The sequence below is a fragment of the Chamaea fasciata genome, unplaced genomic scaffold (assembly GCF_029207755.1).
Source record: "Chamaea fasciata isolate MVZ Bird 193981 ecotype frontalis unplaced genomic scaffold, bChaFas1.0.hap1 SCAF_2, whole genome shotgun sequence".
NCBI lineage: Eukaryota > Metazoa > Chordata > Aves > Passeriformes > Sylviidae > Chamaea > Chamaea fasciata.
Genome location: NW_027094087.1, coordinates 71,750,308 through 71,822,396, shown reverse-complemented (window position 1 = coordinate 71,822,396; position 72,089 = coordinate 71,750,308). Strand labels below are relative to the sequence as shown.

At 35.1% G+C, this 72,089-nt stretch overlaps 1 long non-coding RNA gene across 1 annotated transcript; it reads right to left on the bottom strand.

Moving 5' to 3' along the window:
- Positions 1-50,702: 50,702 nt before the first annotated feature.
- Positions 50,703-57,330, bottom strand: LOC136286007 (uncharacterized). The gene is made up of 3 exons (XR_010719673.1): positions 57,273-57,330; positions 56,394-56,498; positions 50,703-52,611 (listed from the first exon to the last, which is right to left on the bottom strand). It is a non-coding gene; the product is annotated as an uncharacterized lncRNA (long non-coding RNA).
- Between the last annotated feature and the right edge of the window lie 14,759 nt (positions 57,331-72,089).

Sequence of the window (72,089 nt, the reverse complement as noted above, 5' to 3'; positions counted from 1 at the left end):
TTTTAGCAAGTATTTCTTAGGCATCTATATGAAAATTGTTCATGATTTTTTTGAACAGTAAATTCTGACTACATATTCACCTGTAGTATTCAGAATGTGAAACCCAGATTCTATTGCATTTCACAATAAAACTCCAGAGGATAAAGAAAACAAATATCTGTCTAACAAAAGTCTGTTTCCCAGAAGTAAGTCTGTGTGGGCAAATTCTGCACAGAATTTTCATTAAAGTCAGTCAATAGTCCACCTCTGCAGAGAAGAAAAAAAAAAAATTCCAAAGAAAAGTGTAGTACAATTTGAGCCAGTATTTTAATCAGATTGTCTATGGACTTTAGTGGAACTTATGAAGAATTTTTAAATAATGTGTGTAATTTTGACTGTCGCAGTGTGCTTGTGAATATGTCAACATAATATAACAGTGTTGAAGTTTATCCTATTTAACTCTTCTTAAAAGAAATTTCCACATAACTTAGAACAAAAAAAAATCACAACTTATTTATGTTTTCATATATTGGTGTTTTGGTTTGACTCAGATAACCTAAGGTTGATAGAATTATTTTCCAATAATGTAATAGATGTACTGTACAAAATTCGTGTATTAAAATTATATGTGGAAAATTATACATTGGAATTAAAAAACCTGGATTCTTGGAGACAGTCCGAGGGTGTCTCCAAGAATTCCAAAGTCTTTTTTTAGCTTGGAGGTGCTACCATGACATTTGCAACATAACAGAAGAGATAACGTGAAAATGGCTCATTAATCACGGATGGGCCACATCTTCACAGCCGCTCAAGGATCTGATATCGATCTCGATGGAAAACTAGCAGATGATTTCATCAAGTGCCCCAACAGAAAATTCAGTGACTCTTTTTGGACTTCTTTACAATTCTTCAGGAAACCCTCTCAAAAACATTCCTCGAGGAATGAAAGGCATTTCAGCAGTCGTGCTTTTTGCACAAAGTCGAGCTTTTTGCATGAGGTCGTGCTTTGGGTGAAATCGCATTCTTTGCAGCAGTCGTACTTTTGCCTCAGGGCAGAAAAACCATATAAAGTTCCTACCCTGAGACTCTGAATTTGTGGACAGTACCCTGGAGAAGCACCCTTGCTGCTTCCGGATTGCTCCCCCAGCATTCGATCGATGTTGTCCTGATTCATCGTGGCATTTCGAAATTGATTTTTGAAATTGCTAAATAAATCTTTGGCTTTTGAATTGGCTCGTAATTATTTATAACAAATAACTTATCATTTTGTAATGCAGATTCAAGGTCAGCTTGCTTGTGCTTACTCAGCAGGACAATTACTGTTCAGTTCATAGAAGTAACATATTTAGACATTACTCTATAAACAGTGAGGAATTATTTCTCATTATAACATTTTTTTCCACAAATGTATGCCCAGTACTTTACGACTTCAAGAATAAAGGAGTCTTCAAAACATTAAAGAAAACCACACCACAACATAAATGATCAAACACAAATACCCCTTTACAGACTCTAGAAGATTCTGAGCATCCATTCCTTTTGGAAGGAGTGAACTTTTCGTGCCTGATGTGAGCAGCTCTGGTTACAGCATGATGTGCAGCACTCTTTTGTTGAACAGGAGGTTACTCTTGCCACAGTATCCTAAACCCTATCTTTGCTAACTCAGTCCACCACTTCCTTGGTTGATTTTTCATCCATCTCCTTCTCCCCTTGTTTTGTTCCTAGTTAAAAGTCCTCCTTATCTGCCTGCTGAAAATTCTTTTCCTATACTTTAACAGGTGAATCCTAGGTCTCTTCCTAGCAGTCTTCAGTCCTCAAAGGCAAGGTAGTTAAAACCCAAATCTCTTTTGTTGACACAAACTCATGTACTTTGAATTCAGATGTTGACACACAGGATAAGTCTACTCCTCCTCAAGCCTCAAGGTAAGGAACTGCAACGTTAGGCTCAAGTGGGAAGCCACCCTTGTTCCTTGTCCCTAGAGTCAATTATCCCAATATGCTCCAATGTTCCCTGCATTACTGTTGGTGCCCATATGGAAGAATATCTCAGGGCATTACAGTACAAAGGTCAGACAAATTTTAACAGCCTCCCTACTATGTCCTGGGTTCAAGCTTCTGGCAAGCAGCAAAATTTCTAGACAGCTGATCAAATCAGCAAATATCTACTGCATCTCCTTGAACAGAGACTCTCCCACTACTGTCACTCACCCCTTCCTTCTAGTGCTGCTGTGTGTCTGAAGATCAGCTGGTTCAAAAGCTCTGTTGGACATATCCTCCAGCCTCTCCTGTGAAATCAGGGCTGGAGCTCCTGTGTAGATGCAAATTTGCATCTGGTGCTTACTGTGTTTTACTGTGGGAATATTGATAGAGGTTTTGGTTGGGGTTTTTTTTTGTTGTGGGTTTTGTTTTGTTTTGTTTTGTTTTTTCATAAATAGTGATTGATCTTACTTAAAAAAAGTCTCACCTGCTCAGACTTAGGAAACAATGTGTCACATGTAGCTGCAGTTTATGTTTCACAGTTCTCGATTACCTAATTCATCTCTGGCTGCTTTTGACATTCCCCATTCTGCCCTTGAGCATCTAATAATAGAAGAACATTTTTTCTCAAAATATAGGTAAGTAATATAGAAAGAGAAACCTAACATCATGGTTAATAACCACTAAATAAATAGAATCATAGAATTATCTGAGCTGGAAGGGACCCATCAGGCTCATCAGTTCCTATTCCTGATCCTGAGAATTAAACCATGTGCCTGGGAGAATTGTCCAAACAATTCTTGAACTCTGTCAGGCTTGTTGCTGTGAGCACTTCCATGGGGATCGGGATCCTATTCCAGTGCCCAACAACCTTCTGTGTGAAGAACCTTTTCCCAATATCAAACATAAACAGGATATTAAGACTTTGTGATGTTTAACTTGAGAATTTGCTTCTTGGACTTTTGTGGCTTAATACATTAGGCGTTAATTAGGCATGTCATTCCATTAATTTTCAATCATCAGCAATATAATTTCTAATCAACTATATCTTTGTAGTTAGCATAAATTGCAGAGTTTAAGAAGCAGCAGACTACAGGGGTGACTTGTGCGGGAAGAGACAGTGAACTGTCAGGTGACAGTCACATCCCATTCTATATAGCTCAAACTGTTGTTAGTAGCCTGTCATGCACCAACATTTCAGAGCATCATACAAGCACACAGTATCCATACTCAGGTGTATTTCAGAAATAAATTTGAAATTTCTGGAGGCTGGAGACACACTACATATTTTCTGAGGTCCTGTTGGGGATACGCTCAGGGAGGAGAAATCTGAAGCCAAAAAGGTCAGGTCTTCTTCTTTTTCTTATTTTATTTCCTAATCAAAGATTCGAAATATATGATTCATTGGTCTACTCAAAAATAGATGTCATGGTACTTATTAGCATACACAAATTTCTGAATTCAGTCCCAAGTACCCTCTTAATCTACTTGTTTCTCAGATAATGCATTTTTCTCACAGGTCATGAAGTACAAAGGGTACTCAGAAAATTGTATCCTCCATGTGGTTTTCTAGTTCTTATTTGTTGCCTTAATTCCATTCATATTTCAAGCATTTACCGTGATATTAAAAATATTTGCAAAATCTACTCATATGTATCATTTACATAAGTTGTAGCAGCAAAAATTAAGACAAAGTTACCTTCTAAGTGTCTGAGAATACAAAATGTGGAAGGAATTTTATTCATTGATTAATGAACATCAGATTTAGTAGTTTAACTTTTTTTCTCCATTGTCAATTCTCAGCCTGTCTTTTAAAGAATAGTATTGCCAGACTGCAGAAGTTTTACTGTTAACAGGTACAACAGTTTAAAGAGTTTCTGACAGAGATTTATGAAAAAATAGTTCCTCCATATTTCTGTCCCTTTCATTTTTTTTTCCAAACACTTTATACACTTTAGTAATTTTTTCTTTCTTAGACCTTTATGCAAAGGCAGGTGAAAGCTTTCTCAGAAACATGTTTTCACAGGGAAAGGTAAAGTGATTTGGAATTAAACATATTTTCAAAAGAAATTGTTTCAAAGGTAAAAGTTATTCTATATTTGATTAAGCTACTTTAATCTATAAAGCAATACTGTTATCACAAACAGTCTGAGATTCTTTAGTGGGAGATTGAAAAAAGTTCCTTTCAAATTAGAATGGATAAACAATTTTCATGCTGAACATTTGATAAATTTGTGGATGTTAATTACATACTTGTTAGAGAATAAACTTGGAAAGTTTTCTACTTCTTGAATTTATCTGTCTATATTTGGCTTTCTGCTTCCAACTTTAAAAAATGTTAGATTTGTGCACAGCCACCAGTTTCTAAACTACTTTTAACCTCACACATACTCTATTTTATTTGTGGATTTTTCTTCTCTTTTGACAGGATTCTCTGATAAAAGTACACAAGACTGTCAAAAGAAACTATAGTATCCTAAATGTCCCATGTGAATATTTTGTTTATTCTGTAATAGTATTTTACATTTGGGAAAAATATTTTTTTGCCTCTCTATTAGTTTATCTTTTTCAGCTTCTCTATTTCCATGCTTTTGTAGTTCCTCAAAAAATTAGGACTAGATGAAGAGAAAAAAAATCATATATGAGTTTTTCATAACAAAGTGTTCTAGAAACTCAAGAACTGGACCTACTGCAGCAATTCAAATACCAAAGTTAAATGATTTCTAGATTGAATACAGTTCAAGAACATACAAATGCATTCATCCACCTACAGAATACAAGCACAAGATGTTATTGACAAAATTTTTCTAAGGGGAACTCTGAATGTCCTCAATTTGTAGGCTTTTCTTGAATTTTTACTCCAGAAAAACAAAAAAAACTGAAACAAACAAAGGAAACAAACAAAAAATAAACAATAACAAAACAAACAAACCTCCAAAAAAACCCCAAAAAACACAAGAGGACAAGGACCTGGCAACCCATCACACCTACTGTCCTCCTAATTGTGTTTTTCATAATTGCTTATTTATTGATGATTTCCTTCTGGTGCATTAGAACAGATACTGGACAGTATTTATGATTAAATTCTTCCATCTCTGCTCCTTTTTGGATGTCTCAAGTCTCGCTTTCATCAAACACTATCAAAGTGTCAGTGCTCCTCTATCTTTGGCAAACTGAATTTGTTGTTAGTTGTGGATATGTCTCCAGATAATTTGAAGTCTAAATTTTCATAAACCCACTTCTTGTCTTTGCCCTATAATAATAAATTATAACAGATCACATAGATAATCAAAGGCTTTGGAGAAAAAGTACTTTTTGGAGTTACAAATTCGGTGGCTTTGGATCTAGAGAGAGTTTTGAAATTCCAGCTTTGTGCTATAGCAAGTACTGAACATATATTCCTGTTCTATTATATTCCATAAGAGGTTGCTACTACTGCTGCTATCATGAGCAGATGAACTGAAGGATGAGAGGAAGAATGAAAACAGAAAGAATCAGAGTGGTGGCAGCAGGTGCTGCTTCCCATTTTTCCACCAGTTTTCATTGGCAGCAACAGCTTCCTTCCGGATGTTATAGGAACTCGCACTTGCTGCTTAGGCAGCTGCCCTTTATTTTTTAGAGAAGAAAGAAATTAAGCTGCATGGAAAGGTCTGCTGAAAAATGGAATAAGTCACTAATTCCATTTATATCTCTATTTGCCAGAATAGTATGCAATTCTAAGTCCAAAAAATAGCACGAGGAAGAAACATCTTGTGTCATCTAAAGTAATTCAGAAATAAAAATCTACTGTAGAAGTAAATCACTTTCAAATCAAATAAGTCTGTGATAGAAATGGTGACAGACTTCAATTCTCATGTGGTCTCATTCTTATTTTTTGACGACAGGCCTTTTTCATGGTTTGTGAAGTGTTTACTAGGACTCCATTATGAAGTTGAATATATAAACAAAAGACATAAAGTAGTGACAGAATATTTTCTGAGGGAAATTAAAAATAATTACTCACAAAGCTTGTTCTCTGTCTTTAGAATCATTCTCAGTATGATCCTATTTCTCAACTTTCTAAATAGTCAAAAAATATTTAGAGGCAATAAAAGTTTATATGAAAAAATGAATGAGAATGGGATGGCAACTATTACCTTTTCTAGTAAGAAATGACTAAGGATCATATGTCAGAAATATCTAGTAAATATGGTCTAGGGATCCAATAGAGTTTTCAAGGAAACACTATATTCTTACAACAAACTATGTTGCAGAGCACTGCAAGCTATACTGCCAAATGATATACAGCATGAAATCTCAGGCAATAGTCTAAAGTTCAACAAATGTAAAGACAGAAGTATTCAAAAATGTGAAAGTGTTCTAACATATATTTAAAATACTGACGCAATTTAGACTTTCTGTATTATAATGGTGTTAAATTGTATCAGTAACATAAAAAAGAGTTTTTCCTAAATTCTGTACTTTTTTTAAAACTATGTTCAGCTGCATAGAATTTAACACTTATAAATATAAGAAATATGCATTAGCAGAATTAAAAATAATTAATGTGTTAAATATTTACAAATATTTATTTGCATTTTGTTGATAAAACCTGAGAAAAATAGAGGTACAAGTTGAAAGATCACCAATAATTTTTCCAGTTGAAATATTTTAGTGTAAGTACAGTAATTGCTTGAAAACAACATTTGGAAACATTATGAACTGTCAAAATATTGTTTTGAAGCAGTAAAATTAACATATTACTGTTATATAGCAAGAAGTCTCTACCCTGAAAGAACCTTTGCATCCAGCACACAACATCAAATGCTGATATTGACAATAACAGCAGGAAAGGCAAACTGAAGTGTTTTTTGTTTTTTGTTTTTTTTTTTTTTTTTTTTTTTTTTTTTCTCAGACATGAACACCAGCTCCAAAATGCAGAAATAAAAGTGACTGCACAGTCTACAAGGGGATGTGTCATTTGGAAAGATCTGCAAACGCCAATTTGACTGGAAAGCCAAGTGTGGAAATTTTTTGCAATTTTCTGAGCCAATCAGACACTGGCTTTACTCCTACAAATGCATACTGTGGTACATATATATACAGTATAATTCAAAAATTCTCTTGAAATCTATTTTTATCAGAAGCAGACTAACATTTGTAATACTTTTGAACATCATCCCTGAAATTGCTTCCAATTTAAAGAGAAGTGTAAACAAAGAAAGATTCAGAATAATAAGAAAAATGTCTGGTACATGCCCTACTAAGTAAAAAAATTAAAAGTAAGAAAATCAAAAGAAAATTCCATTAGACACAGGGATTTTCTGAACTCTGTAAAACTTTACTGCCTTTGTTTCTTAGTAGCAATATTTTCCCAATGAGTCTGAGTAGTGTGGGTATGAGTGTGCCCAGCTGGATAAGCTTTTTTGAACAGGTTGGCATTTTGAATGAAGAGCTCACCAGTCATGTTCTATCTAGGGGTCTCAATAGGAGATGATGCATAACACTGAGTCAGAATTAATCACTGACACCAGCAGAGTGGCAGTCCTTGCAGTGCCCAAAGTCCTTGCAACCAGCAGATAACTTAGCTTCCAAAACTAGGTGACAGACTTGGCTGGTTCACATGACGAGAGACTGGACTCTCATCTCTGCTTAAAGCAGAAGGAAGAATCTCTTTCTTGTTGCGAATGTGCCCTTATGTAATAGATAGTGTTAGCATAGGAAAAACACATAATCACGGCAGATGACCATGTGGTGCTTTACTTGAGAGCTCTGGGAACTGGGGGTACACAGACAACGCAAATCCAGTCCCACCAGTTGCTCAAAGTGGACTAGGTTTTATACCTTGTTGTTATATAAGCATACATGTTGATTATTAAATCCCATTGTTCCATTGATTTTATCCAGGCATGAATTCGTAACAATCAATTCTTATGATTCTGGTATAAGATAATAATCATATTTGATTATCAAAAAAATGACAATCATGTCATCTATCATATCACAATTAAGTACAGTTTCACCTGACCTAAGTAGAGAACATCTAATCTTATTTCCAAGGCCTCTGTGTTCCACTAAGAATCATACTTATCCCCTGCCCCCCCTTGATTCGTTACCTAGGCAAAGTTATACTTGATTTGGTTAAAACAATAGCATGAGCATAACGTCCTAGCTGCAGTAACACAGGTGTTTGCCCCTCCTCCAGCCTCACTACCTTAGAAATCACTTTAACCCTGTACTATCAAGTAACCCTATCCTCCAGAACTAGGATGTTCTGGAGCTGGAAGGAGAAGATGCCACATTAGACAGTCAAGACCAAGAAAACAACAGCATTAGAAAGTTGGCACGATCAACCATCCGTGTTAGAATGAGTACCACCTAAAAAGGCACAAAGGGTGCTAGTAATTGGAGACTTCTCACTGAGAGGCCCTGAAGCACCCATTTGCTGTCTGGACAACCTCTCTAAATGAGTTTGCTGCCTGCTACAGCCTGCAATAGCAATGCCACAAAGCCTACCAAACCTAGTAAAGTCACAGGACTATCATCCACTCCTACTCTTTTGCATAGGATCAAATGAAGCTGCAATGAGAAGACTGCAAAATGTTGAAAGGGTTTTCATGACCCTCAGAGAGAATTGAAGGGATCAGGAGCACAGGCAGTTTTCTCTCTCCTCCCGTTTGAGACTGGGACCCAGGAGGAAGGAGATGCATGGATCAGATGAATTACTAGAGTGGCTGGTGCTATGGTCATGCTTTGGGGTAGTATGGCCCTGGATGAATCTTGGAGAGAGTGGAGATACTGACAGTGCAGGGGGCACACCTGACCAAGGGGTGTAAGAGTGTTCTGGGAAGGAAGCTGGCTGGACGTACACCAGAATTTTGAATTAGTTTTCACAGGGAAGGGGGTGTACTTCTGAGTGTCAGAGAGGAATCAGATAACACCAACAATTTGGGAGCAGGGACATACCTATAAATTGTCCCAAAGGAATTAAGGAAGGCTCCTCCCAAAAGGTGAAGAGGATGGCAGCCCAGCTGCAGTGCCTCTACACCAATGCACAAAACATGGAAAAAAAGCAAAAGGAATTGGATACCAAGATGAGTTACAAAACTATGACCCAGTTCTTATCGTGGAAATGTGATGGGATGAATCACACAACTGGAACTGAAATAAGAAGAGTACTACCAATAAAATTTTTTTAAAAAAGCATTGTTTGCTTATATAGCAATTTGAGGGAATAGCAATTAACTCATACTGATGATGAATTTTGACTTTTCATCTGAAATAAAAATCAGGTTTTCTTTATATTAAATCTTGCAGCTTAGTACATTTGCTATGTGTAGGATAAGTCAGAAGGGAATAAAAACAAAAGAAATAATGTTTCTATATATCTCTTTCATCTCATTACACAGGAATTACTCAATGCATGAGTCGTAATATCAGTCAGACTGTCACAAAGATTAAAGAATCAAACTGAAAACGAGTAGATGGTGTTGTCTTGACATAGACTTGCTTGAAATTCAAAACATTCAGTGATATCTCAGTGTGAACTATAGCTGACTTGACTGTTTCTTTCCTGAATATTGTTCACTAGCTCACGTTCAGCGTCTGAATTCTTAGCTGAAGTCAAATAAAAGAAATGTCACAGTGTTCTGCAATTTAAGAGAGATGCTTCAAGTTCTGCACATCTATATTTAAACAATAGGGGAGCTTCTTTAAAAGATTTGCTTGCAAGGAAGGATAAAAAATTACTAATAATTTTAGAAGTCAAGCAAAATACGGGAAAAGGTAAGATTCAATAAAAAATTTGTTAAGAGGATTGAGTTCTGAAGAGCTACCCCAAAGCTGAATTTAATGCAATGTTTTACCAAGGAAATATCAGGCTAAATTCCTTGAGAATGACTGAGTAATTTAGAACTATTGTTACAAAAGATTCTTGCCAGTATGTCTTACAGACCCAGGTAATAATGGTTGATTCTTAATGTAGAAATATTTTGAGAGAACTTAATTTAAAAATGAAAAAAGGGTTGTTCAATTCATAAAGAGAGAGAAAAGGTGATGCAGCAGGTAGATTGAGTGCAGGAACAGAAAGGCCAGAGAGTCAGAAGAGCAGAAAGTTCAAATATAAGTGTGTGTGATGGCTATAAATGTTGTACTATTATCTTGCTAGTATCCTAAGTGTCAGAAGTAGTAATGTGGCTGTGCATTCCTGTTGCTCTTGCTAATTGTGTTAACCATCTGTCAGCGCTTTGACATGAGAGTGACGCAGCAATGACCAGAGTTTGTTTTCTCATCAGTCTGAGTGGGTTTTGGTGTTTCCAGTTGCCTTTTGCAGTCCTTCACATGATGCAGAAAAGTTCTTTATTCTCCTTTTAATTTTTCACCTGAATTTTATGTTCTGGCTTTCAGCAAGGTTGGAGTTGATTTCTTCTCAGTAGCTCTTTCAGTGCTGTGTTTTGGATTCTTGATGAGAATAGCGTTGAAAACACACTGGTGTTTTGTTTCTTGATAAGTTTTGTTTAAGATTTTTTTTTTTTTTTGCCTTCTTGTCTCATGTTCTGCCAGTGAGCAGCTATGCGAAAGAAACTGGAGGGAGCATAACTGGGACAGGTGACCTGAAATAAGGATAGGGACATTCCATACCAGAGAATGTCATGCCCTGTATATAAACTGGGAGGAATTACCCAGGAAGGTAGTTGATCTGCTTTTGGGAAGAAGGGTCTGGCACTCGTCAGCAGGTGGTGAGCAATTGCATCCCTTGTTTCCTTCCATTTTATTCTCATTATAATTATCATTGACCATTATTACTCTACTTTATTTTAAGTTATAAGACTGTTCTTATTTCAACATAAAAGTTTTACTTTGATTCTCCTCCCCATTTCACTGGGGTGGGTTGGGGAAAATGAAGGTTGGGCAAGAAACCATGTGGCATTTCTTCTCCAGCTGAGCTTAAAACCACAAGATCTTATTACAAGGTTTCTCTTTAAAAATTATTTTTCCTTGACTATATGGCTCATACTTCAGAATTATTAAGTAAACCAGCAGTAAGTTATGGGTGCCACCTTATCTGTTTTATGATTTGGGTGAATTTCATCCTATTTAGATAAAAGGTATCACAGCAGATAAACAAGAAGATTAAATTAAATAAAATATACTGGGACATGATGAATAAAAAAGGTCAAGGTCTTGGAAGTTAACACTCCAGGAGTATGCTTATAACTCCTAGAGCAGTTACTTCCTTTATCTACTGTCTGGACATGAATTGTGTCACTGAATATGCAGTATAATTTGTGATGCACTAACACGTCTTTAAGAATGGTATTTCAAGCCAGGCTAACCCCTGCTACAAAAAAATTCCAATGTACTGCCCATGAATGTAGTACAAATTTCCCACATAGCTAAGAGGTTTTCACTGAAATATGTGATCTTTCTGTTTCTGGAAATCCAATTCAGCTGACCACATATAGGTATACACATGGAATTTTTTGAACTACTTTTCTAGACTTTTTTTTAAACCAGTGGAAAAAGTACAGTCATGTTTAGTGCACAAATTCTCTCATCTCAAGGCAAATTGAAAGCATAGGTCAAAAATGCCTGATTTAGCGGCTGACTATTGAAGATGACTAGTTCCATGTGCAAATGGCCAGAGTTAAGTAAGGTGAACCCTGTTTAGTTGCCTGCAGAGGACTGAGTCATGCTTCCATATTTTTACGATGCCCTTACAAAAGTCTGCCTGTTATTTCTTCTATCCAGTACTCACAGTAGCTGTATCACAGCTAACACCTAGAGGACTAGCTCTTGTATATTGGTTATGTGACTTGCACAGCGTTCCTTGATAAAGATCACTTCCTTGTAAAATCTAGGAATCAATTTGAACATGTCTCCTTTAAACCAGGGAAATGCTCAAAGCATTGGAATATGTCTCAGAGAATTTTGTTGGTGGTTGGATAAGCGATAATTTTTTCATTTAACTAACCTAATGGAAAACAATCTGTCAGGCAAAATAACATAAAACAAAACAAAGCAAAAGAGTGTTGTGGGTTATCCAGAGATAAGGAAATTCCTTTTAGGATTTTAAGAAGGTGTCTCAAATTGCATTTCAGCAATTTGTAGTTTATCACAGAGATATGTCACTGGGAACAGTTCCAAAAGGACAGAACTGTACTTCAAAATCCAACACTCAGCATGACACAAAAGGTGGAATATTTAATATGGTTAAATACTTTTTAAAAATCAAACAGAGAAAATCTGAGCAAAGACTTTCTACTTTAAAAAAAAAATTGAGTGTTCCATCTTCAGTGTAATTGGCTGTCCTGAGCATATGTTAAAATTTTTATTTTTACAAGAAATATCCACTTTAGAAGTTGATGTACAGTTTTTTGCAAGGCTAGGATTTCTAACAATACCTAATTTCCAAAATAAAATCTATTAACTGGAAAATTCACAGTTACTTCTAGTAATAGGAAAAATTTTCTTCAATGGGTAAAAATGACATAGTAATTATTTTCTATGTATAATGCATGGAACAAGGAATGTGAATACTTCTCATTTCATCCTTTGTGAGCTTCACCTTTCTCAATTATAAGTTTATTATCTTCAGTCATTAAAATGAGCCCTTTAAAACAGATTTTTTTAAAACATAAGTGGTTCACATGCAGACTAGACCTGGTCATCATATTTTCTAAGTTTTCATTTAATCCAGTGTTCCTATATTCATATATATCACCTAGCTATTGAAAAAACAAACAAACAAACAAACACAACCAAAATGAAACAAAGCTAACTGAAGAATTAGCACTATTTAAAATGCCTTATTGCATTCAGCACTGTTCTGAATACTAAATTACACCTAACTGTTCTATCACAGCCAGCTCAGACAAATGATCTGGCAGCACATGATGGTGTTAAGTGCAATCAGGCACTTAGCAACACTGACATCAGATGCTGGCATCTTTTGTTTTGAAACAGGATTTGATCCAGAGAGAACTAGCAGTACTTGCAAATTTAGTGCAGTAATGCAAAAAATTATGAGTCTTAGATTACACCTGGAAATTGGATGTCCTCCAAGAAAAACTCAAAACTGAACACCTCATACATTTTGCGGAAGGATTTTGAAGCCTTTTGAGAAAAGGGATTTCTCTTGCCTTTTTTGACTTCTAGTTAGTCGAAAACTGTTAATGGACTTTTCTTCCATTTGGTTGGTTGGCTGGTTGAGTTGCTGGGGTTTTTGTTTATTTTTTTCAACTGCTAACAATCCACAAGTAAGATATCCTCTTTGTCCACTAAGCCAGACATCAGGAGAATGGTAGAAATCAGTGCTATGTTCATAAAAATAATTTTCTGTGTAAAAGAATAAGGAAAAAGAGACAACATCCACTTGAAGAATACCAAACAAGAGCTGTAGTTAGGTCAAGAAAATATTAAAAATGTAGCCAAATTAACTTTGAAATTCTGACACCTTAGAAATCTGTCATATGCCTCTTGTCCTTGTTTACCTCCCACTCCCATTTTTATTTCTTCATGGCTGCATTTGACAATGCACTACGTGTTCACATTTCTCCTTATACAAGTCCTTCCTCTTCTTTGTGTGCTTGATTGAAAAAAACACTTCTGTGTGAATACAAAGTACAGTAATTAAATTTTTAAATGACAATTACATGGTATAATTAAAAACTTAGTTCACAGTATCAAAGAAATACAAGTATTGTTCAAACATTAAGAGCCTTCCTCTGCCATACCTAGGTAATCATCCCACAATAACTTATTAGTAAAAACCAGGTAGTAAACAAAAGTAATTTTCAATAGGTACTTCTTTTAAAAGATCTGTAGAAGCAGAACATGCCATGGCGTAAAGCTTCAGCCTCACAACTTCAGGGATACCAAGACTGTAAAATAAATATTGCACTAGCTCTGAAACCTCATCAAATTAACATGATAATAGAAACCTATATTAGACATCTTTTAACTCAGTGATGACTTATTTATGTTTTACTTTCTTAATTTTATTCTGCAACAATAGAGTAATACAGTGAATTTTCTAGGGTAAAATATTTTCTCTTTCCCTTTATTTTACACAAACATATTTTTTATATTTTTCTTTAGCATTATCAGCTGAAAAAGAGGGTAAACTGTCACCAGTTTGCCTCAATTAGTTTTCTGTACTTTTTTTTCTTGAAGCATTTCTTATGGACAGTACAATAGTATTTCATACATTTGTAGCTATCTATAGCTATCAGAGATACGTAGGTATATCCACAGCTTAAGACTTCAGTTACTATACTGGAAACATAGGCCACTTTCAGTCAAGTCATATCTGTTTCTCAAATGGAAGAGAACTGACACCCTGAAAACATTAGAAAATAGCAGCATCTAGTTTTGAGAGAACAGTCCTGGTACAGAACCTTTTCCTCCATGCAGGCTGTAAAACTAGGAAGGCCATTTTCATGACTGCTGCACTAAGATATATTGCCTCTTCACACAGACTTGCGAAGTAAGGAGAGAAGACAAAAAAGCCCTATTTAAAGCCATTTCAAGTTATCTTATGGCTTTTAACATGTGCTGGGGTTATTTTATGTCACAAATACTTTAGATCTGTAATATAACAATTATTTTAGCTTTACTATAATCAAATACATTAATACATCAAATAGCATTTGATGTATGTGCCACACATAACTAGCATTTGAAGTTAGTATCTTTTTCTTTATTGCTTTGGGATAGCACTTGATGAAGAAAAAAAAAAACAGCACTAGTAATCCAGTTATTATTGAAGGAATTTATATTGTTCTGTGACTAAGCTTCACTTAATTCACAGAGTGAGCTGAATTGTTCGCCGAATTCTGTTGGCAGATCAAGGCTGAATCTGTCCATTGCCCTTGACATCAAACAAATCATGGATCTTAGACTGTGCTTTATTTTGAAATACATTGCGTGACTTCTGTTCTTTGCTATGTGGTATTCCTTTAACTGCAAAGATTATAAATAGCTCAAAAATTATAAATCAGATATTAGCTACTGTAAAATTGCATAGCAGACTCAAGAAAAAAAGGATCTGCTTATTCGTCACCCAAGGCTATTTGTTTACTTAAACTGTTGTGAAGAGTGGATCTCTAAAGATTAGTTTATTTAAAGGGGTACTAATATTTTAATTTGGAAATATAGAGCTTAGAGTTTGATTACAAGTACATAATTACTTGGGGAGAATCCCTGAGTAATAATTAACACATACTATATAAGTATTTTAGTACATTTCCATGGCTATTTGATTCACTCTGCTTATCTTACAATGTGTGATGGATTTTTTATATCTTTTTCTTAGGTAATCAAAATGTTGTTGGTAACATCTGACATAGATACAGAGAATCATATAAATAGCTGAATTTTGTAGTGTACATAAGTGGTCAGGCGAAGTCTACCATTTTTCTCATAGTGTAAGCAAGGGGTCTGAAGAATTAAATCACATGATGCATTGTCATTTTATTTGTAGAATTAGGATGTTAACCTGACAGGTACTACAAATCTACAACCTGTATCTGAAAAAGATCCTGGGGTCAGCTCAACAGACTTCAGATACCAAGCCAAAGGACCTGAAATTGTCTTCCATGAGGGCAATCATGACCTAAAAAGGAGATCATGAAAGTGCATGCCAAGATTAACTTATGAGAATAATTAATAGAGAATTCACCTTAATTCACATAGTTAATGCAGAGAAATGCACTGCTTCAAACTAATACTCAGAAGATGTAAACTTAGATTCCTTCCATGAATCATCTTTGTGATAAACCTTTTTATTTACTAAAAGGATTATTTTGATTGATGCCTAAATTCTTAAAAACACAGTAGTAGGTTTTTTGTGAATATTCCAAAAGTTGCCTTACACTTCTGCTGAAATCAAGCAAAAACACTTCTAGGAATGGTGCATTCACAATCTCAGCTGTCCCAGTGCTTCACCACCCTCTGAGTAAAGAATTTCTTTCTAACATCTGATCTATACCTGCCTTCTTTCAGTTTACACCATTGTCCCTTGTCCTGTCACATCTGCACATACATAGAGTCCCTCTCCCTCCTTTTCTACAAGTTCCCTTCAGATCTTGGAAGGCTGCAGCTTCCAGGTCTCCCCGAGACCTTCTTTTCTCCATGTTGACCAACCCAAGCTCTCTCATCCTGTCAGCTTCTACAGTCAACCTGTGCAAGTGTTTGGCCATTCTCACTGTAACAAAAAAGAACTTTTCGTATACTGGAGTTGAATTTTCTATATTTAAGTATGTGGCCTTTGCCTGTTATCCTGTCACTAGGTACTGACCAGTGAGAAGAGTCTGTCTCCAACATCTTCATACCGTTCCATGCATTTTTTTATAAACAAGGGTGAGGTTTCCTGCTATTTACTTGAAGGGAGGTAACAAATGATGACTAATTAGCAGAAACATTTTACTCTTCAATCAGGGGACATGACTGTAGCAATGAGTGTGCAATTTCCTGTGTGAGAAAAGCATTAGCAAAAGCAGGTATGGATAGAAGTTCTTATAACACTTTGAAATTGTCTTATCACACCATTCTTTAAAGATATGCTTTGGAGTTTTCATGCTGAAAACTGTCTTTGTTCTTTTAGGACGGTAGTGGAGAATATGTTTCATCTTGCATTCAAACTAAGGTCTCAAATGTTTCAGGGAAAACAAAACCAAACCTAAAGCAAAACAACACAAAAAGAAAACCAAAAACCCACTACAGGTCAAAGATCAAAATCAATTATATATGGCACTAATTAAAAAGAAGTAAAAGTAAACATATGTATTGTGGACATCATGAACTCATATTTAGTCTTTTCCCTTCCTCCTTCTTATATGAATTGCACGCTTGCAAAGCCTAAGCTGGATCTTTCTATGAAAGTTTCATCAGAAAGCAAAGCCATATTTTGATTCTACACTTTCTTTTAATAAAAGAAGTATGAAATAAAACTTTAACATCACATAATTCCCCCCAAACCCCCAAACCCCTAAAACAAAGACAAAAACAACAACAACAACAACAGCAACAATGAAAACAATAAAAACAAAAAACCCCCCACAAAAACCCAGAAAAGAACCATAATTAAAAAGAAACTGCAAAAAGGTTCAATGTTCTGTAGTAAAATGGGATTCTTACAAGTGCAAGAATGAATTTTGTTATTCTCTCTTTATGGTGATTTTTCTACATTTCATCTTTGGTTGCTTTAATAACATTTGGAAAATAAATTTTTGAGCTTTTGGGGGTTTTTTCTACCTTTTTTAGGTGTCTTAATTAAGTTCTTAGTTGTTCTTTCTGGCATGGGTCACTCACTTAAAGATATTCAATGCATGATATATAGTCATAGACATAAATTTTTATCCCTGATTTAAACTGCTGAATTCCCTCACTGTTGCAGACTGTTACAGGTAAAATGTGTTTTGGCTTATTTTTTCCCGAGAAGTAATCAAATGCTTATTGTGAATGTTCTCAAGCTGAGGGCTTTTGATCTCCTGAAGGTCTTTGATGATTATGAAAGAACTTGTCACCATGGAGTTTGCGGTAACTCTCCAACCCTGTATCTGCAATTTCAGATAAAGTTATTAGACCACCTTTGTTACACTCCTGTTCTTATTCCATGCTGTTACGGTTTCAATTTTATTTAATTTGTTTTGGTCAATGTCCTAATAATAGCTGCCGGTAGTTTTAAATATCAAAAGCTGGGGTAACATGCAACTCAAATGACTAATTACAAAAGGACTTGCTTGTAACTGAAATAAATTCAGTTTAGAGAGAGTCCTATTCACAGGATAACTTTTGCTTGTGTTTGTAATGATGGTTATTCAAGAGGGCACTTCACTGCCAGCAGCACAAACTGCATGAACTGTCTGCTTGCACTGTGGCGCTGTTGGTTCCATTTTATAGCCATTGCAAGGTACCTTGATGAAGAAGTCATGCTGTCCTGGTTTTTCAAGTATAACATTTGAATTTCTAAGCTGACCACCAACAGCTGTACTTTCTGCATGGATGGTTAGCACAGGAGGCTATAAAACTGTTGGCAAATCCAATCCACTCTTGGAAAGCACAAGGCGTCATGGGGCATGTTTAATGTGAACCTTGTCACTTTTTCATCTATATCAACATAATCCAGCTAAACCCGTTGTTACTAAAGTTTAAATGACTAAAATTAATTATGCTGGCTCGAAGGGCTTCTGCTCCTACCACCTGAAACTTAATTGAGTGTGCTATTATTTAAACTTTAGTTAGTAAGCCAGTAGCTTAGATTTCTGTCACTAGCCAATAGCCATAAACTGGATCACCTACTGTGTCAATGTTGTATGGCATTCATTAATCACATGCTTATACAACACTCACAAAATTTCTGATATGCTCAAAACTTTAACGGGCTAACACTATGACAATGACATCCTAGACCTTTGCTTTGTGGATTGTTAATCTTGGTTTTGTTTTTTTTTGTTTGTGGGGGAGGGATTGGATGGGCTGCAGTTTGCTTTCAGTATTTTTTCCCTGTCTACCATTTACCTGCTTCTCATTACCTTTGGATAAATAGACATTAAAAAATCATATTTAGCATCTGGCATAAAGATTAAATTTAAGGAAAGCATGCATTCCCTAGATCAAAGGTTAAATTCTTGTGAGAGTCGTCCTGAGACACCAAGTCTTCCCCTGCAATTGCGCAATCATAACATAATATTTTTTCTCTAATTTCTGAGATTTAAAAGATGACTTAAAAGAAATTCTCACTTACCTGCAGCCACCTTTCTTCCTCAGAAGCCTGGTTAAGATTTTATTCTAACATCATTACAGTGAGAATTGCAACTAAAAATTAACTGGATTTATTCATTTATGCCACGTAAGTACCATCTATTTTACAAATAGATATAACCCTTACAAATATATATTTTTGTTGACTGTAAATAATCCTAGAATTTAACAGGGAAGACAAAGAATATCGTACTGCCCAATATTTTCTGGTTTTTTTTCTCCTCCTCTTTTTCATTTATTTTTGCCTTGGGACAGAAGAGCTTCATCTGTTCGTCAGTCTGAGGTTCTACTTATGTGCCTAAATAATAGTTTAAAAATTATATATATGCTTCATATCTTTTCTTTTTTCCCCAGTATTTCTAAACCTGAATACTACACTTTTGTAAAATCCTGTTTCAATAAATACTAAAACACGGTTAGTATTTACAAGATGAGAAAGGTTTTGCCAGGAGACACTGAGGAGGTAAAGGTCACAAAATTCCAACAGTTTTCAAGTATGAAGAGTCTTATAACAAGCAATAGCAAAATCAAAGCATTGTGTGGAATTCTAGAAGCTTGAAGAATCTAAATTTTCTCATTTCTTATTTCAATTATATCTGTGTATCTGAGTAAACTAATTAAAATAATAATAATAACAACTAATTTTAAACTCTGTTTGAATTCTTCCAATTCTTGATTTCAACTAGTGTATGCCAGATATAGACGTATGTAGCATCTATATAAATATCTCCTATCAACAAATTCTCATGAAAAAAGAAGGAGTTGCCCTTAATGAACATAGTTTTGTTAATAATTAGGGAATGATTCAACAAGCTTTGGATGAGCTTTTAAAAATGCAGGAGGGAATTCAACACATCTTGTTAATTTGAGGTATATTGTATGTACCATTGAGCCTACTATTCATCATCATCATACAGATGATATTCCCAGACATGAGTCATTGCAATTAAATACAGCAACAACAAAAATATGCACATTATATCTTATCTATATATTCACACTTGGCTTATTTGTACAGTTTGTCAAAGAATCATTTTGACTATTTTTTAATTCAAGCGGACATGTAGCTATGCAACATTTTTTATATGGCAATAGAATGTTGTTTTAAAGTCATGCTATTATCCCTATCTTTATTCTTCAGCAAAATAATCAGATATAAAAGAATAAAATAAAATAAAGTGTTTAATAACAGTGTAAAATTACATAGGAGGTGAAATAAAATGAAGGTAACAGTATACATCTACTAGGACTAGAGACTCTTTCTCTCTCCCTCTCACTCCTTCTCTGCTTATTCTGAGTGTAAGATTCTTGTCTTTAGGTCCCCACTGAATGTCTCTCCATCATCAGTGAGTGCTTTCAAATTCATGCTTAGAAGATGTGCACCATATTAATAACACATAATCTGGATAACCCACCATCTCTCATCAAGTTGCTTCAAAGGATCTTGTTCTATGAAGTTCCCTTCTGAAGCCTCTTAATGTAATCTAGACCATGTTCAAATACGTCTAATAGGGAATAAATGAAGTTTTGGGTCCCTGATTCTTCACAGTGAGGATGTAGAGTTTTGTTTTTGTTGGTTTTTTTTTTGTTTTTTTTTTTTTTTTCAAAGTCTCTGGGAAGGAAATAAATAACATTTCCATGTGCTTACTTTACATGAAGGCAATAAATTACTGTTGTGCACCTTTAGTAGTTCACAATACAGTACAGAAGTTGTCTCAAGAGACTCTCTTGATAGGGAGACTCATCTCAGAATTTAAATTTCTTAAGCAATGTAATTATCTGTTACATTTTGTTCAGGCTGTGTCTAGAAACTCCATTGAGGTCTAAAATACTGTTTCTACAATAGCAGAAACATGGCAATCATGTAAAAAGAAGTCTGACAGAATTTAGAAAACATTATTCAAGAGGAGATAGAGTTTTATTAGACAGCTATCTAAACATACATCTGTACTGAATGCACAATATAGTTTCTGTTTTATTTGATTTCTAAGTTTGTGATGGAAAGAAAGCTTATGTTTGAATGCCAGTTAAGTTCCTAATGTCAGTGTGAAGCAAAGATCCTCTTCAAGAATGTTTTAATAAGCTTATCATCCAAGCACGCCCTCCTGTTATATTTTGAAAATCCAGAACGATTAACACTTTTGTAAAAAAAAATTAAAAAATTTTAAAAAGTGAGAAAATTATTAAGTATGGACTAAGTTACCGTAAATAAATTTAACTAGCTGCCAGATTTAAGAGGGATATAAAAATGATATTCAGAGTTTGAGGGTGGCTGTTAAAATTATGTAATTATAAAATTACATATTTTTAACAAAGAGAATCCTTTGGTAATTTTTCTTCCTAATTATAAATTTCTAAATGTCCTTCTAACTAGCAGCTGTGGAAGAATGAGGGAGCTTAGGCCATATTGATCCACTTGTCACTGCTAATTATATTTAATTCAAAGGAAGATGGAAGGACAGATCATCTTTCTGAAGAGCATGCAGATAGACCACAGAAGATGTAACTTCTGAATTTTTCTTAAGGCATGAGAAAGCTTGGATTTGAGCCTTTTTTACTTCAGTACTTATCATATTCTTGTGATCAGAACATACCAGAAAAGGATGATGATAAAATCCTTAGTAATACATTCATTAATCCAGAGGTTATCCCTTCCTCTTACAATCCCCTCAAGCACTGCTTCTGTCTGAATTTTAAACATGATGATCTTGGAGCCTGACCTAAGTCACACATTAAAATTCAGTATATCCTGAATAATTCATAGTATTGATGTGCATTGGTGTTTAAAATAAAATAGATAATGCTTAGGATCATGAACCTCCTCTTCATAAATATTTTGGGATTGCATAAATGTTAGTTGAGGACTCTGATACCCAGACAGAAGAGCCGTCAATTCTAATTCTGGGATGCTCAGACTTTTAGCCCAAGTCAAACTCCAATGACACATTGCCTTGGGGTTTTGGATGTGCTTGATCATTTACCTTGTAAGCTTGCATGGTGGATTCAGTGGTGTTTATTAATTATTCTGATCACCTGAAATAACTGTAAGAAAAATAATGAGGAACCCTTTGAAGTATTAGGGAAAGTGCTCTTTCATCTGCACATGAAATATAATGGGAATAATAATATTAAAAAAAAAAAAAACAACCAAAAAACCCCAGAATTTTGCTAATTCATGAAATCCAGTGGAAGCTGCACCACTGACATCATGTAGATGTCTCCCAACTGGAGTTTTTCTTGTGGTTGTGTAGTACACATATCTTTTTGGCAGTTAGTGAAATGATGTCTTTACCAGACAAATCAATCACTCTCAGTAAAGCCATATTAAATAAAAAGTGAGACAGAGTAAAGTAATATTTTTTAAAGGTGGGGGTTTTTTTAGACCACATGTAATGATAGAGCATGTGTTCCTTTAAGCTTTTCTGATTAAAGACCTTGTCAAAATGGGATGCCTAAGACAAAGGGGGAAGCAAGAACCTGATAACAGAGACAATACCAAGAAATAAACCTCATCAGTTGGGTCAGTTTGTAAGCATATGTGGAGTTGGAGCACAATGTCCGTAAGATCGTCTGATTGAGGACCATGTGAAACTGGCATGACATGGAAAAGCAGAAGGCAATTATCAAAGCATATGGAGACACAGACCCGACAAACAACAATGGAACTAATGAAACCCTGTCAGATACACAAATAGATGGGTTATCAAGAAAATGCAGGAGTCATTTCTATTCATTAGGGTGTAGAAGAACAGATAGGAGATGAAGTGGGGGGCACTGTGGAGCTTGTGAATCAATATATCTTAGCCTTGGTTGCCTTGGATGGTGTAGAGAGACCACAGATATGAAAAAGAACTAGGAAGAGAGTTGCATATGCAAGTGTCAAGGTCTTTAAAACTATGTAATTTTGTAAAAACTGACAAATAATGCAAACAACGGGCTGTCTGTAGTTTGTTGGAAAAATCTTGTGAATGTTTAGGGCTGTGACCTATTTTGATCTGCAACAAGTATATACACTGTACTGTGAGAATATCTGACTTCAATGTCTTCAATAGCTTCAACTTAGACTTCAGCTCCTTTTACCCTGTCTTCAGCTTAGACTTCAATAAACTTTAATTTGAACCTATTTTTGCTCAAGCTTTGACTTAAGGTTCTGTGCTTGGATTACTTTTGCACCTCCTCTTTGAAGTCCCATCTCTCAGCCACGTGTCATTACGGTGCCAACCTGGGGTTACAAGATGTGGATTTGATCAGAGTGTGCAAAGTGATGAAGTTTTGTGCAACAGAAAGGAGAAGCTGGGGGGACCAAAGAGTGAGGATAGAGAGACTGTAGCATGAAAGGGGACATTGTGTGTTAAATAGGGTCAGTTAGTATGCTTCTCTGGTCACTGTGAGCCTGGCCTGGCCTTTTTGTATCTTTTTGTTAGTTTTTTAACTATCTTCCTGCATAATCACACTGTAGCCAGTGTGTGCCTGTGTGCATGTGTGTGTGCTGTGAGGACAGCGTCAGCTGCTGGTGAGATGTGAGTGTGGGAGTGAAACTTATTGCCAGCTGCTGGAGTCAGACTGGGGTTACAGCCTGTGAGTCTCAGAGTCAGCTCCTGGAGGTAATGGGGACCTTTAACTTACAGCCCCTGGGGCAGGAACAGAGAAAGAGACTGAGAGAGAGAGAGTCAAAATCAGCTACTGGGGGAATTGGGGTGAATGAGGCAGAATCTGGCAATCAGCACCAGAAGCTGGAGAAGGACTGTATGTTCCGTATACCTGGTTCCAGGTGAGGAGGGGGTGTGAGTGTCTGTATCTTCCCAAACCAGGCATGCATGCGGTTTGCCTCTGAATTCCCTGTCAAGTCTCAAACTGGAGTAGCCATCAAATTGAGAGAACATCAGGGTAGGTAAGACATGCTGTCATCCTGGAAAGGCTGCTGGGGCAGGTAGAAGACCTGTGTCAGTACTGCCAGTACTGAGAAAATTCATAAGTGAACATCTGATTGTAAACCTGGAGAGTGCTGTATGCGCTGCACTAGTGACCTCCTGCCTCTAACAACACTAGAGAAGAGAGGACAGGGCTGTCTGAGCTCGTGTTTGTGTGCTGCTGTTGTCGAAAGCAGTACCTTGTCTTTGTCTCTGTGACCAGCAATGTCAGTGTTGTCTGTGTATGTCTGCATGTTTTTTGTTGTTGTTGTTGTTTTGTTCTTTTTCTGGGAGGAGAAATTGTTTTGGTTTTTTTACAGTATGGCTTTATTTTGTGTATATATAAACTAAAACCTGAGATCAAATACTGTACTACAAATTATGTTCTAAGACAATTATTTTTGTTTACTTCTCATATGTACTATATATTGTCCAATGTCTGCTGAAGAAGTAAAACAATACTTATGTTGCAAATTTTATCACCTTCTCTTTTCTGAAATGAATTATGGAGTAGTAGGAAGAGAATTAATCCAAACTTGAACCTGCAACGTAGGTGACTAACATCAAAAAGTGGTCTGGATACACACACTAAGGTAGCTTATAGCTCTGGTCCACAAAGGATAGATCATGTTGCTTCCCTGCATAAGCCAATCTGCCTAGACTTAAAAATGCACAGGGCTACTAATGCAGCTGAATCTCAGCAGAAGCTGGAAATACATTTTCACTTTTTAATGTTTTGCTCTGACAAGTACTAGAAGGAAATACTGATGATGTAAAAGCCTCTTGCCTGTTTTTTCCTAGTTATTGGGTGATGGTGGTTTTTTTTTTTTTTTTTTTTTTTTTTTTTTTTTTTTTTTTTTAATGTAGGTTATCTTCACCACCTACTCCTTTAAACAAGACTGAGGACTGTAGAGCTGTCAAAACTTAATGCATACTGCCATAAGCATTTTGTACCAGCTTGTCATGATAGTGTACATTATTTAATGATTATTTAATGATTAACAGTTCTCACATGACAAAATACTTTCTAATTTCATCAGGAAATAAGGAACCATGTCTGTTTAGACTAATAACATGTCAACTCTGATATTTTTTCCTGACAGCTGTTGTGATGTAGAAGTACATGTGGATCATCTCTTCAAGTACAAGAAGTTATTGTTCTTTTGCCTTTCTTTACTTTTGTTTTTCATTGTTTGAGAAGGTGGGGAATTTTTTATGGATGAGTCTAAAGCAGTGTTGGGGAAGATAAAATTGAAGGGATGTTTGGTCATCCCTTTTAAATAATTTTTATAAGAAGACAAGATGGAAAATTTGCGCAAAGAGAAGAAATCAATGAAATTATTACATTGAATCAATCATGAACAAAGCATAAAACAACCTGAAATATAAAGGTAAGGGGAAAATGGCCTTTTGTGGCAACAAAATTGTTCCACAATTTGTAATGGAAGTTTTCTTTCTTTCTCCCACCTATAAATTCAGTAGTCTGCTCTCAGGAAAGAGTAAAAAAGCAAACAGGTTTTACTTTAATTTGATATGACTATTCCTCAATTTTCTAATGAAAGAATGATTGTTCAGTCAGCCTTCTTCATAGTTAAATATCTGTAAAACTAGAAGATAGAAAAGTAAAAAATCAGAAATTTTCGGATTTTATGATCTGTTTAAACAAAGAAACAGAACTCCTGATGTCTGAGCTACACACTAGAACTAAAATTATGCTATTCACTATTCAGTTAATATGAAATGGAGTATGATTTCTCGCACTTTTTATGCTACAATTTTTGCTGCAGAACAAAATATTTAAAGCACATTTCTTCCTTGATAATAATGTAGTCTAAAGGAAAAACCAACAAATAAACAAGCAAGCTCCCCTAACTGGAATTACCAAGTAAAGAAGAAAAAAAAAAAAAAAAAGTGACTCTCTGCATGGAGAACAAGTAATGAAATCATACTGGGAAGTTAGACATAGAAATATGAAAATGATCCAACATTCTCACAATTTTAATTTTCTTATTTTTTCAAAATACCACTATTTAAATATCAGGATGAATATATATATTTGTGTGTGTGTGTGTGTGTGTGTATGTGTGTGTGTGTATCCAGTCAGCTTTGTATGAGATAAAATTACCTAATTTAAATTTTTAATATCAATTATTTTTCATTAATACTGAACCTTACATTCAGTTCCCTGTTCTTTTTGGCCCATATTTTTCTTCTGCCCTCATATTTGTGCTTACTCCCTTTCTGTAGTGATGCTGATGTTCATCTTGTTCTCTGCATCATTCCAGAGGAAAACGTTTGCATTTTTGCTCCCTCAAAATTCATCAAATCTTACAAGGCTTGGGAGGTCCAAAAAAAACTTAGTAACTCGATTTTTTTCCATTAGACACCTAAAAGTAAGGACTGATATAAACAGCATGTTATGCTTATTTAATTAACTCAGGATATATAAGCTCTCTGTTACTTGTTCATGAAATCTTAAACATGATGGCAGATTTTCCTTGTATGTTTTACAGAATCTCCCAGATTGCTGCAATTGAAAGCTCAAAGATCAATGTAATTAATGTTTTAATTTTTGATATTTATAATTTCATTATTTTGTGATATTGACAGCTTTTAATTTGAATTAAACCTCTACTTGATTTTTTAAAACATGACAGAGGACAAACTCCCTCATCTTTTACTGCTTCCTCTCTTCTTCCCTTCCTCCAAGATTAATAATTAAAATTCCCTCCTATATTTTTATATAAGGGAAGAGAAATAATTTTGTTCTTAAGAATGCTTAATTATAAACTATTAGTACCTGAGAAACAACAGGAGTAATTAAAAATTTTAACCACCAAAACAGCAAACATCCAACCAAAAAAACCCCTAACCCCGCCCCAGGAGTGGACAGCTGTTAAAGAACAAATAATCTTAGGGAAAGTCAGGAGTGGACTAACATAGCTCTTTGTAACTGGATGTGCAGCCCATACAGATAGGATGTCGTGGGCTGCTGTGCAGTTAAGGCTACTCTTTGTACTAAAAACCTTCTCATAAAGCATTTGGGGAGTTTGTTCACTTGTGAAGACAAGTGATTAAAAAAAAAAAAAAAAAGTTTATCCTCCTGTCTGTGAGCATTTCAATCATGCAAGGTGAAGCCAACTGTTATTTTGTACCAGATCTGAATAAGAAATGCTAATATAGAATAATTTCATATTCCTTCAATAGCTCTCTACAACCTCAGTCAAAAAATTATATGGATTACTGACCTTCACTGTTAAAACTAACTGTAATTGCTTTCACTTTGCATTGATAAAAAGATTTTATATTTTAACCTGTTCTTTACCAGCAGGAACAGGAGATACAGGTTAAATGTAACAATTGTTAATGCTGTTTATATGTCATGCTTTATAATTTTTTAGATTTTTTTTAATTAATCCTCACATTTTAAGTAAATATCTTAGAGAAATGGAATTCCTACCAATCAATTTTGCATAATTTTGCAGGGAAGCAGAGAACTTAATATCAGTGATTTTCTTCTTTCATGGCCAACTAAAGACCACCCAGCTGAACAGAGAATACATAATGAACTCCACATATTTGACCCTGAAGTTCCCAAAAGGACACATGGTAGCTTTATAACTCAGAGGACATCAAGGGACCCAACTATCAAAGAAAATGCTCTTGGAGAGCAGACTTCAATTGTTTTACTGCTTGTGGAGTATAGTTGTTTAAAGTGAGTGTTAACTCATCCTTGGTCTTAAAAGTAATTTTTTGGATTCTGAAAAGGAGTAAGAAAATCCAGATACCGTTGTAGACAGATAAGAAACAGGTCCACACTCCAAAGGCAATGCATACAGACTTTTTTTTTTTTTTTTTTTCTAGCTAACTTTCAGATGCTCAGCAAGTCTCTTTGTAGAGTTGATGTAGGTAATTTGTTATGATCTTTGACATTATATTGGTAGTTATCAAGTAATATGTGGTGTCTTGGGGACTCTCCAGTGATCTTGGTAAAAAAAGAGAAAAGTCAGTAAACTTCAGATTAACATCTTAGAGAGAGGAGATAATTTTGTGTGCTTTGCTACAGTAGTCTACAATTAACCTAACAATTACAGGATGAAAATTCTTGTCTCTATTTAGGTCTGGTACTTATGTAAGCAGAAATCATTTAAATTCCTGAGAAGTTTAGATAATTAAGCGTGTCTTTATTTATAAAAGAGGAAAAAAAGAATGTAGGATAGCATACATGATGTTGTTTGTTTTTTGTTTGATTGGGTGGGAGTTTTGTGTGTGTGTGTGGTTGTTTTTTGTTCATTTGAGGTTTTTTTTTTGTTTTGTTGGGTTTTTTTGTTTGTTTGCTTGTTTTATTGTTTTTTTTTTTTTTATGCATTGCCCCATTTAATGAAGGAAGCCATGTACAAAGTGTTTTTTAGTCATGAAGCATTCTGTTGTAACATTTAGGTCAGGACTTTGTTAATTCCAGTCACTGTGATATACTTGCAAAGCTGGATTCTGGCAACGTTGTTGCCTTTCTGATGCTATTAGGGCAGAGGTGATGAAAGTGCAATGTCAAATCAATGAAAAGTTGTTGAGATGTCAGGATATGTCAGTCTGTTCACTAGAACAGAATACACAAACTAGACACAATGTGGCAATAAAATACCCTTTCTTAATTATTTTCTCAAAGGCTAGTTTTATGACATCTGCCCTTCATCTTGCTGTAGAAGAAAGCAAAAAAATAGTTATTAGAGATGATAGCTTTTTCATTAAACTTAGCCTGTTCCCACATGCACTTGAGGATCTTGGTTCATTTCTAAACTTCTAAGGAATGTGTTTACTTGGGAAGAAACACAGATTTTTCTCTGAGTTACTCTATTATGAGAGGAAGACAAAGAGAGAGAAACGGGAAGAAAAACTTACATTAGAAGTCTCCAAAGACATATGTAATAAAGGAATTTAATTCTACTCAGTGATAAAGCTATTTTCTATTAAGGTTGAGGATTTTGATAAGTTTCACATACCTACTTATGACTACTGATGAATCAGAGACCAGTGATAACAGCCATAAGCATGAAAATTGAAATAGTCAGGTAAATCAGCCTCAGCTCACCAGGAGCATGAGAAACATACGTCATACCTGTAGTGGAGATGGGGCTCAGGTGATTTGGCATTGTGAATTCAGAAAACATAGGAAATTTGTTACTGAGGTGAAGGTAACTCTGGAGATAGAGCTTAAAGACTGAAATGTGTTTGTCTGCTGATGATTGAAATCTGAGAAACCTGAAACATGGAATTGTTCTAATAGTGCACTCAGTCCCTTAGAAGCCTGCATGACACCCTTGTGCCTTTATGGTTTCACCTTGTTCTGCATAACATCACCAGGTGCAGTTATTCATACCTTGTTCAAAATTAACATTCAGAAAACAAATCTGAACATTTAAAAGCAGCAACCAGGTGGAAATTGTGAGAACAGTTATCTCCATCCTATTGTTTCTAATCCATACTCTCCAAATGGTGTTTGCCTGGAATTTATTTGAAGTGCTATGAGGGTATATAAGCAAAATAGGTCATGGCTGAAACCGAGAACTTTATGACACCCTGTAGAGCCTTTTCTTTTCTGAAAAGATTGAAAGACATGAATATGAACAGATGTTTGTGAAGAAAGCTAGACTGAGGCTAAGACATGATACAGGTAATAGGAATCGTTGTAATCTTTAGCAGCCTTCTAACTCCAGAAGAAAAAATTACTCAAGGACAGCAGAGAAAGGAGGAATTTATATGGATAAAAGAGTATTGCAAGGAGCAAACTTGTACATACATTAGAAAATTATCAATGAAAATTTCAAATTATTTTCTTTACTATAGACACTGGATTCCAAGGGTGGTTTATCACAAAATATCTAATCAAAATGATATTATTACTAATGCACAGGTCTGTATCTCATGGGCACACAAAATACATTTTTTAAAAAATGGATAAAGAACAAAAATAACACTGCAAATAGGCGGTATGTCATTCATGAAACATCGACTATATGCAGAAAAAAGCTCTAACGTTTTTATTTTCATTGGTATGGGGTTTGTTTTCCTTAAGGTTTTTATTTGGATATCTTTCCTTTTGCTTGCTTCTGAGAGAAAAATTGTCAAAGAACATTCTAGTATAAATGAAGATTCCTGTTCTTTCTGCTTAGTTACTCACAGGTACGAAATGACAGTTTGACCAATGAACCAGACTTGCAGAAATTAGCTTTGTGCAAACATATAAGTGCTTAGCCATTTATTATTTGGGATCAATAATTAGCAATATTGATGAGAATTTAGTTTTTCTGTGTTTGTTTTGTCATAATGCCTTTACAGAGTGAGTAAGCATCCTACCCAGTGAAATGACATATTTTCTCTGTCTTCAATAAGCTGACAGTTGAAAATACGGAGAAAAGATCTTGGGCTATCACGCCATTTTTACTAACATACACAAGATGCAACAGCTGTATCTGGCAGCAGTATTTGCAGTTTTTATTTTTAGTTTGTGGACTATTGGCAACAACAGCCCCAGAATCAGCCACCTATTTATGACAAATTCCATAATATTATTATTGTTGATGCAGAAAACAAAAATCCTTGACAACAACACCACAGATTTAATTAATTCAATTTAATTTCCTATATAAGATCATTTTAATATGTGTGGATTAACCACTTACAGCTTTCATATGACATTAAAATATTTTTTATATAACAAGAATAAATGAATAATCTGGGAACAGTTTAGAAAACTGTTAATGACAATGGTAAGGTTTGTCATGACTTCAAGAATACTGGAGGAAATTCTTTATGATGTCAATCATGAACATGGTAAATATGTTGCTTTAGGTTTTGATATAATATTTTTCATATCTCTTCTGGATATCAGATAAATGCATAAAAATAATGGTTTTTTTCTTTCACTCTGTCTATTTAATACTACATTAAGGGCCATGTGGAGATCTATTGAAGCTGTTGATGATGAAGTCAAGTACAGTAAAGTCTGAATTTCACTTTGAGTTTTTCCATAAAGAAACAAAGCCTATCCTTGAAAGATGCTTAGTGCCCTGGCTTGGGACAACATCAGCAGGAAGATCTGTTCAGCTTTCAGAGGGGCTTTAAGTTTGTCAAGGCTTTCCTTAATTTTGCAGTGCATGCTTTTCTCTAAACATTTTGGAGAGTTTTTGTTGTTGTTGTTGTTTATTTTTGGGGTTTTTTTTTGGTTGGTTTTTTTGTTTGTTTGTTTGTTTTTTGGTTTTTTGTTTTTTGGTTTTTTTCTGTGTGTGGTGTCATTACCAGAAGAGCAGTTAAATATGTGATTATAATTTTTATGATTTTCTTCACCTTTTTTTTTTCTTTAAATCTTAACCCTCAGTGCTGCTATTATGTTCACACAAATGAGTAAATTATCGCATGAGTAATTTTTTTTTTTTAATTATGGAGGGTTTTTTATTGTCTTCTTCTCCCTTATCTCAATTGGCAGTCGCTGCTAATCAAATTCTTCGTACTTTCCCAAAATTTCAGTAAAACTACTGCAATGCATTCCTCTATCATTTATATGCCATGTGTCCATGATGGTCTTCTACTGCAAGCTGGACTACATCTAGGAGAATTACAAATGTCCACCTCTCATCTGAAAATTCATCCGGAAGAGAAACATGAACATATTAACACTTAGAGAGAGGTAATAAATGTTCTTTATTACAATCTTAAATAGGAATACAATCTTACTCCTTATTTAGTTGTAGGGTTAAAGAGAAACAAAGAGAGATTGCAATTCATTCAGGTGTTTTTCACAGGCAATGATTATAACGTAGGACATAGTCAAGATAAAGCTGCGAATGTAATAGCCTTGCAACCAATTTTCTACTGTTTTCTGAAAAGGTCAGGGGCACACGTGCTGTGCCATGAAGGATAAATCAGATGGGAAAGAGGTGGAGCTGTGCAATAAAAGCACAACAGCAATAATCATTATTTTGTATAACCACTCAAATAAATACACTTGACAAATCTGTGGCAACACGTGACTCTGAACAAACCAGGCTTCACATGTGAAAGCTGTGCACTGTGTGAGCAAGGTAATCTTTCAGTGAATCAGAAGAGTGATTCTATAGATTCAGGTACGCAACACATGCATTGAGGCGCATTCACGATTACCAGTTTTATTATGCTTAAAGAAAATTTCAAAACAAATTCTAGTCTTTAAGAAATGAAGCATTATCTAGAAAATAGTTTTTCAAAGCTTTGTAGATGGTGCATTAATGTGTATTTTTTTCCTGCATGCAATATATTTAAATGCATAATTTTGTAAGAAGTTTTGGGTGTGGTTTTTTTTTTTTTTTTTTTTTTTTTTTTTTTTTTTTTAGTAGAAATAAACATTCTGATCTGCCTAGCTTGTGTCTAAATTTTGTCTGCCTACTGTACCCGAAATCCTTAGCACCACTTAATGTAAATTGGTCCATTGCTTCCCCCAGTACACAGAAAAATGACATGAATTCTAAAGTTAGTCGATTAGTTGAGACTTGAAATCTTCAAGAAGTGAAGCTTTGGCAAGAGGTACACATTCTCACATATGCTTAGCAAAAGGATCTCTTTCCTCACATAGTAAGTTCCTAAGAACTAAACTGTAATTTTTGTTTATCTGGATCTCTGATAATTTGACTTAGGGAAAAAAAAAATCGCCTATTTTTGTCTTTCAAAGAAAATAATAATAACTGTATATAAGATAATTATGATGAAATATAAACATCCTAACATGGATGTTCCAGTTAAGTAGGATAAAGTCCATTCTCATACTAAGCTTTTTTTCTGGGCTGCCATATCTATTTCCACTCTGTTAAAGGGGCATGAAAGAATAATCACTGTTCCATGACATACAGTGTTAACTAACACATAAAACTAAGTCCTGTTCTAAATTACCTTTATTTTCAGGAGAGTGGGGTAGATACATTTTTAAGCCTCCAAAATGAAAAAGGCTCTGATAAATTTTGATAGGACAGTCAGGTGAATATTATCCTCCCCACGATATCTTCTTAAATGTGCCCATTGATTAGAATGTGAAGTTCAAAAAAACTTTTAAAACAAATTTAATTTCAAAAGACAGCTGCAGTTTTCATTCATGATAGATGTTTAAATTAGATTGGATCTCACTTCCGCTTTCTATTTTATAAACTTTTTATTCTTTTTACCTTACATTGTACATGGCAAGATATTTTAATATTTTCCCCACTATCTAACCTGTTCCTGGGGAATCTTATGTTATCATAGCTGTGGACCACAGGTATAACTTTTTGTTGATAAGATATTTTCCTCATTATCCAGTTGAAAGATAAAATTCAGTTATACTGCAAATTAAAATTTGAATCCTAAATTTATATTTTTCAGTTTTGGAGTTAATTGGGGAAAAAAAAGCCACCAAAGAAACAACCTGGTAAAAAACTTGTATGTTTCTGCTGTCTTTGAGCTCTGCAACATGCTAAAATAAAAAAAAAAAAATACTATGAAAGTTAACAATAAATTCTCAGAAAAAAAAATATATCTCTTTTAAGCCCATTTTTTCTGATGTATATTTCACAGAATCATAGAATATTGAGTTGGAAAGGACCCACAGGAGTAATTGGGTTGAGCATTTAAGTGAATGTCCTCCTTATGCAGGGGCAGGGATTGAGCCCACAACCTCAGCATGCTCTAACCAAGCTAATCAGCTGGGATACATTTAAATGTACTGCCTAATGTACTAAATTTTAAATTAAAAATCTTGGCAGCTTAGAAAAGGTGTTGACTACATAGTTCGTTTACAATATCAGTTACCTATGGCATGCTAGTCAATGAAATGAATAGAATACCATAAAATATTATGGAATGAAAAGTGAGCAAAATAAAGAGCATTATTATTCAAATAAATAAATGCATCACCTCTGCCTTGGTTACATATGATTTCTGCGACTTCAGCTATAAAGCAGAAAATTCTAATAGAAAAACCAAACAAAACCAAAAAACAAAGCCCTCACAACAAATTAAAAACAGACAAAAAATTGAAGGAACTACAAAAATTTGACTGAGTACTCTTGAAATGAAAGGGATTCTTCAGTTTAAATAAAAGATGTCTTTGGCATACAGGATCCACACCTACAAAATCAGGAATTTGACAGACAGTGAACCTCAAATCACTGTATATTATGTCATATGGTGCAAGAACTTGAGAGTATCTTATGATAGGAGCTTAAAATATGTAAATCACTTTTCTTGCATGTTTTGCCTCTGGTACATTTTGCCAGAGATATTGCAGATAATAACAGTGTGAATCTCTGGGGAAAAAAAAAGTAAGAAAAAGCCATGAAAGTTAGGACAGCCAGGAGTTTTGTATCATCATACAGCTGATAAAAGCAGTTGTTAAAAATCATGTGATTTAGAATGTCTCTGAACTATTTACATGGGGTGAAAGAAGCCCTGAACAACCAAAATTATTTTTCTTGGTTTACTCCTCCCTAAAGATACTATATGACCTCTATCAAGATTTGCTCTGAGCTGATTCTTAAACTAAGACCATATATAAGTACTGCTGAATACTTTCTTACAGGCAATGGTGACCACTGTTCCTGAACTAGTATTTAAAAGCTACTAGGTACAGAAAAGCATTAAAAGTGACCCCTACTCCTACTTGTCTGAAGAGAAAGCTACACATCATCCTTTCCTTTAAAAAGTACAGCAACCCCTATTATAGGAGTTTTCCTGGTCTTGCTGTCTTTATTACCTAGCTGTAAATTATGAATGTCCCCTCTCTCCTCCACCATGTAGTATTGCAAGATTGCACCTGCCCTTCTGGAGCACTAGAAAGAAGTTTCTTTCATATTTTGCATAAGCATTTTTCATTGATCTCTCTTTATGCCAGACAACAATTCTTATGCATAATGATTCTGAGGAGCAACACATAAACAAGCAATCACTCCTGTTGTTAAGTTTCTAATGGTACTGTATTTTGTCCACTGAACATTTTTTTAATATATTTATGGTAACTATTGCTATTATTTTTCTTTTTCTGCTTATTTTTAGTGGCTCCCAAACTCCTAAAAATATTACTTATACAGAACTGTAGATTACAATTTCTCTCACTTATATCCTTCTCTTACACAATAAAAGAATGTACAAAAGACTGCTCTCACTTTGATTCTGTAAATGTGTAGCATCCTCACAGTGTGAACTGTCATGTTTTCAGCTCTCAGTAGTTTCAAGGAACAATATATATTTTTGCCCAGCTCCATGACACCTTATTTTACTTTGTTCTCTGGAGTTTTTTTCTGCTTCTTTACTTGCATTTTTTTCTTCATTGAAAAAGAAATGCTAGTTTTGAATACACAGTGATTTGACTGAAGAGACATTTCAGCAGAATGTTTCAGTCTTTATTCTGTCTCATTGAACAGAAATATGTACATTTCACAGTTTTCCCACAGTGTTATAGGATTATGTCTTCTCAGATAAGATTCTGAAAATTATAGCCAATATGTAAAGTATAAACATTGTCACATTTATTTTATTGTTATATATCTGGTTATTTTAGTGGAAAATTATGTTTGCTGGAAACCATTTGACCTGTTGTAAGGGAGACATTCCTCACTATCACTTAGCTAGGAATTGTGACAGATGATGAAAAATCTAAGAGAAACTAAGTGCACACAAATGTTACTCATTATTACTGGGATTTTTTGGTGTTTTTCTTATATCTATTCTTTCTTCTCATTAATTTCCTTTTTTTTTTTTTTTCTCTGTTAATTCTCTCAAATAGAACTATAAAGGTTCCCTTTTCACAGTTATTCTTGAAATTTGTAGAATCAGAATATCCTGATTTGGAAGAGTTCCAACAGTATCATTCAGTCCAACTCCTAGCTTTGCACAGGACACCCCAAGAATCACACCACATGCCTGAAAGCATTGTCCAAATGCTTCTAGAACTCTGTCAGGCCAGTGCTGGGACCACTCTGTCACTGAGAGCCTATTCCAGTGCCCAGCCACCCTCAGAGAGACGAACCTTTTCCAAGGTACCAAAGACACTGTGGTTTGGTTTGACCTTACTCCAGCTTTGATCAATTTAATGTGAATCATCTAGTTTAAATTGTTTCTAAAGATTCCCTCCAAAATCAGTGAAGTTGAATATTAGATTCATATTATTTTATGAGGACTTAGAATATTTTCAATTTCCCTCAGGCTGAGTCATCATCTCTCTCTCCAATAGGGCTTTTATTTCTTTTTCTTTTTCCTCAGCTGATTGTAAGAAAATACTGTCAGAAGTATCACATGCTTAGGTCAAACAGCCCAGCAGTGAAAAGGTCCAGGTAGTATAGCTCTAGCATAATTGTGGTACTCAATCAGGATAGCTGTTTTACAGCCTCAGTCAGAGCTGAATGATTTAAAATGGTTCCTTTAATTCCTGGCTAATCTATGGTTATGCAACTGCAGGTGGTTTTTTTTTTTTTTTTTTTTTTTTTTTTTTTTTTTTTTTTTTTTTTTAAGTTCAGAATAATAACTCTGGTTTTGCATTGTCAGGGCTTATAATAAAACCATAAAGTAACCATAAGCATTGTGAGTTTTCTCAAAGAAAGATTTTCTTTCTTATTTGTCATTGTCTTTCTAGGAATAAGGTAAGACTCCACTACACAGTGTTTGTAGCAGCCATAGATTATTTCTGGCTTCCCATATACTGGCAAATTTTCATACATCACAAGCCATGTTGAAGGGCTAAGGCCAGAACAGAACAGGAAGATGAAGCAGAGAAGTTATTAGTTCATGACCTGAACACAGTGATCTGGGTCAAAATAATACAGAGATTATAGGTGGTTACAAAAATAAAGAATCTCAAATAAAGAATGAACACTTAAAAAAAAAAAAAGCTGCACAGAAAGACTAAACTTCTACTCAACACCTCCATGATTCCACTTTGAGGAAACAATTTCATTGTTTGTCACATCCTGCTGGACTGAGAAGCACCACAGCAGGATAGCCAAGGGAAGGCTCTAAGTGATGGGAACAATTCGAACAACACCAGGTAACTCCCCTAAGCTTTGATGAGGAGCCAAAAATTTGTCTCTTTTCTTTCACCCTTGATCCTTTACAAGCATTTGTACCTGGTTCTCATTGATTATGCCTTCTCCACTATCTTGTCTTAATTTCTCTTTTCATTGTGCTAATATTGCAGATAACTGAAGTCTTAATTACCCACAGAATTGATATCTTCTGCTATATTTCCTTTGCTGCACATTTTAGTGTCAAGCAAGTTGCACAGCGTTATATGAAAAGGAGAAACCTCAGAATCTATGAAATGGGATTGAAAGGGTCTCACCTCAAGTGTATGCACACAAATTAGGAAAGATCTATAGGACAGCATTACAGGGGAAACTTCTCATATCTTCTCTGGGAAATGAGCACAATTTGAACGCCTATATTTTAATGTGTGCAGACAGAGAACAAAGAGGAAGAACAAGATGTCTGCCATCAATTGAAGGTCTATGATCTCACCTGGTTGACAGAAAGTCAAATAGCTCACACAACTGAAGGGCTGCAGTGGGCAGGACAGTCTGGGATGGTTAACTGGGGGAGCTACCATTTATGTGAGAGAGCAGCAGGAGTACATGAAGCTCTGTCTCAGGTCACATGAGGAGCCAGCTGAGAGCTTATGGTTGAGGATTACTGGAAGGAGCAGCACAGGTGATAGTGTACTGAGTGTCTGCGGCAGGTCACATAAGGAAGAAGTAGCAGAAACCTTATTCAGACACTGTAAGAAGCCTCATGCTCACAGACACTGGTGCTCACAAGTGACTTCAGCACAATCATGTCTGCTAGAAGAGCAGCACACTAGGACATGAGCAACCCAGAAGATTTATGGAATGCATTGATGACAACTTCCTGCCACAGACAATTGAGAAGACAACAATGAGTGATGCTCTTGTTAAAGTGACAAATAAACAAGGAAGAACCAGTTGGGGTTAGCCTTGGCTGCTTTAACTGTGAGATGGAGTTCAGGTTCCTGAGAGGAGAAAGCAAGCCAACTAGTAGACTCCCAGCCCTGCCTTTTTGGAGAGTATACTTTGGCTGCCTGGAAGAATCCCAGGTAAGGGGGCTCTGGAGAGAAGAGTGTTCTATAAGAGCTGATTAATTTTCAAAGACTGACCTCTCCAAGTTCAGCCCAATGATGTCATGCACACATGGGAGGAAACTTGCATGAATGAACAAGCATCTTCTGACACAATTCAGCCATTGAAGGTATACAATGAGTGCCTTCTAGGTGTTCCTCAGAAATGATTTTTGATTTCTTCAGTTTTAATAAAAATGGTGGTACGACTGAAGAAAATTCCATAAATCGTTGATGAGTGGGTGAGTGGGCGAGTGGGTGAGTGAGTGAGTGAAATAATGGCCCATTTATGGTCCATTGTTTTTATGGTAGCCAGAGAGTGAAGGACAATATTTGACAATACAGTGAAACCACATCTTCTGAAGCAGTCTAGAACCCTCTATAGGTCAGCATCAACTATATGAAGCTCTCAGTATAAATACTTTTAAAATAAACACTTTTATAGCTTCAGTGCTCTAGAAATGACTGTAATGGGTGTAACTGGGGATCTTCACACAAGTCTCCATTAGAAGCAAAGTGGTTTCAAGCAAGTTCATAGGTTACAGAATAGACTTGCTTGAAGAAAAGAGGACTCCGTCTCAGTCTTGGATCACAGACCCATTCTCAGCTATGTTGAATAAATGGCACAATCACATGCTTTGAAAGACTAACATTCAGCATTTCAACAAAGTGAAATCAAATGGACTTCCATGCTGCATTTAATAAAGTCTTTGGAATACATAGTTGTGCTAAAACGGGATTTTTAGGATATCTGCACAAAGCTTAGGAAGCAATCTGCTTAGCATGTCAGCATGATTTGTCACGATTTAAGAATGGCAGTCTAATAAGCATATATATACACACATGAAATTGTTATTTAAATGAGTGATGAACAATATAGAAATCACTTGTTTGTCATCGATTATTTAATTCAGTAATGAAATATTACTCCAACACTCATAAGCCAGTCAGGAGTTACCAGAAAAATCGATGTCTGTCAAAACTTTAATTTTCTAGTCAGGAAATTAACTTCAATACTTCTACTTGCTTCTCTGCTTGTCTTCTACTGTCTGAAAGGTCTGTTTCAGTACAAATCACTGTTAATTTTTATTTTGCCCAATGTGTTATGAATACCAATGAGCTCTTGAGATCTGAAGTGTTTGTTTACAGTTTCCTCCAAGGGCAGATATTCTTTTCAGGGACTTTGCCTAATCAGTTATTTTTTATTCAACTCTTTAGCTTAACCAACAACATAACCCTACTCTTCTGGATATAGAACTACATATACTTTTTACTCATATAATAATAGAACTTCTCTAGCAAAATAGCCCCAAGAAACAGATCCCATCCACTTCTTTTGGTTTGGTTTGATCTGCTTTGTTTTGGGATTGGAATGGAAAATGTATTTATCTTGTACTCAATATGTATAATTAGCCCTCTAGTGTCCTTTGCCTCTTTCCTCTTCAGACCTTCTGTATCTTTTGAGACTCAATTATTTCTTAAGATGCATTTATATGATATGATGCTGATTCTTAAGCTTCCAAATAGATAAAAAGGAAAAAAAAAAACACTTCAAAAGTGGAACTCATCTGTCTTCTATTTGCTGTATTCTTTTACAAATGGGACATAAACATCGATGCATGTTAACAGAAATTCCAGTGTAGACAAGCTGAGGCTTAAAGCAGTGACATCCAAAAGTTCCCAAGGGTTAGGGATATTTTGTCAAGCATACCCTTGTGCTCCCAAAGTTATTTTCTTGCTGCTTTTGACAGCTTTCTTCTGTCTTCAACAAAATATTCTGCGTAATTTTATTCTCTTGTACTTACCTTACTTTTTTTCTCTTAGTCTTGCAAATTCTGTTACTTGGGTCACTATTGTCATGTTTTCCTTTTTATTCTAAATGCAGCTACACAAATCTTGGCACTTTTGGTGTTCACATGGCTCACATGCATATAAATATTATACATGGTTCTACCATAATATTATAAGATGTTAATATACTAATTTTGATCACACTATCAGTAGAATATATTGTGTTTCATGTAAATTCATTCTATCCTGGTTATTGTAATTATAATAGGCCTTTGTTTTTGCTGCATACTATTTGTTTTCCTTCATTCTCTCAGGATCTGAAACTCTGCATTCTCATGGTCTCACTGCAGTTAAAACTGCTCTTGACCTTTAGACCTTCATCAGTATTTCATGATTTGTGATTAAAAGCTGAAACAACTGTTCAATATCACTCATCAATCATGTGCATCAAGAAGTTGCCTGCAAAACATTCCAGAAATCTCTTCTGTTGTTTGTCCACAACCCTTTGCACAGGTAGAGAACTGCAACTGTGAGGATTTTTTCCAGATATTTAAAGAAGATTCCATCTAACTTCCTGTTCCTTATCAGGCTGTTTTGAAACAAATTTCTCAACTCATTAGCACTCATTCTGGTCTGTCCTCTTGTCCTTAAGCACCTCATTCCCATTTCCAGTTTTTCTCCACTGCAAACAATGAAGATGCATTGAGTGTAAACTCTCCTCCTTAAATTTTTCACCTGTCTTCCTCAAAACTTTGCACTCAGACACTAAACCTTCACCCACGCAATTTGCTCCACCTCTTCTCTGTAATCCCAATGAGGTCAAAGCTCTGTAGCTGTAGACAGGATTTTTAGATTCTTCTATTTGTTTTCTGTGCTGCATGGACTTGGGTGAAGGTATTTGAGATGGACCTAGACATGCTACTTTCACAGGAAAAGTGAAGGAACCTTCACCACCATGCAGGGCTCCAGACAGTTCTTTACTGTTCCCCTATATCTTAGCTTTTTTTCAGATGATGACAACCCTTTCCTGTCATACCTACTTCAGCCTTTTGTCCCATTTGTCAGATGGATCCTATCCCTTGTAGTCAGTCCTCTTTTCTCAAGGAAATACACAAAACTCTGCCTGGGACACAAGTGCTGATATGCTGGTGCATCTACTTCTGCCTAAGCTTTTTCTCCTTACTTTAGGGACTGAGACCACCACCTGGGTGTCCAGATGGAGTACCCTTCCTACTGCTCTTTTGCTTCTCTCCTGTTGCCAGAAGTCTGCACTGGTACTTGTTATGTCAGGGTTGCCCTGTCAGTAGCATTGATGCCTACATGGATGAGCAGCAATAGGAACTGTTGCAGGACTGCACAAACCTTGTCAGTCCCTCTTTGAGATCTAGGAGGCAATCAAGTGTCAGGCAAAAAATCTGAAACATCAGTTTAGATCAACAGGTGGGTGCATCCATCTACCATCAGAGGACATCCCCTGTGACTGTCATCTTCTTTGTCTTTGTTGGTCCAGGCTGAGATGTCTCTGATGCCTGCTGTCCTGGGTTGTAGTATAGGATGTCCACAAAGTATTCTATCACCATCTTCATGAACTGTTGAATCCAGGTGGGGCAGTGTTTTCCCAGACCCCCTCTCTCTGGGCCATTATCTTCTGTTAATGGCCCATCAGATGCCTTGCCCATGACTCATAGGTAACTCCCTCCGGGAGTTGTCTCTGCTTAATGGGCCATCAACGACCCCCTGCACGACTCATCATCCCACTGTGAGATGCTCAGCCCAGGGGGAGGAACCAAGCATTCTCACCTGGATGCAATCTGGGGTTTGGGACAGTACAGGGGGCCCTTACCCACTGGATTCCCAGAGGACAGAGCTAACAGACCTTGCTATGGGATCACTGCTTCAGGAAGACTGCCTTATCTGGACTGCTTCCATCACTCTGCTCAGGTTGTATTCTGACTCTGTCAGTGGTCTTTTGTATTTATTGCATCTATTTTATTTTACTTTCTTTCCTTTCTTCCTATTAAATTGTATCTCTGACTTGGAGCCTCTCATTTGTTTTGCTTTCAAACCACTACACCTGTCTGACTGGAGGTCATCTCACCCATTCCAAGGGAATTACACCTGTACAGTAACTGCAGAACAAGAAGGAGTTTTTATTTGTTGCCAGAAATCAAAAGTTCCTAGTCTTCTCCACTATGGGCTTCTACTTATTCTTATCCCACAATGAGTTCTATAAGTCCATAGGAAATAACCCCTTTGATCTGTAAAGTGTTTTGGGGAAAACTTGTTTAGTTGACCACTCCCAGGATTTCTCACTCTGGTAATAACCTCTATGAGACCTCTGGTCTCACCATTTTCCTCAATTGCTCTGGGAGCAGCTGGCTTCCTTTCCACTGATGAAGTGTCTCACATTCCCCTGTTCACTCTGTGCTATGTGTTTTGGGTGCTTATCCTTCATCCACACAGCCCAGCTGTCACCCCTGTCCTTGCAGAGTCTTGAAGAGGGATTCTGGTCCCCTGTGCATCCTGGCTGCACTGTCTGCTGAGAAAAGTGCTGCACTTAGGTTAAGAGCCTAAGCTTGCCATTGAGATGCATGGTCCAGCATGGATATATAGGGTAGTATATTTCATACAATACTGCCGAAGTGTTCCTGAAAGGGAAGAACATCCCAGGGAAAATGTTCTTGATACATAGATACCCTGGTGGAAAAAGGGACAGTTTTCTTTAACATACACACTTTTTCTGAAGGACTTGCTTAAATTCATGTTTCTCAGACTATTTATTAAGCAGATTGTTGCAGTTTATATAAAAAAAAATCATTTAAAAGTTGTTTAATGCATATAGATCTTTCTATCTCTCATTCATCTTTCTGAGTGAAAATTAGCATAATTCTAATACAAACCAAACAAAAAATATTTTACTGAAACTAATGTGATGTGTGGTGCATACATAATTATGATTTTCAGCTTTAGAAAACAGTTTAATATACAGTGCAAATCAGTTTTCTTTCACAGACGTGAAAACTTTTTGCAGTAAATGAAAAGACAGATTTTCTTGCTCCATCAATAAACTTAATAAAGCAGACATTCAGACATTGCAAATACTGTAGAGTATTTTTTCTTTGGAAATATTGGTGAGAATCTGTTGATTGAACAGCAAAAACTATACGTAGAAATAGACATATTGGTCTGGTTTTTTTTTGAAGGATTTGAACATTTGTTAGTTGTAAATCCAGATAGATCAGAAAGCCAAGAAAAATATGATCAGATACAGTAAGATAGTCCCTCAGTTTGTCCCAGAAAACACAGTCACAATTTGCTTTCAGCTTTTGATAACAATCATTCTGAAGATTTGATTGTCTACCTGCAGTATCTACAATAGTCTTGAGTATATTATTCACTTGATTTAAATTAAAGACCATTGATAACAGTCATTTTCCTGAAAGATGTAAAGACATTAAATTTACCTTTCACAATATAAATCAGAAACTGTCAGATGAAATTAAGATCCTAAGTCTACTCCTCCCTGCCACTCACCTTGATAAGAATGGTTTAATCATGGCTGAAGCCACAATCCTATGTGCATGCTCATTGTCATTCTTACGTACCTAGCAGTGTCATGAGGGATGGGGGACAAGATGTTGTAAAATAACTCAGAAACACCCTGAAAACTGAAGAAATCCTATGCTATCCCTCAAACCAAATAGGGTTTATATTTTGTGTGGAGTAATCATTCACATCAGTTATGTGAATTATGAAAAATAATGACAGCAAACCTATGCCTTCTGCCTTTTTTATACATTGAGCACTTTTTTCACTGCAGCCTACACTACAGAAAAGCAAAGTGATAGGCTCTTCTGTAGTCAAAACAGATACCTCAGAGCATAAGGTATATAGATACCTTAGGCATGAGCCTATTGTTATGTTCCTAGGAGATGTTCATGCTAAATGGAGAGGAACTTAAATGGTATAGCCCCCTACAGGTTACTCAGCTTTAGAAATTAAGTAGATTGAAATACTTGTAGGTAATCAGGACAGTTTGGCACCTGAGTCCTTTCACTGGCAGGATATTAAGGGATTAGATTATTTTCCCTTTTCATGTCAAAGTCTTTTTACCTAGCACACTTATTTCTATATTACCTGTGTTTCCAGACAAAATCTCTAAAATCTTGTGATGACTAATAACCTATTGTTTTCTTGTCTATGGAATTAGCAAATTGATATAAATAATCTTTTTATAAAGCTGCTTTATAAAGATTAGTTTGACATAAAAGAAAATATAAGAAGATTAAAATTGCAAGAAACTTTCATTGTTTTGACTTCTGAATTTTAAAAATACAGATGATTAAAAAAAGGTTAAAAAGAGGTGAATTATCATGTAAAGCACATATATATTTAATTTCACAGAAGTGTTAGCATCTATTTGATAAAGAGAAAATAATCTGTGTGTTGAATATTTTGTAGTAGGTATTATTTTCAGTTTCAGTGAATTGAAACAAAATCAATGAAAAGATATTAATACTGTCAGTTTTTGATTTTCAAGGAAGGTAGAAGTGGAACACTAAAACAAATGAGAAAAATCCCATATTTTGGCAACAGTGATTCAGTCTTATGGATTTTCTCCTTTATGCAATCATAGGTGGTGTTACCAAAAGAAACAGTATATACGGCTTGATGATTTGATGGTATGAGAGTAGTCATATTGAACAGAAGCTATCTCACAGGACAGCCAAGGGATCAGACCTAGACTGCATGGGTTTAGGAAAGGCAGATCCTGCCTGGCCAACCTGATCTCCTTTTGTGGCCAGGTGGTCTGCCTGATGGATGAGGGAAAAACAGTTGATGTTGTCTATATGGAACTTCAGCAGTGTCAAAAGCCTTTGACACTGTCTCCCGTAGCATTCTCCTGGAAAAGCTGTCTGCCCATGGCTTGGACAGGTTTTTTCTTAGCTGGATGGCTGTGCCCAGAGAGTGCTGGTGAATGGTGATGCATCCAGGTGGAGACCAGTCACTAACAGGGTTCCCCAGGCCTCAGTGTTGAGCACAGTCCTATTTAATATCTATATCTGGTGATCTGTGTAAGGGGATTGTGTCAGCCCTCAATAATTTGACAGACAACAGCAAGTTGGGTGGCCAAATTGATCTGCTGAAAGGTAGGAAGGCTCTGGAAAGGGATCTGGACAGGCTGGCTAGGTGGTTTAAGTCCATCAGTATGAGGTTCAACAAGGCCAAGTGCCAGGTCCTCCTCTTTGGTCACAACAATCCCATGCAGCACGACAGGCTGGAGGAAGCGTGTCTGGAAGACTTCCCAGGGGAAAAGGGCCTGGGAGTCCTGGCTGACAAGCAGGTAAACATGAGCCAGCAGTGTGCCCAGGTGGCCAAGAAGGCCAATGGCATCCTGGCCTATATCAGCAATCGTGGCCAGCAGGAGCAGGGCAGTGATTGTCACCCTGTACCCAGCACTGGTGAGGCCACACTTTTGAATTCTGTTTCCAGGTCTGGGTGCCTCACTACAACAAAGACACAGAGGGGCTGGTATGCATCCAGAGAAAGGCATCAGAGCTGATGAATGGTCTTGAAGGAAAGTCCTATGAAAAGCAGCTGAAGGAATTGGGATTGTTTAGCCTGAAGGAAAGGAAGCTTGGGAGGACCTTATTGCTGTCTTCAATTACCTGTAAAGAGGGTGCAGTAAGGTGGGGGTTGGCCTTTTCCCCCAGACAGTTAAGTGTCATGATGAGAGGACATAGCCTCAAGCTGCACCAGATGAGATTCAGATGGACATCAGGAGAAATTTCTTCATGAAAAGAGGGCATTGGAAGCACTTAAACACTGGAATGGGCTACCCAGGAAGGAGGATGAGTCACCAGCCCTGGAGTCAGTGCAGAAATGACTGGACACAGCACTTAATGCCATGGTCTAATTGACAAGATAATGTTCTGTCAAAGGTTGATCTCAATGACCTCAGAGGTCTTTTCCAACATAAACGATTCTGCGATTTTGTAACAAAATACACCAGGAAATCTAATTAATAAAATTTTGCATTTCTGCATCTGAGTTAGTCATCTTAGATTATTTTTATAGAAAATGGAAACAAAGACAAACTTACAGGTTGCCAATCATCTCATCCTACTATAGATTATTTAAAGCAATAAGTTGTGACTCATTTCTCCTCATTAGCTACAAAGACAGCTTACAATGACTAGCTCAATTGTACACATCTCTACGTTGACACCTTGGGGTTGACTGAGTTGCTAAATATACATATCTAATGTCACTTAAGATGCTGCAGGATGTTGAAGACATCTGCACAAAGCTGGCAGATATGACAAAGGACTTATGAGAGACTTACGGTTCTCTAGTTTAGTTACTGGAGGTAAGGAGAGATAGATTAGCACATCTCAAATGGAAATAAATTCAGGTGTTTAAGTAATTAAATCAAGTTTGTAAAATTAGGTAAGCTGAATTGCCAGCCCTTCTGTCATGGAAAGGAGAGCCAAGACTATACGTGGCTTTATAAATCAAATATTCTGATAAAATTAATTTGATTGCAATTTTTTTTTTCATGTGTTGTTGACGACTGAGTCATCTAAAATGGCCTCGAGGTGTGCTAACATTCAGCTACGGTCTAAACATATACTGTAGTCAATGGAAATGTACTTTAACAGAGTCTAGTGACTTGTCTCATCCTGAATTAAGCCATAAGGGTTCTATTTGGTTGCTCTGCACCAGTAACTTCTACCTTCCAAGGTTTGCTCAAAATAATTCTAACACAGCCAGCAGCTCTAAAACCAGGCATCAAGGCAATGTGTGTGCCATTGAAAGCCTGGGAAAATGCCCTGGAACAGGCCAGATAATGATATATGTATGTGTGTGGGGACATAGAGCCCTCAATGTCAAGTTAGGGGGCTCTATTTATGGGGAAGAAGGAAGTGAAAAGAAGGAAAAAAAGGAGAGGAGAATAGAGCAAAAGGAGTGAAAAGGTGGTAAAGTACAAAACAGTTAATGATTTAAAGGACTACATGTTTCAAGATCTAATTTGTTAGATTTCTTTATATTTTCCACTTTCCAGTTTATTACTCTCCTCCTGAAATGAGAAAAAACAAACAAACAAAACAACAAAAACCCAAACCAAAACAAACAAACAAACCGGGGAGGAAAAAACCCACCCACCAAAACCTCCTAACACAAACAACCAAGCACACATTTATTACAAAAATCCATCCAGAAGCCCCACAAACGAACTCCTTTTTTCCTATTTAGTTTTCTGAGAAGGATTTGTTCCCCAAGACAGTTGTAATTTCCTGTATGCTTGGTTTGGGTTATTTAATAACCTTTGTTCTAAAAATGTTTTCATGCTTTCTAGAATGATGTATTTCTTCTGTTAACTTGGGTGTTTAATTATTTTATGAGGAGGGGCTTTGTGTGTTTCATATTTATTATACTAGAAAGCTGAATCCTCGTCACACTCCATAGGATATATTCACAGTCACCAAAGCTTCTTCATTCTTTCATGGAAGAATTTGTGATTCAAAACTCTTTCAAAATTCACAAAGTTGAAAAAAAGTTTAGAGAGGAACTGATTAACTGAGAAAGAACAGGTAAGAAATAGAAGTATGAAAGGTGCATGTCTATTTTTCCAACTGCTTTCTGGTACACCCATAGATCCAAAATCCAACAGATGGATTTTCATATTGTATCTGCTCCACAGAATTTGTTCTATCCAGATGAAAGTAATGGAACAACACCTGCCCCAACTTGGCCTTCCATTTTAGTATAAATAGGTGATTCATGACCACAATTTGGAGTTAATATCAACTTTTTCCTTATATATTAATAACTCTGAAAACTGAATAGCAGGGCAATGTGCAGATTTATGCCTTTTCAAAATAGTAGAGAACAGTTTTTGTTATTACTAGTCTTTGTAAATGTGGCAAAGATAGTGCACCAAATAAAAAAAAAACTAATTTATTTTACCTTTTAATCACAAAGTAGAAAAGAGATATAGTAAGGCCAGAGCATCCAACGTAAGTTTCTAAATTCATTGAACACTCTAAAATTCAAAATATTTAAATAATCATCCATGACTGAGGAATAATTATACATTCTTCTCTTTTTAGCCCTTTCTGACTTTCACTATTTATTAAAAAATTAATGGTTCATTATTATTTATGCATATAAGTCCAAATATTAAACATATTTATTTTCAGAATGTTCTGGAACAAGAAAAGATGAGGTAAAATTCCTACTTAAATTGCTACCAACAATTTCTTGCCAATTTCCTTTATCTGAGATCCTGGTGACAATGAATAATCCCCACAATATGACTCCCCTCATCTAACATTTGCTCAGTTTCAGGTGTACAGACTGTCCTATATTTCTAAGAGGACATCACCCACAGAGAGAAGGATTAATGTAAGCCAATGAAAAGAAACTCACTGAGATAAAGAATAAAAAAAAAAATCAGCAAATAATATATATCCTGTATTCCATAGAATAAGTTATTTATTTTGATTTAGAGAATTTCCCAACATAGCTGAAAATTTGAAAGAATTCTTAATTATTTTTTTTTTCCTAGCAGTTTAAATCCAGGATAGATTTACTCAAGGAGCTAAAATTACTTTCCTTTAAGTGTTAAGTTTTATACTTAATAATACCCTTAACACTCAAAATTTTACTAATCCTCTTTGTTTAGGATTTCAGTTTCAAATGTGTACGTGCTGTAACAATAGGTTCACAGGAAAAACAAAATTCTCACTGAGCTGACTTGATTTTGTCATTTTTGGACAAGTTTCAGATTACTGAACTACAGTTCTCTGTTTTTATAGATAATGCAAATTTTGGCTGTAATAAAAATGTCAGTGGAAATCAATGAGAGCATCAATGTTCTGCTAGGTTTGAAATTACTTTTTTTTGTGTAAATTACTATATTACCATAAAAAGCATGATGTTAAAAAAAATTACAAGGGTTTTATACGTCGAATATATCAATTAGTTGTCCTTTTTAATTTCTTTTTGATGTTCCTGTTACTGTAATTTCAGAAAGCTCTTTTGTCACATTCTTTAGAATTTTCCACATTTTATTTCCTTGACTGTCTAACCTGTTTCTTCTCTCAGAGGACCAGCTAAACATTTTAGGATTAAATGAGGTGACGTGATCTGAACAAGAAAGATTGTGTGCCAAGGTGATAATTACCTAGCAGGTGAATAGAGAGAGTAGCAGATTTTTTGGACTACACTAGCTGTTAGCAGTTATACTGAAGTTAATTTTGGGAATCGCAACATATTGCCCTTAAAAAGCAATTTTTTTTTTTTTTCTAAGACTTCATACCAAGGTTTCAGCGACTTTTTTTTTTATGCTTACCCAAATAGATATCTACAAACATTCTGGCTTCAGTGCATGGAATACTGTCAACATCCAAGGCAAAAGAGTTTGGTTTTGCAACTCATTTTAAAAAATTGTAAAGATTTATGTTTTAACTACACAGTTATTTCATAGTAAACAGAAAATATTTGCTTATTTACAGTTCTTTTTTTCAGCTAAGAAAATGATCTATCTAGGAATTTATTGTCTTAATGGAGTTTATGGTAATTCAGGTTCCTACAGTATTTCTCAAAACTGAGTTTATTATTTTTTTTAGAGTATCATACATCCTACCTCTGAGAGCTACTGATTTGTTGCTTCTGATTTAACTTATACTCTGGTCAGGAAGTAATACATAGAAGAGTGATGCCTTTAGTGCTTTCTCTACATTAAAAATATTTTTATAAACAATCATAACTGAAACAAATGTAAATGTTCTACTCTCTGGCATAGATTCAATAGGTTTGCCTTAATTTGAAATGTTAGGTGTATATGTCTTCTTTGTAAAATTTTTAAAGTAAAGTGATATAGTCAGATATTCTTTGGGGGTAGAGGTCTGACGGGACAAGAGCAAGAAAGGAAAGAGAGCTTTGGGGGTGTTGTGGAGAAATTCCTCCTTTTCCACCAGCTCAAGAAAGCTTAGCAAAAAGGTGGTTAATTAACAAAAACAGAAAGAATGTTTAGTGCAGTTTTTTCTAGTGCTATTTTAAAAGTGAATACATCAACAAGATTTAATTTAAAAGCTTTCTACAGATGGATATAACAGGAATATATTAGCATTACTGACTGCTTCTGATGGCTCTGAACTTTTAGAAACACATCACTTTATAATGTGCTTAAAACAAGATTTTATTTCAAATACTAGGGAAAAAAAATACAATGTCTTCTGAAAAGGCAACCTAGAGGATTTATAAGGGACTTCTTTTATAAAAAGTATGCAATTTGGCAGGCAAGTTTGGTTTTGTTTTTAATTCTTAAATATCAAGTTAAATACCTAAATGACTAAGGAAGAACTAAATTATTGAACACTCTATTAAACGTGGTAAACTCTGTCTTATTTCCCAAATGAAATGTATACAGCCATGCAAGCTTAATGTATCAAAATCATGAGCAAAACTTGGAAAAAAAACCCCTTCACAAGTTGTGATTAAATACTTCAAGGTTCTTTAGTTTCAGTTCCTGTGACAGAACAGTTCAGTGAAAATCCACACTTGAAATGCGAACTATAACGTTTGTAAAACCTCCGGTTCCCACAGATTTTTCTAATTAACTCTTTTGAGGTAAAACACTGAAATCTCACGGACTAATGCAGGGTAAAAACAAAACAAAAATGTTTCTGAGATAATCAGTTCTCATTTTTCCTCCAGACAAAATGATGTTCCAAATCAAAGTACAGCAATAAATTAGTGAATATAACACTTAGAAACCACTGGAAGAAAAGAAACTTTAGGCTTATGTCACAGTACAAGATGAATGAGGAAATGTCCTCAGACAAAAGTTAAGCACTTTTGATGTCTATGGCAGGAGGAGGGCTTGTGCTGGGACAAAGGTAAATTTTTCAAATATCATCCATAGAATTTGTTGCTAATGAGAGTCATTTCTAGAGACACATTAATTTTAGTGTATGCATTATCGGCAAAACGAAGGCATTTTTTGTAAAAAAATGCAGATCTGACTTGTTTGTGATGAGAAAAAAGATAGGAGAAATGAGAACAGATGAAATCAAAAACAAAATTGAGAACCCTGTAATGTCACTCAGGCAAAGCCCTAAATATCAGCACTGATATTTAGGTAAGTAAATTGGGTAACACAATGTCAAACCTTAACCTTCTTAGTAGCATAAGGTATCAATTATGCTGATATTTTCTGCTGAAAACTTCCTCACAGGCTTATTCTTAGAGTGTTGTGGATGAAATGATCATCTATGTGTTCAAACTTGTCCTCAGAGGACATACCTTAACCAGATCTCATGGAAGTCTTGGCTCACTCAGGATGAGTGTAGCAGAATGCACTTCAGTGGTTAAATGCCTACCAGTTCCCTAATGATTTTGTCTGGATAGCTCATTAGAAAGTGAAGGTGGAGTTGGATGGGTTGGATACACTGCGCAGCAGCAGCTGTTGTGGGTCAGGATTACTGCTGCCTTCTGGTTGTAGCTGAGGCAAATTCCAGATTCCTGAATCAGCTATTGAGGGTATTAAGAAAACTGAAGTAAAAAAAACCCAAAAAAACCAAAAACAAAACAAACAAACAAACAAAAAAAACCCAAACCCAAACTAACCCAAAGTCCCTCAGAATGATCTACATGATTGTTCACATAGGTTTCAGCTCTGAGAGCTAGCCACAATGCTGCAATATGTTGTTCAGCAAATTTCCAAATGGAAAAGAAATATATCCCCTCCTTTCATTTTTTGTCTTTTTTTTTGTAAAAACTGGAATTTCACAAAAAAATTTCAAAAGAAAACTGATTTTATTTCATGTACGTTTCAGTCTTCACTGAAATGAATTTAGTTATTCTTGAGGACTAATGCTCTGTGATAAACATATCTCCTTTAATTTTGCATAATGCCTTTATCTACATCAGATGTGATGGAAGATGGTTTCCTTAGTGTGCATTGTTCTGAAACCAACAGATGGAAGACATTATATTTTAGTTAACATTTAAGCTTTAAAAATATACCTTCATTTCTACAGTAATTTTATCACCCCTTCCAGTACTGTCTTTCAGGCAGCTTGACTGCAGGAGAAAATATTATCTTGTCATCTATCAGAAAATTAAACAAAGACATGAAAAGCCTAACAGTTATATTTTTAAGGCATAACTTCACATTGTCTACCTATACATCATTTCATTAAACTAATGATCAAAAACATAAGTGCTTTCTTAAATAGGAAAATTCTCCATTTCAATTATGTTCCTTTCTATAGTTGTGTATATCTGGATAACTTCTGGTAATATACTTACATATCTCTATAAAAACCCAACATAAAATACCACCTGTTCTTTTAGATAAACCTTCTGTTTTCATCTTTGAATGGAGCCACATATGGTAAATTAGATTAGCATGAAAACCAACAAACTCTGTGATAAAAATAAGATCAAAACGGGGTAGTTCACAAAGGATTACTAATGTATCTTTTTTATTTATTCATGTGAGGATGAATAACTGGACATTAAAATTCTTTTTTCTTAGCAAATGTCCTGTTTGGGACATATTTACTTAAACACTAAGACTGATTTGTCTTTTCATATCAACAGCTATATTATTAGACAATTTTAAAAAATAAAAAATAACAAAAAACCAAAACCCTTCTTCACCTCTCTGGAAATTGATTATGTCTAAGAGGGATGAAATAGAAAAAAAATTGGAAACCCAGCAACGACAACAAACAAAGCAAATGCCCAAAACGTGCTGACCAACCAGCCAACCCCAACTCAAGATTATATTAAAGGAAGAGAAATGATGGTTGTTTTGATGTCAGGGGCTAGTTTGTGGTCTACAAAACCTTTCCCTCTACAAAACTTTCAGGCCAATTCTGTCTGTGCAGGATTAGTTTTTCCTTTTTTTTTTTTTTTTTTTTTTTTTTCTCTCCAGCTGGGGTTCTTTGTGTATAAGCACTTGTGAAGGACCACTCAATCTCTTGAAGAAAGATCTGCTTCTTCCTTAACTGTTGCCTGGAAACCAGGATCTAAGTCCAACTTCTTCATCCCCTTCAAACTCCTGTGATTGCCCTGCTGGGAAATGGGTTTTTATGAGGGCAACTTTACCATTTCTCATCCTCAGTTTCAAGAGCTGTCAAGTGTACAGGATTTGACTAAGATCTTCTTCCAGGAAACTAACAAGCTACAGGTCTTCTAACTAAAATTGCTATTTCCCCACTGTGAAACAAAATAACTGGATAGGAAAGTGAAATAATCCAATTTTATTGCTTTGATTTTTAATCTTGCCTGTTTACACAGACATAGTCTTCAAGTTAGTTGTTTCAGGTTCTCTCATAGCAATACCAGAACTGAGAGTAATGTTAGCAATTTATAAACTTAAAAAGAAAATTCCATGAGATTAATAGTTGTTCTTAGCTCCTTTGAGCAGAGGTGAATGATCTACACCATCAAAATGGGAGGGGGGTTGTTGTAGATTTATGAAGATCTTTAGCATAAGTTAAAAGAGCAACAGGTGACTCCTGCACACTGCATTTCTGTCTGAAACGTGTAGGCCTATATCTAAAGCTGAGATACTTCTTAATAATAATCATATCAAGGAGAGGAGGACGTGACAGGGAGGGGAGGGAAGGAGAGAGGGGGAAAGGATGGGAGGGAAAAGGAAAGAGAAGGGGAAAGGAAAGAGAAAGATCAAGCATGGCAAGGCCACAAATGTCTGTTTGATCCTCTACCCATGAAATTTAGAACTTTATATCATTGTGTTTCTTCCTTCTTGCACTGGGGTATTTCTTGATTAAATATTTCCCTTCCTTTAGAATAGCATTGGAGCCCCTTACTATTTCTATGTACTGTACATCTAGAGATCCAAACAGCGATGAAGGTAAAGCACAAGCTGATACTGGATTTTCTAATATTAATTTTAAGATTTATGGATTTACTAAAACAATTTATTCAAACACACTCTCAGTGGGGAGCTAGTGGCAATTTTTTATTTTTTTTTTAAACAGTGGATTTTTTCACATGAATATGGTTTGTCATGTGAATTTCGTAGGTAGTATGGACCAAATAATCAGTGTCTCTTTTTCAATTTTTTTTTTCTTCTGTTTCTGGTCCCATCAAATAAATATTTTGTAGAAAATCACATTATTCATGCATATTGTATGGGATACTAAACTATCTATTTAGTCATTCTGGATCTGACTATGACAAGTATGAGTTTATAGACATGGTGAGTACAATTGAATGTTATGGTTTTAAGAGAATTGTAAAGGCTTTAATTATTTCTAATGACATTAATACTTGTTTAGTCTACTTCCTGGTTTAGTACTCAATGAAAAAATGCTGCATAAAAGATACATATTTAAAGTTACTTAGAACAACTAAAATGTTCTTGAAGAAAAAAAACACACAAAAAACTTAATATTAGTTCTAGCATGAGTATAATCCTGAGTAATAATTACATATACTTCACAATACTTGAAAGTTTCAGCCTTATTCTCCTCATTATTTCTTATAAAATATTATGAGGATTCAATATGTTATTCAATATGTCAATATATATATGGTAGGTACCTCCAATTCAATATACCTCCAATAAAATATAGCCTCCTCACTGATCAAACTAGAAACATCTGTTTTCAGTAGGGACACAACTAATAGCTAAATCAGCAAGCCTAAAGGCTCTTACCTACCTGCCCTAGTAGTCTGGTTCTGCATTCCAAGCAGTTTTCTTACATTGAAAATCATATTTCATGCTACACTTCAGACCAAGCAAGCTTGTAGAACAGTTGCTGAAACCCTTTTGCTTTAATATAAGCATAACTGTTTTGTTCCCATTATGGCTATATAAATCTACCTTCTGCTTAGCCACCTGTAGAAAATTGCACCTAAAATTATGCAGAAAATTTGCACTGAACCTTGAAGACATGTACTCTGACATCCAGCTGGAAATCCAAACTCTTATAAAGCTGAGAAAGTTTCTAAAGAGTAGTTGAAGCCATTAAAATGTTTAGTCCAGCAACTAGTGAAACAAAAATCAGGGGTAAAAAGTGAAGGTAAGAAACAGGGAGCATGTACTGTCTCTGTGACTTATAGAGGACATACAGTGGCAGACTTGCCTATTTTTTCATAACAGAGTAAGAAGACATCAAAGTTCACTGGTTTAAAAATTGTTAGTTCCGTGCCCAGTTATTACTCTGAGATGGGTATATTATACTTTTTTATTCTTACAAGATCATACAATGAGTTATAATGCTTACTTACTTGCAGAATATTACATATTTCATTCAGATATAGGCAAAGTTATTTCTGAAAAACTGCTAGGTTTTGACTTCTGGGCTCCTTTGTTTTGGCGTGTACTTCTATTCTCTTTAGACCTTCACGATTTAGAGTGTGAAAGGCTATGCCTGGGTGAAAAAAATTAGTGCTACTGGAAGACAGCCGTCTCATCTGGGTGTTTAAGGTTGGTTTGTAAGGCCAATTCAGACTGTCATGGCTAACAGGTGACATTTCACTTTCAGCTGTCATCCTGAGATCTACAAACTGAATTTACTATTGTGCCATTGTGATGCCTTCACAGAGAATCATTTCAGGCTTGTGAAGAAAACCTCACTGAATAAATATGGTGTGATAAAATTTAGGGCATTTGCTAAATCTTGCCTCAAGGTGATTACAGAATAACCTGAAGTGCTATAGCATCAGCTATGTTGGGGACTTCTGGAGGCTGCTTATCACATTTTGAAAAGTTAGGATGATGTGTGAATCAAGAGGAATCAACATCGGTGTTTTGGAACGTGGGTTGTTCATAACTACCAATAGAAACAACCCAAATTCAATTAAAATAGGGTGTACTGTTCTGTTCTTGACAGAAAAGCTATTTTTGGCCATACTAATTAGGAAACTACTGATCAGGGTGGTTTGGTTCTCTCTCTAACTGAACTTTCTTGATATTTTTTCACCAATTATATATTTTCTCTCAAGTATTTTGTTAGTAAATGACATGCAATTTTGGCAGAATTAGACTTTTTTCCTGCCTCTCTTAGTTCTAAATAAGAAACCTTTTGTTCCTTCCATGCTACAGCATCTTTTTTTACATTTTATTTCCTTCCATGATAATGAACATGATATCTGGGACAACTCTTTCATTAGTGTTGGCTATTTACATAGTTCAGACAGAAAGGTTGCAAGGTACCCTCTTTAGGTAAGGATAAGATAGCAAAATTAGCAGAATAAAAAATACCTCTAAAGAGCTAAAACCGCTAACAAGTAGATAAATGTCACATAATAACTATTGGTTAAACTGGATCAAGAGCACTGTGGTCTGCACTAGGCTATTTCCAGTAGGCAGTCAAGGGAAGTAAACCTCTCCTGCTCAGCACAGGACGCCACAGCTGGAGTTCTGAGTTCAGATCTGGGTCTACAGTACAACCAAGCAGGTGAACAAGCAAATAAAAGAAATGAGCAAACAAAAAACCTCAAAATTGAGAGATCAAAAATTGCAGGCAATAAACAACTGTGACTATGGTACAAGCTTTCTAATAGCAGATGCATTGATAAGTGTTATTCAAAATATTTTCCAAAAACAGCCATTTTATAGAAAAGCCATCCCGTAGAGTTTAATTTACTCATTCATCAAAAAAAGAAACCAAAACAGAAAAAAAACCCTAAGTTGCTTCACTGCCCAGAGTCAAAACAGTGACAAATCCCAAACTGCTCCACTACCCAAAAAGATGTGATTATTTCTCTTAAAGCTAACATAATTTTGACTAACAATTCAAAATAATTAAACTCTAAGTAATAAATATGAAATCACAAAATAGTGTAATAAAAGTGGAATATATAAGTTATTCAAATACCTTAGCTGTTAAAATTTGAACCGTTTTATTTTGACTGAAACCGTTGTCTTGCAACACTTTCTTTCAAATAGCTCCATTCAGTTTTGCAGGGGAATAATATCTCCACTCCAACAAAAAAAACCACCCAAATTCATAACCATTCTTAATTCTAAGGTAGTTCAAATAAGTCTAAAAGTACATTTCAAGTGTTCTGTTATTTTTATACAGAACAATGGGATAGATTGAAAGATTGCAATCCAGCTATTTTTCATTGGCTAGAAAAGCATAGAAACAAAGCCCAGAAATAATTTTATTTGACATGACTCCATCAGAGCCCTTCCTGAATATTGTCACAGATGAATTTACACTGAGATAGATGCCGGAACAGAATTATACCACCCAGTGATGCATCATGTCCTTCTTTACTAACGAAGATAATTGTATTTTTCTGTCCTGACCTGTTTAAAACCCCACTGTAGAACAAGGCAAACAGGTCTAAGCTCTGTCCAAGATGTATTCAAGCCATATATATTTCCCATGTAATTCCATATTTTATTCCAATCAAAGTCAGGGATTTAATATTATTTCTAGAAAAGATAGAATTAGTCCAGAGAAAAACACTTTGAAAATTCTAACCTTAATAATAGAGTCATAGACTGTTGTAGCCTAGACAACCACTGCATTCAAAGTGTTTCAATAAAACTTCAGGTGCACTCAAGTATCATCATCCTGTTATCCAGAAGACTTTCATAACTTTTCTATGTAGAAATCCCATGGGCAGCTCCCCACAGCTCTCGCTCTTCCTCTCCTTCTTTTCTCTTCCTTCTGCAGCCCCAGGTCAATGCTTCCTGTCCCAGTCACACCCACCTAACCCTGTCTGACCCTTGTACAGTGTCTTACCTTCTCTGTCCCTCCCATGACCTCCTGCCCCTTCCTCCTCACAGCACAGCTGGCAGACTCTAACTGACTCTCTACTAACTAACTCACTCTTTTATCATACCCAGCTGTGAAGGCAAGGCTGCTCCCACTCTTTGGTAATTAGTACAGCTGCAATATATCAGAGGCAGTATTGCTTTTAGCACTATCTCTATCTGTCTAACCACACCACAATAAACATGTTTGGGTTGGAGGGGACCTTAAAGATCATCAAGGTCCAAACTCTTTCCAGGGACAAGGACAGCTTTCACTAGACTAGGTTGCTAAAAGCCCCTTCCAACCCAGCCTTGAATAATCTCAGGGATGGGGCATCCATAACTTCTCTGGGCAATCTGTTCCAGTGCCTCACCACCCTCTAACTGAAAGTCTCACATAAAAGTTTTGGGCTATATACATGCTATAAATTTTTAAAACTTTCATTATTATTAGTATCTAAAATCTGCACAACATAAATTACTTTTCACTCAGATCTCCATATTTCATAATTTTTTGAGTTCTTGTTCAACTAAAATTTATAATTTCATTTAATTTTTACTCATGCAATATTATTTTGAAAGAACATTAGCAAATGTTAAATATAAATGCTCTATTTTTTTAATGCGCTGTAATATTTTGAGTGAAAATATAACTTTCTATGTAGTATACTTAATTTAAGCTTACTAGCATTTACCTAATACTCCTTGTAGTTCTTTGGAAATATAAAATTGAATGTTGTAACTAGAAAGAGCGAGCACTGATCTTGGAAAATGGAAACCGTTTTTTTTGCATAAATACAATTACAAAGCATAAATTATATCCCAGAGGCAAGAATTGCTACAATACTTTCTAAGCCACATTAAAGGCCTTAGTGTTGACATTGAATTCAGACTTCATACCCAGACTTCATATTCTGTACTCATAATGATACAGCTCTCTCTTGGAAAATAAGGTAAAGAAACTTTTTCATATTCTCTATGTCAAAAGTAAAGAAACAATCTTTACTGCAATTTGAAGAGCAGCTAGTGATGAATGACACTGATTGGTAATAAAGCAGTGTAGGGTTTGAACTGTAATGTTTGAGAAACTTTCTTTTTTAACTTCTGCATAAGTGAAAAAAGAAAGGTGAAATAAAACTTCGACAATAAAATCCACTTAAATACTATTATTTTCCTCTGAAAAAAAATTCAGGACCAACTTACATACTTGTAGAGAATCAAAACAAAACAAAGAGGTCCCCTTTTGATTATATCTGGAGGTCATTTCAGCCTGCCACCCTCTCAAGCAAGGTAACTTGGAGCCAATTGCTCAAGACCATGTCTACTGCCTTTTGAATATCTCTGAGAAGGAAGATTTCACAGCCTCTCTGCAAAACCTGAGTCAGTATGCTTCATCACCCACAGTGAAAAAGTGTTTTCTGATGTTCAGAGGGGCCTCCTGTGTGTCAGTTTGTGCCTCTAGTTTTGTCACTGGACACCACTGAAAAGAGCCTGGCTCTGTACTTTTGTCTCACACTTATATCAAGCAATTGTGATAAATTTATGCTTGTAAGTATGCTTTTGATTTTAAGTTTTGTTTTCAAAAATAGAGAGAAGGAAAAAAAAAACCAAACCAAACAACAAGTACTCTTCTACTGAAGAAATCTGTGCATTCTGCTAGGCATATATGAAGACGTATAAAAAAACTGAGTAGTTTTGAATTATTGATTCCATATTATTGTTCATTTTAATTATTTTGAATTATTAGTTAAAACATTATTGTGTTTATACTAGACTTAGACACGTAAGTAATTCATTAATTTCTCTTCACTTATAGAAATGTTAGAAAATATGTTAAAATTGTCTGCATTTACAAGTAACATGAACATTTACATGAACAAACCATTTTGACAAATATTTTTAACATTAAGCGGCTCACTTACTAGATTTCTTCAATAAAGTTTCTTTTCCTAAAATTTTGTTCATGAAAATATTTTTTCTATATTAAAATTTTTCTTCAGCGTGGTTAGAATAAAACAGAACAGAATAAAACAAAACAATATAGTGTAATTTGGAAGGTATTTACAATTATATCCTTGTATAACTTCCTGAACACTTCAGGGATGAACAAAAGGTAAAGCTTGTTATTAGGAGCATTATCCAAATTCCTCTTAAACACTGACAAGTTTAGGGCATAGGAAGCCTGTTCCAGAATTTTACTACTCTGTCAGCACAGAAATTATTCCCCTTGTCTGGTCTGAACGTTCCCTGGTGCAGCTTTGAACCATTCTACGCATCTATCCTTTCCCTAGATCCCAGGGAAGGAGATTAGCACCTCCCTCTCCACTTCTCAGGAAGCTGTAGACAGTAATAAGGTCACCTCTTAGCCTCCTTCTGTCTAAATTAGACAAACAGGATTTTTAAGGCATTGCTGGGAAATGCAAACCCATAGTATCAAATTGTTACTAACTGCATTTGGTCTTTGCCATTTCAAGACAAGTAAGAACAGGGTATCAAGCATGACCATTGAAAAACCCACACTTGTATATCAAATGTGGTACTTATCTTGAAGCTTTTAATTGACTCTTGGGCTGCTAATAAACTGATAAACACAGGTCTTTATGACCTGTATAAGGGGCTCTTACATCTTCTCAGCCTGAACTGCAAATGAGATAGGGTTGTGTGGTAAAGGAGAATGTGTTTTGCATGCTGCTCTCTGCAAAAGTTAAAAAGAGTGAAGAGACATGGGGAGCAGTGTGATGGATGGCATGAAACAGGGATCCCCAGGCTCTTCTCTCTTCACCACCTGGTAGTTCACACACTACAGCCAAGCTATACTTGGCTTGGTAGGAAGCCAGGGGCTGTCACTGTCACACTGATTTGAAGCACTGCACCTAGACCTAGCACATTTGTCATCCTTCCTTAAGTGTAGAGAACACTTCTTGTGTTGGATACACTCACAGAACAGTTTCAGATATTTTTAAAAGTTTTAGTGCTTAATCTGGTGTGCACATTGGTCCTAAGCAGCTAGCATCCAAAATACTGAAACAAAGAATAAATAGGAAGTCATAGGAAGTAAAAACTGGATAACTAGTTGTATCTGATGAATGTGTGGACAACAAAATTATGGGAAAAAAAATATATGCAATAAGATGTTCCTGTTAGTGTTTGATTAAAGTCTTTTTAGTTAGTCCCTTTTATGGAAGAATATGTATTTTATATACGTTAGTTTGTCTTTGAAAAGAGTTCACTGGGGGAACTACAGTCACATTATGATATTCTCAAAATCAGCAAAGGCTCTTCCCTCTTACATCATATACATCTAAGTCAGGTGTTAGAAAAGGCAAAATACTATACCAATCTTTTAAAAGGGTGGAAAGGAGGACCCTGGGTATTACTGACCTCCCAGCTTCACCTCTGTGCCTGGGAAGATCATGGAACAGATCTTCCTAGAAGATGTGCATGCCTTCACCAGGGGCAAGTTCTGCCTGACCAAACCAATGGCCTTCTATGATGGAATGTAGACATGGGAAGGGATACCGATGTCATTTATCTAGACTTCTGTAAAACCTTTGACAGAATCCCTCACAACATCCTTCCCTAAACTGGAGAGAGAGATTTGGTGGTTAGGCTGGTGTGGAGAGAGAGAGAGAGAGAGAGAGAGAGAGAGAGAGAGAGAAAGAAAGAAAGAAAGAAAGAAAGAAAGAACGAAAGGCACATCATCAGATGGTTTATAAGCTTTGCTGTTAATAAGGCATTCAGAGACAAAAGGGGATACACCATAACCAATTAGTCTGTTCCTTGTCCTTCAGGACTTCTGCTCATCATGGAAGGATATTTGTTCACTCAGATGTATAAAACTCATTTTCCTTCAGTGTCTAAACGAAGCCTAGGTTTTACATGATCACTTACATGATCATAGTAATCTGGAGATGTAATACTGCATTTTAAATTCACAAATAGAATTCTAATACTTTTACATCAGTTTTATGTTTTCATAAAGCAAAAAATTTAAATGGATTTTATAGGTGGAAGTCTGCAATGCAAGATTGTGACAATCAAGTTCTTTCCTTCCAAATTCAGCTCAAATTATTTTTTATTTTGCTTATATCTGGATAATCAAACACAAAAAATCTGGGAGGATTAAAGATTAATGTCTCTCAAATAGTAGAAACACTAGGAAAAATTATTTTATAATTCTGCTTATGTAATAGTATGAAACATATAAAGCTACTAATACCTTGCTGAAGTCAAATGTGGAGCTTAAATGAGTTTTGTAATTGAATTTAATCAAAGGTGCAAATGCTATGTGTGGAATTGAAATTGCAAGCAAAAAGGGAGAACAATTCTGTAAAGAACTTCCCCTGACTTAAAAGAATAATTAATTATTTTATAATGATATTATGACTAAGCATGAATTTTACAACTTTTAGAGTGTTGCATAAAATGAAATTGGAGTCCACAGAGTATTGAAAGTTTAGGCAAAAAACTGAGAATGTACCAAATTATTAAGTCAAGCTGTACCTCACAAGACAAGTAAAATAAATGAAAATTTCTTTGCAGTTTTCAATATCTTTAAATATCTGTCATCTATAGGTAGATCTAAAAAGAGCCACAAGGGCACAGTGCGTGAGAGGACATTATGGATCCTAGACCTAAAAAGTACATGCATAAGGATATGAATAGATAAGACACCAAAGAAATTACTAAGAAATAAGTATATTATCTGATCCTCTTTCAGATGTGGGAATATTTCACAGTTTGTGAAACTTTCTGCTGGCTATAAAGGGTATAGAAATCACAAGTCAGGACATTGTTTATGCAATGAACCTAAGAAAGGCAGAAGTACAGGACTAGGTTTTAGCAAAGAAGTCTTTTTGCAGTAACACTAAATAACTAATAATGATACCGTGCAAGTTATAAATACATGCATATATTTATGTGTATATATATATACATAATTCTGATTATATTTGTATATTATATTTGCATGTTTTGATACAGGAATGGCTGGTTTGAGCAACTGCCAGAAACTTCCCCCAAATCTGATAAAACCAATTGCTGTTGGCTCCAAGGTGGACCCGCAGCTGGGAAATGCCAATCCCATCAGAAACAGTGGTAACATGTGGGATAACATATTTCAGAAAAGAAAAAGTTACAACACAAAAGCACATTCAGGGGAGTAGAAATCTGTGAGAGAAACAGCCCTGCAGACACCAAGGTCTGTGAAGGATGAGAAGCAGATGCTCCAGAGATCAGAGCAAAGATTTGCCTGCATCCTGTGGTGCAGACCATGGTGAGGGAGATGTGTCCCTGCAGCAGAGATCCACCTGCAGCCCATGGACAGCCCCACACCAGAGCAGGTGGATGCCTGAAGGAGGCTGTGACTCTGTGGAAATCCACTCCAGAGCAAGTTTCATGACAAGATTTGTGACCTCATGGGGGACCCACAGTGGATCAGTCTGTTCATGTAGGACTGCACTGTGTGGAAGGGACCCATGCTGGAGCAGTTCATGAGGAACTGCAGCCTATGGGAAAGACTGACAGCAGAGAGTTTGATGGTGGCCTGTCTCTCATGGCAGGGACCCCATCCTGTGTCTGCAGTCTCCTCTTACTACACATCTACACAACAAATAATCAAAGTTAGTAAGAGTCTGCAGTAGTCTCATGTACTCATTTCCAGGGCAGGATGGAAAAGCTCAGTTTATTTGATTATGTACTCAGAAATAATAAAGAAGGGGAAGTGAATTTAGCTTGCACTGAAAAGTTTATTTAAAAAAAAAATCCCAAGCTTGTAAGTCTTAAGTCTGCAATGCTAATGATGGTTTTGTTTTGGTTTATTTTGTTTTAAATCTTTTTGTGTGTATCTACTATCCATATACTCATATATTAAATTTGTGTGTTTGTACTTAAAGCATTTTTGACTGTTCAGTAGAATCTATTATTGAAAATATTGTATTAGTATCAGACAGATGCACATAGGAAGTAAGACAGCTGGGAAAGAGTAGCTGAAGTGTGTGAAAGGAAGGATAGATGCCACCCCCTCATTTTCTGTATCAATTATACCTTACTTGGAAGTAAGAACAAAACCAGAGATTAAAACCAGCGCAGCTTGTCATGGTTTTCTAATGTCATGGTTGTAAGTAAAACAAAGCTTGAAATTTCCTTCTAATCTTGCTAGTTTTATATAGTTTGTAAGCTGTGCTTTATCTAAAGGAACATGTTCTTCTGTGTAAACTGTGTTTTCTATAGTGTTTTATATAATGTTCTAGAGTGCTTTCTACGTAAAATGGTGCACTGTATCTACAGTTAGGATCTGCTTAGGGAAAATGAGCCTGTAATGCAGAACTAATAATGCAGAAAAATATTAAATTACTTAAAAAAACCCCAAAACCTCAAGCAAAGAGAGAAATTTGCAATACTCAGGCAACTAAAGCTCATAGTATTCAATACAGGATGAAATAGCTAGGGCTAAGAAACACTTGGTGAGTAATTATTCTCCTTTTTTTACACAGAGTAGAGCTGGGAATAAGCAGTCTAAAGAATATCTAGTAACACATTATTGTATGAAGTGTGGCACCCATATACTCTTTGCTGTATTCATAAAGTGCAGGTCTTAAAAACTGAGATCCTCAAGCCCACTTAAGGTCTTTTGGTGTACACTTGTACCATTTGAAATATTGTGTTTTAACAGAAAAGAGTGTTTTGATAACTGCAGTTATCCATTATATACTGGTATTATACATCAGTAACTGATATAAATAGTCAGAAGAATTATGTTTCAATGAGTTTTATGCCCTTAATTATAAAAATATTGAAAAATGAAGTTAAGGTGGAGTTGCTAGTTAAAGATTCCCTGCTAGACTGGAAGTGATTGGGAGAAAATGGGGAGTGGGGAAGTGAATAAGAGCAAAATTAGTAGTTGCTCGGGAACAGTCTCCTGTATGATATCATCTTACTAAGGAATTGTTAAATGCAGTAAATCATGAAGGAACCCGAGGATGAGTAAGGGTGTTGCAACTGAGATGGAATTCTTCCTAAACAACATGGGCGTGTTCAACAAAAAAATCATGCTACTAAACATGAAGAAGACTTGAGTTAGCAGAGTTTGATACTGACCTTTGATAAATCAGTTGATGTTTAGTACTTAAGAAATGTCTTCTCTCCTAAATTCAGTGGTCAATTTTTTTTCTTTACTTTTACCCTGGCTCAGAAACTGAAAATGGGAGAAAAGGAAGAACATTGTTCAGAATTAATGGAGTAATTTGAGCACACAATACTCTTTGTAAAGCTGTCAAACACAGTACTGAAACTACTGTAGTATTAAGTTGCAGAAATCAATACTCTATGGAGTTATGTGTTTGAATTCCTCACATTATAGGTTACAATTTATCAACAATTAACTATGGGGAACATAAATAAAACAGTTTTACTTTTCTTGAAAAAGGGAAGCACATGATTACGTTGTTGAAGACTATTTACAATGGGTTGCTTTCATGTGTCTTTTCCGTATTTTTTATTTGTTGAAATGTACAAATTAAAAGTTTTGTAATGTGTGCTGCTGCTGATGTTGATGTTTTGTAAGATTTATAATTCTGAAAGTAAATGAAGAATTTTTTAGTAAGGAAATTATAAGCTGATATTTTTTTCAAATGTGAAACCCAAATAAATAATTTCTAAATACAAGAGAAAATTTCATATCCTTTTGAGGTGAATGTCACAATTCTGACATCAACAAAGCAATCATTTCCTTTAAGGACCTACCATTCCTTGGTAGCTAAGTATGAACATATTTTTGTAAGCTTTTTATCTTTAAAATCTCATTGATTTTCACCACTTTTACAGATAAACTTGTCCACTTGTTTTACTTAAAAAGTAAAAATATCAAACCAACACCAACATGAAACAGCCAAAATTTAACTTTGAAAATAAGACTCTGTCTACACAGAAACTATGATAATCATATAGGGTAATTAAATTACATAAGATCTTTAGGTAGGCAGTCTCATTTAGTTTCAAAATAAACTTATTATGATTTAATTTCAACTATTTTGAAAATGCATTAAGCTAAATCACATTAAGGCCATAAAAATGTTTAAGTCAGTTGAATTAATTAATTTTCAAAGTTTGTTAGAATTAACATTATGATTTACTGGTATTAGGAAAGGAATGGCTGTCGCTGTACCTCTGAAAACTCATCACAGAGGCACCACTAATTCACATCCAATTTCTACCACTCATGATTCATAAGCCTTTAGTGTGGGACCAAAAACTTTTTTCTTTTCTACCAAGATTCATGTAAAATCCCTATTACACATGTATATGGCACTGTATGGAATATTCAATCAAAATTTTCTTACAAACCCTTATCAGATCTCTTATGAATAATCCACATACAGAAGCCCAAAAGCAAAGTGTAGTAGAAGAAAACAGCAGTGTATTTGCATTTGCAAGTTTTCATGGTAGGAAACAATAAATTGAATTATCTTGAGGAATAAACAGTTCTGCTCATCATAAATTGGATCATGGAACTTTAATAAAGAGATTTTTAATCATTATTATTTTTTAATAGTGGCTATAACTCAGTTTGGATCATTAGTCTGAACATTGTTCAAAGACATTGACTTTCCTTGTATCTATATTAGTCTGCTGGTCTGCTTGGTAGTGTTTAAAGGGATTTTTACATCCACTGTTGATGGGGAACTGGATGGGAACCCATGGGAACATCAGCTTTCCCATTACCTGCTACCAAGTGTTTTATTTTGTACCAGCTTGCTTCATGATGAATTTCACAGTAGTTTAAAGACAGTTGAATTGTCTGGCCATACCAGTTTAACAGAGTTTTATGTCTGTACTGATCATCTGCACTCTTTATTTTAAATAGTTATAACTTTTTCAAAGATTATACTTCATAGCTTCATCTAGTGTATGCTAATTCTTCCATTCTCTAAAATCTCTTTCTTAAACTTGAAATTTAATACTTGTCTTTATAAGACATCTACTTACAGAAATATTTCATTTTTCATAAAAAGTAGTGGTTTTTCTCCTTTGAACGCATCATCTGGAAGTAAATAACATTTTGTTTTATTGTCAATAATATATGAAACAAAGAACTGCAAACCTTCATCAGAGTCTGGAGAATTTTAAGCTGGGAATTGAAAACTGCCAAAAACTACAGCAAGACAATGAGAAAAAAAGTTACTTCTTTTTTTTTTATTATTATTTTTTAAATATGAAATAAGTGGGCTTTCTGACAAAAGAAAATGACACTACAAAGTAGGAGATTTTGTTTAATTTCTAAACTTATCGCAAACTGATGAGATTTGTTTTCTTCCTACAGATTGAAAACAAAATATAAAAGATTGTTTGTTTACCTAAAAATGTCACTAAACTGTGCTTTCAAATTTTGTCAGGTAGTGATCTTTGAAATTATGTTTTGTTAATTCTGTTAATCTTTTGTTTTTCCCCTACAGTCAGGTATACAAAATGATCTTTATGTCAGGGATGATTGGATAGGACATTGCATGCTTTTTAAATATTTCATAAATTAAAAAAAACCCATGTTCTGAAATTTGAATATATAAATTATAAACTGCAGTACTTTCTTAGCTTTCTGTTTTGATTATTTTTTGATGTCACAAGTTTTACATTTCTATTAAATATTTCACTCCTAAATAATCAAAATACTACAGAGAATTTAGTCAGTAATATTACAGATAGTCAGATGGATTTTTTTTTTTTTTAATTATGACTTTGCAGGTCTTCTTTCTCATCAGTATTATCTTGAATTCTTTTCAGTCATTGGTACTCAGGCACACAGTGCCCTTTAGTCAGCCTCTATGACTGGTCGTATCTACTAATACTGAAAGACCTATATTCTTCTCTTGGTAAATGGTTCTTGATACAAAGGTCCTAACCCTGTTGACACATCCCTGTGTCTTTTGATATGCTTTCTTACTGGAGTAAAACTGTCTGTCAAGTTTAGTAACGTTCCAAGTTTAATATATGTTTGCTTTGCTTTGTGTATATATATATACTCATATAGAGATACATAGATATATATGTATGTATAAATTTCAGAGGATTTTTCTCTTACACTTCTTTGCAAGTTTCTTACCATATTATCTTTTCAGCTTTATAAAAAAAAAAATCTACTTTCACATACAAGTGACATTAAACTACTAAACTTCATGAACAACTGTTTACTTCTGAGGAAAAAGCCACAAAGAAATAAAGAACTCCCAGTGACAGGTAGCAAAAGCTCTTAAGCAAATTCTTGGAGTTCTGATTTTTTCACAGATTTTGTAATCACTTCACTAAAAAAAATCCCCCAAATTATTCAATATACATAATTTCTAAATATATATATATATATATATATATATATATATATATATATATATAATATGTAATATGTCAATATAAATTAACATATAATCACAGAATCACACAATCACTAGATTGGAAGAGACCTTCAAGATCATTGAGTCCAACCGACGCCCTAACACCTTGACTGAACTGTGGCTATTATTTATTATATATAAATATTTTTTATTATTTTATATAAATTCTAAATAAACACATAAACATTGTTTGCTTATGCCAAGAATATGGTAGCACTGTAATCTTTGCTAACATTAACATGCACAAAAAATTATATAATGGAGGTACAGAGTAGGACATAAGTAATGGATCTTTAATTTCAATTAAAGTATAAGCTTTTGTGTAGTAAGTGATAGAATAAAATATATCCAGAGGTTTCTAAAGAATCATTTGTCTCCATTAAAGAAAAATCCAGAATGTTTTCACTTTGTGGAGCTGAACAATGAAGTGGTGATTAAGTTATATCTGATGATTTTCTTGGCAAGTCAGTAAAGTCATTATCCTCCCACCTGTGTCAGGATTAGCTATTTGTAAGGATCAATTAGTTGTGCAGACTGACTATTTGAATAATCATGATCTTAAGTGAAATTGCATCTCCCTTTACTTTTCACAAAGAAAGAAAGAAAACTGTTAAGAAAAATGAAGACCACAGATAATTTGCAAATGTCTGGTTACATAGAGATGATTCCATAGTTAAAAATATGTTAAACATTTAATTTTAGTACATTTTAAAGTGTTTAGGTTTGACTTTAATACTTAATTAACTTTTGAATTTGCAAACGTTACTAATTCTTGAAGGACTGAATTTTCATAGACTCTTTTGATGATTCTTTTAAGATTTCCTAACCTAGGAAGGGATTTATCCAAGAAAATTTGAATATCTACATATAAGTGTTAATATGCACTTACAGGTCTTAATTAATCTCATCCAGAAGCTGGCTTCTAAAATTCAGCAGATTAATCATTCTGTAGGAGTGTCTGGCTATGACTATGGTAACAATCTCAGATGTGCATATCTGAGGGCTGAATGTAATTGTTCATACAAAAGCACCTAATAACTTTGAGATTAATCAGCACATCCCTCCTGAGAGAACATTTTGGCAGAATCTATGCCAAATCTACCAGAACTATGTGACGGCCTCAGAGCATTAAAAAGCCACTGGCTCTGTGTAATGTGTATTTCATTGAAGTTCCATATTAAAATTCCTAATTTAGGTTTCTAATCATGAGCCAGGTCTCAGCGTCCTAGTTACAGATTTCATCAGTAGGAAAAAATGGATTTTGGAGAGAAAATCAAGTGAACAAATAGAAATGTCTACTTCTGCTTCTGGGTGAGCAGAAAAGTTAGCTAAACTTGCTCACAGAAAGGTACCTACACATGGAGACCATTTTTTAATAACTTCTAGGCTGAATTACATCCTCTGTACTGGATAAAACTCCTAAACATAAATATTTTGTCCCATTTTTCAAACTTTGCTTCCAACTGGTGTCTCAGAAGAATATAAGTCCAATGCAGGTCCTGCATCTTCTTTCTTGGACCTGTACTTATGTTCAGATACATATTGCATGTCAGATGAGACTGGATAGAGAAGCTTAAGCATCTGAATATGAATGACTAAGATATGATGTTCAGATACTAAACATCTGGGTTTACATGGAATTTAATGGGAAGAGGGGGTTATTTTACTGAAATGTGGAGAATCATACACGATTCTTGACCCCATAGTATCTATCTGGAAGATTTACTGCTTCCCATTTATCAATCACATGTTCTCTAAAGGCCGTCAGTGAGAAATTCTGTTACTCCAAATACATGAACAATGTCAGACTATTTGGTATCCAGAAATATCTCTCTATTCTCTGAAGTTTCCAAGTATTCTGAGCTAGGCTTGTGATGGAGTAACAGGGAAAAAATTGAAAATCATTGGCTATGAAAGAACTTGTTAAAGAAATTTGGGCTTTGATCTACCTTAAAAGTAAAGGAACCACAGTGCACAGGCTCACCTCAGAAATTTTAAGACACGCAAAGAAAACACTTAAGTATTATGGTCGTGTTTTGTATCTTTCTCGATGAAACTGAAACACTGTGCATAGAGAAATAAAAATAATATTCTGTAGTTCAGTGTAGTTCAACCACTTTGCTGACAGGGAAGGAGGAAGATCCTAGATCTTGATTGATAGTAATGCTACTGTTACTGTGCTTCAAGTTTGTATATATTTTTTTTTTTTTGTTTGTTTGTTTTTTTCTCTCAGAGTAATATATGCATATTCCTGAATCATGATTAAAATACAGGTAATTCTTTAGATCCTTTCAGGATTTAATCCATGTGACTTACTTCTCTTTCAATTTATTTTTCCATAAATGATGCATTCTTTACCTCAAGATGGTTTGAATTCAGCAACAGTGAGAGAAGTATTACCAGCTAGTAAAAATTATCTAGCAAATTTGGAAACTATGTCCTGGGTTAAAATTTTCTTTTTTCTAGTACTCAGATCTCCCACAGTCTTAACTGATGTTGTCATCATTACATTATTATGCTAAGGGCAGAAAGCAACACTACTTACAGTATTTCAAAATAAAAAAAATATCTCCAAGTACTGTGACTGAGGCATAATTGAATATATAATATGAAGGGAAATGAGTTATGTAAATGCCCTGAGTAGACTATAATCTGTTCAGGAAAGCTGTACCATCAAAAGAAGCAAAAGCAGAGCAGACTTGTCTTCTGAGGTTGGTTGCTAAACAAATTCCTGCTAATCCAACAGTTAGTACTATGATAATTTTTCTCTTGTTCTTATTCTGTTTATTCATTTTTTGACAATAGTTCATGGAAACAAAGTGATTTAATCTGCAGATTGAAGTAGTGCATAGGGCATGGATTTAGGGGGTAGTGCACACCCCCTAAATATAACCTCCACAAAGCCTTGTATAGCCATGGTTATAGGGGAGGAGATAGTATCATGTACAATTTTCATGACCTAGCCTGCAAGTCGTATCAATATCCACATCTAGCACACAAGGTGGAGATGTAAACCACAGAGATAAGCTTATGTGTTCAGTATAGGCCTTTCTTTGCCTTGCAGACTCTCTGGTGGAAAAATGAACTCTCATTTTTGGGCTCAGGATAGTTCTGAGGTGAGAGAAGAGCCAGTTAGGAGACATTCCTACCATAACTTCTAATATTTGGTTTAGACAGGCATTAATTCAGTGATATCTAACAGAAAAGTCATTTGAAGTTCCTCCAGGATCAAACATTTGCTGGTCAGAGAATGTATTTCATGACCATTGACTACCATAAATAAATAATGTTCTGTACTAAGCTGAATTTAAATGCTAACAGAGTGTTAATGAGAAACATTGAAATATTTGTTATAATAAAAATTCGTGTGCTGCCTTTTCTGTGTGTGGTTTTTTTTTTTTTTTTTTTTTTTTTTTTGTTTTTTTTTTTTTTTTTTTTTTTTTAAGGTAGGAGATGCTTATCCCTAAAATCAGTTTTGGCATATAGGCCAAATACTCTGAAATACATTTTACACTTAGAGACGAAAGTAGAAATCATCATATGGATGAAGTAGGCTTTGTTATTCTAGGTTATTGTTCCTTAATTTCTCTTTAATTAATTTGGTTTAGAGTAGACCTGTATTGTCTTATTATCAATTTCACTACCATTGCTTACAATGATGATTCTGTTTTTACACTTGAGTACAAATATCCCACTGATTTTTATGATGTGATATCTGTGATAGAGCAAAACTTATGAAATTGAAACACAATGCTCAATATTTATGTTCTCCTGTTTACACTTAGGAATCCAATTTCATCTCCTGGTGTTTATCAATTTAAATTATTGCCTGTCAGTTTAGATTTAGGATATATATGATTATTTAGCACTTGCTACATATTGTCTGATAAATCAACTTAACATCCTGGACACAGACATCACTGATTTATTGAGAACTCAAGATTTGATGCCAACATATTTAAATCATATAATTTAAAATTTTGCCTGTGTTTTGGCTCTTTCTTCAGAGAAATTTCTGAAAAACTATATTTCAGTTTTTCATATTATAATCTCCAAAATCCTTTCATGATTTGCTCTTCTGGTTAGAATTTTTTCCCCAAAAAATTGTTCTTGAATAGCACTCTGTTTGTTTGTTTATTTCTTCATAATTTCCTTTTTAGTAGTTATTTTATGCAACAGATTTTCCTGGTATGTGTTGAGGAAAAGAATTGTATTTGCATTGTAAGAATGTCTATAACCAGTTTCAGATATCTACTGCATTGACTAAAATAAGAGATAGGTTACTATGAGAGAAAAGCCTGGAAAAACACTTGTTCCTTCCTTAAATATTTTTTAAAAGATAGAAAATAGTTTATGTTAATGTTGAGCTCAGACTTTTATTTGATTATTTTCAACATTAATTTGATAATTTCATGGCTTGAGCT